The 72,089-nt window shown below is 40.7% G+C and overlaps 1 protein-coding gene across 1 annotated transcript; it reads right to left on the bottom strand.

The window, feature by feature from the left end:
• Nucleotides 1–14,083: 14,083 nt before the first annotated feature.
• LOC132086680 (neuronal acetylcholine receptor subunit alpha-7-like) lies at nt 14,084–71,631 on the bottom strand. The gene is made up of 10 exons (XM_059492533.1): nt 71,404–71,631; nt 55,420–55,559; nt 42,079–42,123; nt 40,301–40,410; nt 37,916–37,995; nt 36,537–36,704; nt 34,671–34,865; nt 33,310–33,396; nt 19,973–20,082; nt 14,084–14,815 (listed from the first exon to the last, which is right to left on the bottom strand). The coding sequence occupies exons 1-10, from the start codon at nt 71,480–71,482 to the stop codon at nt 14,294–14,296; spliced, it is 1,536 nt and encodes a 511-aa protein (XP_059348516.1). The 5' UTR covers nt 71,483–71,631; the 3' UTR covers nt 14,084–14,293.
• Nucleotides 71,632–72,089: the final 458 nt, after the last annotated feature.

Genomic DNA, 72,089 nt, shown 5'->3' with positions numbered 1-72,089 from the left:
TATTCTAAATCCGTTAGGCAACAAAACACATACCAGTCCTTTTGGGAAGATGGTATCAGCTTCAGGTTTTAGAAGCAGTTTTTGAACGAAATCAGTGTAGGGGTTCCATAGCTCTCTACTTGGGGGAAAAAAGCTCCAGTGTGTGTCCATAAACTAAAATTAGTTATACCAGCTAGGTTTCTATAGCAATAATGTGAATTACTAGCAAAATAAAGGAGAACTCTTCCCATAGAAAATAGGAAAGATAAATAACACAATATTTAATAAACTTTGTTCCTATGGGCTTGCAACAAGGAATTAATAACATCTAGAACTAAGATAATGAAGTAAAATCATTAAAATTTTAACTCATTTCCTCATGTTTGAGGTCTCATTTAGTAATATATACAAGGAGTTTAATGGTCAAATTAGAAACATACTGAGAAGAATAAGCTTCTTTATGTAGAAATCAGTGAAAATTGTCTTTAAAATGATCAGCTTGAAGTATTAATAAACATTTTAATCTGATTGCAAGCATATCTTTTAAATTTAAATAGTATTCCTAGTCTGCAATTCAATGGACTAGAATGGTGCAGAATTTAAAAAATAGAGTATATTTCTGGGTATGAAATTTAGGAAATGGATTTTTCCTGTGTAGGTATTCTCTTCCTAAATAGCTGAGAAAGTTGGTGCGTAAGTAGAAAGTTGGTGCAGAATACCAATATTAAATTCTGGAGTGAGCCATGTAAATAGGATAATAATCCCAAATATTCCATGGAAATGTGTCCTATGAACAAAGAAAAAAGAAGAAAAGACAGGATGAGGCTTCTGAATAGTTCTCTGAAGGATGCCTATTTTTTTCTTCTTTCTCTTCCCTCTACAGCATAAAGAGATAAATACTCTAATTGTAAGAATACTTGAGTTGCAGCCATAAACAAAAGCACAGGGATCAGGAAAAAACAGAGATGAAATTGTTCAAGCATTTGCTAGAAATATGTTGTCCAAATTTCCTGGTATGACAGCTTCACTTTCATCCTTATGGGTGCTGCTGTTCTATATTGTGAACATTCTTGACTGAAAAAAATGAAAATGAGTTTTCTCTTCAATAAACTTACTCCTAACAAAAGTGCACTTAGGGTGATCCTGATCTTACTTAATGAAATAGTGCCTGTATTATAGCATAAAAAGTTAAAGCTTGTAATACTCAAAAGTTTTTTTTGCACTTTGAATGTTAAAAGGAGAAAAAATTTTAATCATAAATCATGGTTAATCAATGGAAGTTGTTGTATAAAGCATCATTGAGCATGAATTCTCATTTGTGCTTTGAACATCTTCACAAAGACATTTTGACTAGTGAATATAAAGCATCTGTTATTATTACACTTTTTTCTTTTAAGCTAAACTGTTCTTTTGCTAAGTATAGACAGGTGCTACGCAGCATAAATATTGGGAGTTATAACTCAAGTGCTTAAATAAACAAGACCCCAAACAGTAATCATTGTTAGGAGTGATGCTAACAAACATTCTGCAGGGACAAACTGCAGTGTTAGCAGCCTCTCACCAGGTGCCCCACCCTGCCAGTGCTGCAAACCACTGCATCTGAAGAGATGTCAGAGCAGGTGGGTGGGATAAACCATTTAAACAAGTAGATTAAATCGTGTTGGCTCCTGCTGCCTTGCTGCCCTCGCAGGTGCAGCGTGGAGCACTTTGTCACCAACAGATCACAGCTCAGACAAGCAGCAGGACAGAATCACAGGTTGTGGTAATTTCAGCTGGTGAAACACCTACTTTTAGGATTTCCTCAGTTTCCCTAATCAGAAAATAAAACCTCTTGCACTTCAGAAAATGTTTCTTAGAAAAATGAAGTGCAGGAAGATTGAGTTCAACCTGGGTTCAGCTCCTCCTCTAGCTGAGCTCTGCTCATTTCTCCTGTTTTCTAGAAGCTACTGTTTGATGAGCCCACCAACTGTATGGGAACAGGGAAGGGGGACCCGACTCCTGGAGTCAGAGCAAGCACTGGACATTTTGTGGAAAAATACTGAAAATCTCAGGGATGGATTCTGACTGTAGTGGAACTATTCTCACCAACTTCACTGAGACTGGATGGCGACAAACACCAACCCTCTTTAATACATCAGCGTAAATCAAGGCAGGCAAATTTTCACTGGCCCCTCTTATGGGTAATCATATGTGAGATTTATGCAATTTAGGTGACATGAGTGTTAAAGTTGTTTATCAGAAAATAAAATGTGATAAGATGTAAGGAATGTTAAATATAAGCTGTTCACCAGAAACATGGTTTTCTCCCTAGTGGAACAAAAGTTGCATATTGTTGCTATGATACCTCATCAGGAAAATTTATTTGAGCAGTAGAGATGATTTTTCTAATCACTTAAGACTTCCAAATCCTTTTAGAAATACTGCTTTATGTTTCCAAATAGGCATTGCAGTAATATTGTGCATTTGATAGATAAGCAAGGCCAATACATTCACTCTCATGTCATGTTTTTCTCAAAAATGCTTGCCCCTGTTTGCCTATAGGAATACTATTATTGGTTAGACCATAATTCTGAGGGCATTTAATTTTTTTCTGTTTTGTAGTATGTTTGAAAGGATGTTATCTAAACATTGTTTTCTGCATAGAACATGATGAAAAGCATTGTGACTAATAATTATTAGGCTGCATTATTCCCAGCTACCCTTAATCACACGGTTAATAATTTTCATTAAATCCTTATGTTAGAAATGTTTACGACATTGTAGTGAAAATCTTAATTGCCCTGAAGTGTATTATGTTTCTTTTCTTTAAGAGATGTCTCTGAATATTTAGGACATCTCTTATTATGGCATGAAATAGCTGAAAAACAAAACAGAAAGTGGAAGTTACTTTTGTATTAGTCTGCTATTGCACAGATTTTTCTGTTGCTTACAATTTGAAATTATTGTCTTAGCAACTTATATGCCCATCATACACCAAGAGTTCTTTCACCCAGTCCACATAACAAGTGCAGGAAGAGTTCAATCTACTGCCTTCACATTACCCAAATCCTTTAGCTTGTACTTTGCAGTGAATCACCAAATGTTCCAAGTTAATTTTAGAAAGGTGAGCTTGCATAGAGTCCATAAGTTGTTGCTGAAAATGCAAGATGAGTGTTTCCATACACAACTATGAATGAGTCCCAGCATATTTTATGGAGGTCGAAGCACTTGCGCCATTAGTTTATGTCTGTGAAAAGCAAAGGTTCTGAAGCTGACTCAAAACAATGACAATAGGCATTTAGATGCTGAGGTGTGAATACAGACACCTCACTCAAAGCTTTCAATCACTCTCCAGATGCCCTTGATAAAGGAAAGCAGGGATCCACATTTCACTAAAAATATGATTATGGTCTGGTAGCTAGACCTCAGTCTCAAAGCTACTTTAGCAAACCTGCTTGCAAGCAAAAAAACCATCAGTATTTCATTACATCTATGCTATTGGTTAGAAGTGTAGAGAAGATATGCTGCTAATGTTTCTTAAAATAGAGCAGTTCAGAATAAATTAATTGGTACTGAGAGCTTAAGTGTTCTTTCAGTCAGTAAACAAAAGTAACTTTACAGTTGTAGCCATTTTACTAAAGCCAGATCTAACTAATTCTGCTTTGAGTATAGGCAGCGCAGTTTTGGGGGGTTTTTTGGTCAGTCAGTCTGTATCAGGCAGCTCTGGATCTGTCCACCAGGAGGGATCCATCCCATTAAAGCTTCATGATGGGTCACTGCAGCAGACCCTACCAGAGTTCCCTTCTCTGTGCTAAGTACAAACAGAGCAGCGCACAGCTCCTGCACCGCAGTCAGAAAAGAATATACATGTTCTGTTTCTCTCTATGTGTGGAGAGAATAACTCCCTGACATCTACCACTAGTATTTACTAGCCTTACTTCTGAGACTATTTCATAAACTCAGAGAACATCTATAAAGGATGACTGAATGGAAGAACAGATTTAACTTCAGATAATCACTTTTTAAACATATATAATTTCTTACTGGATTTGCATATCAGGACACTTCTGTCTGTATTTCTGGGAACTTTTACAGATACTTAGTGGTATTGATGTTGAGCTTGGTTATAAATAAATTCTGACTTAGACAAGGGTGCTTGTCCCTCTTTTGATGGGTGCCATGTTTTATGAGCACAGTGAACCACTGCTAAATATTCAGTAGATGTGCCCTATACTTCAAATGTTCACTGTGCAATGGATAAATACTCCTATGCCAGGTATCAGCCACAATTTTATATCCAGCCTCAAGGTATCACAGGGCTCTGAGTGGGATTTTGTCTTGATGCAAAGGAAAATGTTAGGAGCACACCAGAGATTCTTACTGTAAGGATGTTTATATATTGCACTTCTGTGAAAGGACAATAAAATATTTCCCTTCTGTCTGTTAGAAGTGGTGAACACCATGGAAAAACTCTGCCTGTGTTAAAGACTAAACCCTGAATGGCTGTTTCTGCCACTGCACAAACCCCCTGTTTCCTTTGTCACATTTTTCTGTTAGGGAACTCCATGACACAGACTTCAGTTGTGCCACCTGGAAAACCCTGTCTCAGTGGAGAAGTACTCCACTGCCCGTCTGAGAGTAGAACTGATTGTCATCTTGCTAAGAAGAGACTACTAGAATGTGGTAGAAAATGTGATCCCTGAGCTACAAAAAGCTGGAACGATTTTTTGATGGTTAGTCAATGAGATAAAAAGAAAGCTCTTTTGTTGTGTACATGGGAATGACAAAAGCTACTATACTATAGTATTATTACATCAAAATCTGTCTAAAATTACATTCTTATTGCTGTCTAACCACAAACAGTGCCTCTGTTTTCATCTATTAACAGCCATGGAAGAAGAGCATGGATACATGTGTGGCTTATTTTTTGCCTTATCCAGATTTGGAAGATCAGCTGGTCTTTATGTCAGACGGTTTTCATGCATCCCCAGGAACTGTGGAAAAGACACTTCTCCTTATGAACACGTCTCTTTCTCTCTCTCACCACTGAATTCTGACAATTTCATAGGAATCTTTAGTGTTTTGCAGATGCTTGTCATGGACACTTCCAAAAGCCCACATATTCACTTGGCCATCTTACCCATGGTATAAATCTGGCTGCTTTTTGCTATTGAAAAACTCCAACAAATACCAAAACATCAAAAGCTGAGATTGTTATATTGTTGAATACAAAGCGTAGTATTATCCTGTGGAAGCAATCATTAAAAAAAAAAAAAACAACTAGGAATAAGAGACAAGAGATCCAATTCTGATTTTGTGACAATGCTGTTAAGTCTTGTTTTTAGAATTCAGAGGGAACACTCAAAAAAGGTAATGCTGGGGTTTTTTGAGTATGTCAGAAGAAATGGAGAACATCTGTAGTAGTTTTCTAAATAATGAGGTTTCTGCGCTGTCGGCCAATGCAACATATCCTCTGAAGCCTCAGGAATCTTTGTACAAGATTCACCTCAGGATAGCCATTCTAGATGGCACATACTGAACCTGACCTTTCTCAGCTTTAACTTGGAGACCTGTCCAGAGATATTAAAGAAAAAGCTGGCCCAAATTTGCTTTGCATTCCTTTCTCTGAAGGTAACTTGGAATTAAAATCTAAAATTCACACAGCTGACTGAAAAGTCTGTAAGTCAAGTCTCTTCCTGGACATCTGGTTGCAATCTGCTGTTATTCTTCAAGACAGAGACTTCTGGGCAGTTGAGAGAAAATGCTGAAACACAGTGCTTGTGGAATATGTGATAGTCAGCACCTCCACAGCTTGAGCCTTCCAGGTGATTGCACTGGATCAGCCTCTGAGATAGGGTCATTCCCTTCATCTGTCTGATCTCTCTGGAGCTATTGTTTCCCGTTCCACTTTGAATATTGTGTGCTTAATGCCATTTTCCCAGGTGTGTGGTCTAGAATGTTTCTGGCAGCAGTATTCCAATTAAGGCTAAGGACATCTTAACATAATTAGAGAGAGCTAAGTCTCTAGGTGTCCTCCTCATTACCACAAGCACTACTTGCCTTTAAAAAACTCCTGCTGAGAACCTGAATCTCTGGCAGTCTTTTCTGCTGACCTTAGATCTGTTTGTGGAGAGTATGCTGGGACACTTAATCCCAGGGCATGTTCATTTTAAATTCAGCAGCAGCAGGAATTTCGTGGAGAGGTTTGCTAGAGTGGTAGTATTCAGTGGACACATCTTCAAAGAACACCCAAGGGACTTTAACAAACAGGGCATGGCAAATTTTATGTTTGGAGTTGAACTAGTGCTTGAGATTATGTATTTTGCACTGTCCTAAACCTTCAATTTCTCCTGTTCAGAATGTTATGCACCCAATAACTAATGCAGATGATTATTTTTTTGTCACTTCCATTTCCTTCTACTCATTATTGTATGCCTATGCTATGTAAGAATCACATAAATTTAGCAAGGGATTTTGACATTTGATTGCACAGAATTATATAATTGGAAACTTTCTGAACTAGCAAAAAACTGCTTCAGCTCTGACTTCCTTATGAAGTCAAGGTATCTCAGCATTCAGAGTGCTGAAAAAATGCATTATTTAAACACTCAGGTCATATGTGGAGATGTTCACATTAACCATAAACATGTTTTGTATTGTCAGTTCTTCTCAACATATAATATGTGGTCTTTTATTTCCTTGTTATCTGCAAAGCTGTAGAAACTAATTTCCATTTAGGAAGGCACAATCATGTCATGGAAATTGCTGGTCTTCTTAGTTTGACACTGGACTAGAAGGACATGTCATCACCACACTATGCATAATTTAATTGTGCTTCAGATGGGCTGAACTTAGCTATGAATTCCAAGTACAGTTTAAGTATGCAGTGTTAAAACTAGCAAATTACATTCAGTAAAATACTCTGACTTTGTAGTGTCATGGTCAAAAAGTCACCAAGAGTCTTTCTGTTCCACACTTTTGCTTTTCCACTGGGATTTTTACAGGGTATAGAAACCTCACCAACAATCCAAAAGTAAAACCAAATCAAAACAACAATAAAAAAACAATAAAACAGCCAAACAAAACCCCCACAACAACAGCAACAACAAAACCTCCAAGCGAAGTAAACAAAAAACAATGCTCTAAATGGAAATCCATTTGTTTGCTACAGAGTTCCAGAACATGGATGCTAGTTGTTCATGTCAGGATATCTCCCTTTTGTTTCCCCTAGATAAAAGGAAAAAGGGAGCTATCACCTGCAATTTTGGATAGTCCTCATAGCCTGAAAGACTCTACGGATATGCAAAGGTTACTTATGCAACACTCTACTACTAACCATAAAGTGAAAAATCTTGACTTTTTCTTTGCAGTAATTTTTCTTTATACAATCAAACTGACACTGCTACCCAAATAAAAATGCACTCGTAACTACTAATCATATGCCTTCTCATAAGATCATAAAAAATAGTGAAAGTTTTTCATCAGAATTATTTCTAACTAAAATGGAATTCAGGATAATATTGGTACATCTATTTTTGGAGTTCTCTGTGGCTTTGACCTTATCTCTTCCTTCATGAACTTCAATATTTTATGCTGAGTGGATTCTGGGTTTCTGGTTGGCTTTCCTTGTCTGTGACATTTTAATGATTGTTTTCACTTTTTGATGTTCTTTTTAGTGTCTGTGTCCTGAGGATATTCTATTGGTTTATGGGATGCTTTTGACTGCAAGTCCTTGGGATAATGACAGCACCATGTACTGGTTTTGGATGGGGTAGGGTTAGTTTTTTTCAATCCGTCAGGTAAGGTGCTGTGTTTTTGGATTTGTGCTGAATACAGGGTTGATAACATAGAAATGTTTTTGTTATTTCTGAGCAGGGCTTACACAGAGCGAAGACCTTTTCTGCTTTATCCCACTGCCAAGCTGGTGAGGAACCTGGGAGTACATGGGAGGCTGGGGAGAGACCCAAGCTGACCAAAGGGACATTCCAGACCCTCTGACATCCTGCTCAGTATTTCAAGCTGCGTGCAAGAAGGAGGAAGGAGGGGACATTTGGGGTGATGGCATTTGTCCTCCCAAGTCGCTGTGAGGCCTGAAGGGGCCCTGCTGCCCTGGAGATGCAAAACACCTGCCTGCCAATGGGAAATGGCGAATGAGCTCTTTGGGGTTTTTTGCTTGTGTGTGTGGTTTCTGCATTCCCTATGCAACTGAATTATTCTCCACCTGTGAGTTTTCCAGCTTTTACCCTTCCAGTTCTCTGCCCAGTCCATCCTGCTGGTGGGACATTAGGCGAGAATGGCTGTGTGTGGTGCTGGGTTGCTGGCTGGGGTTAAACCACAGCTCACAGCCACAGAGGATCCCTCATCTACACAAATTAATCTATTGGTCCCAGAGACTTACTTGGAACTGCAGAGGAAATGTGAAGCTGATCTGCAAGGGTAACATTCAGCACTTCATAACCAGAGCAGGTACCTGCCAATGACAGATAAGGATTTCCTTGAAATTCCATTTTTCTTATCAAAACCTTAATTTGTTTGAGCTGGAAAGTGAACATTTGAATGCATGAAAGATGAAATCTAAACTTTGCTGAGTGAAAGGTTTCATAAGTGTGTACTGACATAGAATCATCAAACCACAGAATTATAGAATTATAGAATGTTTGGGGTTGGAAGGGACCTTAAAGGTCATCTAGTTCCAACCTCCCTGCAAGAGACCAGGTTGCTCAGAGCACCATCTGAACTGGCCTTGAACACTTTCAGGGATAGGACATCCACAAGTTCTCTGGGAAACCTGTTCCAGTGTCTCACCACCCTTACAGCAAAGAATTTCTTTCTAACATCTAATTTAATCTCTTCTTGTAGTTTAAAACCCTTCCCCCTTTTTCTACCACAATCTGCCCCACTAAAATGGTGTATTTCATAGATTTCAGAAATCTCTACCTGAAACACCATCAAGACTATTTTTTCTCCTCCACAATTTGAAAAACATTATAAGCAAGCCTTTTTGCATTTTCTTTTGCTTTTTATGCTTTTTTTCTCAATGAGGAAGGTTTTTCCATTCCTTTTTGACATGAAATTTCTGTGTAAAAAACCTCCCAGTCCTCTTTATTTGCAAAAATAGCTGAATGTACAGCTTTAACCTAGAGGGAGGCAGACAATTAGAGGATATTGAGATTTCTAAGGATGCCTTCCCATTTTTATGTTCTATCATTGAATGTTAATAATGAAAATTTTTGGAATGCAACATCATGTGCCTGAAAGCTGAGAGTACCACAGATATGATCTTTAAATTTATTTTTATTAGTACTCACTGTACCGTGTCATGTGTACTTCCCCTTTCTGGATGTTGTATATGTTGTATAACCATGCAAATTATTTCACCAAAAATAATTTTCTATAGAGGAAACGGATACTCCTAAAGGCACAGTACCCTATTCCTGTCATTGGTCTGGAATTTAAACCCTGTTTTCTCTCATAAATGGATGTAAAAATCCAAGAAGATATAGTGTCTGTAAGAGTTAAGTATGTGTTCTGAAAATCAAATTGTTGAATTTTCTCTTTTTTTCAATAATATCTCTTTCTAGAGTTTTCCATCATAATGAATGAATGTTTTTTTCCTGCATTCAGTTATTTTTTTCCTGCATTCTAATTGTATTTGGATTTTGGGGCTTTTTTTTTGTTTTTTGTTTTTTGGGGGGTTTTGTTTGTTTGTTTGTTTTGTTTTGTTTTGTTTTGTTTTGTTTTGTTGGGTTTTTTTGGTTCAACACATTTTTTCCTTCAGTCGGACAAGTCCATCTGGTCTGTGTCAAACCTATGTTTTACTTGGTAAGGTCTTCATCAGTTCCTTCCATTAAATGAAAATTTACAGAGGTAGTGTGTTGACAGCCTGTGTAACAACTCAGAGGCTTTCATTCACAAAATAAATTCTCTATGTGTTGAAGAACTCGTAAACTTTCTTATCCAAAATTGTGTCTGGTACATGGTCAAGGTATTCACAATATTAAAATAACTGTGCCATGATTAGGACTTTGATTGCTAATAATGATCATGATTATCACCATAAAGATTCTTTTTATTCATACTTAATCAGCTAACAATCCTGACATTTTGCTTTGTCACATGAAAGGTGGGGTTTTCAAGTGATTGAGATGACTAGATTCATTTATATGTTAGATATTAACAAGGAGTAATAAATATGCAAATAATTTCTTAGGGAAACTGAATTCTCTGTTATTGGAAGTTAAGATTAAGCACCTTTTGAGAGCACTTGAGACACAGCCACTCTTAGTCCCATACTTGGACAGGAGAAAAATGGTGCAAATATTTGTGTGATTAACAGACTTGACAAGGAGCCAGAGTCAGAGATCTGAAGACCATCTGAAATGGTGTCAGGAAGTAGTTGTGATGGAGTTTAGCTTTAGCAGCTGCAGCATCAAACAAACTCAGGATACTCTTCTACTGTGGCCAGTGCAGAGCCCTTTGTATTCTCTAGGTCATTCAACAAGAGAGAAAAGGAGCAGCATTCTGAGCATGTGCTTTCTTACCTACGTTGAAACTTGGGTTTTCATATGTTGCATGTCCTTTCTCCCTTAGTCTCTTTGTCATCAAGAAAAGAAAAAAAAACAAAAACAAACCTAGAAACCCTTATTTAGCATCTAATTCCAAACTGGGTATGTAATTCTGGAAAGCCTTTCAGCCAGAGGATCACTGCTCAGCCCAATCCCTTAACCCAGATGTAACCTCACCAAGAGTTTAACAGAGTTCTAAATTTTTGTCCCAAATTCTGCCAAGAGGAGCCTCACAAAAGGGAAGGCATTTCAGCCTTCAAACCCTAAATGTTTTGCCTTTATTTACTTCTGTAGGGATTTCTCAGTATTTGGGGGTTTCTCAATATTAAACATTCTTATTGTCTAAAATCCCAGATTAGTCCTGTTCTTCATTAACTTTCTTCTGATTTATAGCATCCTCTTTTCCTAGGCACTTGGTAATTCAGAATAATGGATTTAGATCATGATCCCCTATTTCTTTATTGTCATCAATACTGAAAAGTTAATTTCAAATGAAAGACGTATGCAACCTTACTGTAATATAGAAATACTTGACATTCGCTGTTGGAAGCTACACAGCTGTATTTCTCATGGTGGTAGATAAATTAGAAAACTTGCAAGACAAAAATTGACTTCCAAAACCAAAGAAACCACAGACTTTCATGTGTGTGTCTAGATATGCTAACTCCTGAGTCAAAAGTAAAGATTATGTTTGATTTTATGAATTGTTCTTTATGTTTGATAAATAAACCAAGGCAGATTCTCATTTTATTATGCTGAATAGCTTTTTTGCAGAAACCTATTGTGCATTTTGGGAAATAGGGTGCTCCTCAGAAAGGTAAAGTGCACAATGACCTTTACTATCATGTTCTGTGTTATCAGGGGACAGTAAGGTCATCATTCCTTGTGTAAAATTTCTACAAGTGCTTGGATTTTGTGGGTTAGTTTCTTGTTGCCATTTAACTTGTGCAATCAATTTGGGATTTTTTTCCTTCTCCTGGAAATAAATACACCACAACACTAACTGGTATGTCCCAATCTTTCGAGTGTGCTATAATTCTCAGGAAAATCTTAGATTGGTTCTCACTTTATTCTGCAATGTTCTCAATGTACAGTAACCATTTTTCTGTGCTATTTTACACTGTTTTTTCTACAAACTTTGTGTAGCAATGCTATTGCCTTTCAGAAAGCCAAGTGATAAGTGGATAGCAAAAGGATCTGCCTCATATACAATCTGATAAAGTAATCAGCAAGTCGTTTAAGTCCACTGTGAAGAGTTGTAAATTGCAATTAGAGTTTTAGGGCATGTCTATAAGGGACAATCTAACAGTACAAAGTCATGGCCTATAAATGGAATTTTTTTATTTCTATCAACTTTTACATATGAAAAAAAAGTTATTTAAACTAATTTTTCACTGTTGTTTTCAGATAGTTTCCATCCTCATTCTGATCTTAAGGTCTATGCATCTAGTTAAAAATACTCTTATACAACAACTCATTTAATGTAAGGGAGAAATGCTTTGCACGAGGATGCTAAGTTATTCTGACTACGTGCTTTAACATCAGCTTTTGCCTTTTTTATCCTGTCACTGAAAATTACTTACAAAAATGCTTTCAAGCAAAAATATTAGTGGTCCTTGAACAAGTGCTCTAAAGTTCAATTTGCATCCTTTATCACAAGTTGCAGAAATAATGGGATATTTAAACTTTTAACTAACAGAAAAATGAAAGTAGTATTTCAGCTGCTGTCCAAGAGAAGAGCCTGCTATAACTAACCCAAACCCTCAGAATGATTCTGGTCTTCACTGAGGTTTTTCTATTAGGAAAAACCTTCCTGAATTACATTCTATACCTCAGCAAGGACAATTTTGTAAGCAGAAGCAGCAAAATGCACAGGAGAAATCACCAGGTACTGACAGTTTTCTCTGCAGGCTTGGAAGGAGTTACTTAGAGCACAGTGCTCCTATCAAGAAGAAGAGCTCTCTCTGAAATATGGATGGAATTAGCAGGGGATTTTACCATTGCTACCACTTGGAGCTGCACCTGGAGCTGAAGTAACCAGGAAAACTGTGTGAAATATAAAACAGGTCACTGTAGTCAGGACCTTCTTAGGCTGACCTCCTTAGGTGTTTTTTTGAACACAACTCCAAGAAGTATGATAAATCCATGGTTGTGATCTAATCTTACTGCTGCAGAGGTTTAACATTCAAAACAGTGAAGTGTCCATTTAAAGCCAGGTATCACCACCTAATAAAGGCCATAGTGGAAAAGCTGAGGGACCTTTTCCTTTAAGAAATAGTAGCTTATTCAATCCATAGAACTATCAGCTTCACCATCCATTTTAGATGGAAGTACTTCCTGTTGAGTAAAATCATGATCATATTCTTTCTCTAATGATGATGGTGTGAAGGATCCCATCATGCAGATAGGGGAAATCCTAATTTTTTACTAAGCCTGGAAGAACAGTAAGTTGAAAGTCAGCCAGAGAACAAAATAGATTGCTATTTTCTTCTAGTAAACATTCAGAAAAGTGTTGTGTTACTCCAAAGGGGAAAGGTGTCTACAACAGATCATGTTCTTTTGTAGCTCTGCTGTGATCAGCAGGGAAAATAAAATCATGCAAAAAAGGTGTCACTCCCATCCACAGTACTGGGTAGAAAAAAGCTGGTATTAAGAATAGAGCTTTTTTCCCCCTATATTCCAGGAAGTGGCATAATTCAATTATGTTTTATTAACATAGAGACATTATATTAGAGAATATTTAAGGACAGAAATTTCATAATAAGCATTGATACATTAAAATTGAGCAAAATAAAATTAGTCTTTTATGCACTCCTTTTAACAAAGCCTAGTGACCACATAGAAAGGAAACTGTACTAATAGAATTTTCAAAAAAATACTACTTCAGTGGTATAGACTGGATAGGAAATCTGAGCCAAATTAAATCTGTTGACCATTTCCTAGAAATTATGGAGCCACAAGATTCTGCCTTAATTGCACAGAGTTTGTTAGTGTTAGGTTGGCAACTGTGTTCCAAGAAAGCAGTGATATTTTAAACTAAGTAGACTTTCAAGATGACAGAAACAGTTAAGCAAGCATTGTAAATTACATAGATGATTGTCAACAAGGAGAAAGAAATTTCTTTCCAATGTCAAAACCAATATTTCCTAATTTAAATTTAAAAAAATAACCCAAAGTGATTTTCTGGGAAAGATACAGTCTTAACAAATTTACCAAGAAAGCATTGCAGTCATTGTGCTAGCTTGAGCTAATATGATGATGGTTTATTCTCATAAATACAATATACAGCATCATGAGACTGTGGAGATACGTCTTTCAAATCTGAGAAGTGCATGTCACAGCCACACCAAACAATAATTATAAAACACAGATATACCGAAAACAATAAAATTGTGCAAAAAATTTCAATGGTCATTTAAATTAACGATATCCAAAAGTTCACAAATTCAAAGTAACACATTGATACTAATGTTAACTTGTAATAAATATATTATAGTATTGTAATGTATTGAATTCTTGTCTATCACTTACCACAGATCATGACAAAATTACATGTGGCACTAGCCTATGAAATAAGTAACAGAGTTCAATACATTTACTATTCAGTAACTACAATCACTAACATCAGGAATAATTATGTCCTGAAATTATTTTAATCCCCTTCTGTGTATGTTAGCACATATAAGTACACTTCTCTATTTGAGTTAAATTATCTAGTAAAATTACTGGCAATATTCACTTTTTGATTATCATGCTCATCTTTGAAAACCTTATGCAAAATCCTTTGAAACAGCTTCTATAAAATTTGGAGCAGACATGAGTATTGTAAATGTGCAAATGATGGCAAAAAGGGTAAATGCAACCAGACATAATCTGTCTATGACAGCAGCTGCAAACTTCCATTCACTGCAGATCTCTTCACCCTCATCTTGTTTCCTGAACCGCATCGCTATGAACTGGACTTCCTCCAGGATCTTCACCATCACTGGAAGAGTGTCCATTAAAGCTTTCTTTTGCACAAGCTCAATATCTTCTGCTAAGGGGCAGGTCATCTTCCCACCTCTGCTGCCCAGGTCGTTCTGCTGCGGGCAGCACGGGCTCTCCATGGCGTGGTAGCTGTAGATGGTGTTGCCGTTGCTGGACTGGTGCCCGGGAAGGACGCTCACTTCCATGCTGTTCACGCTCAGCTGCTGCTTGGAATAGCTGTACTTGCAAGAGAGGGGCTTTATGTTTTCCCCAGGTTTTTTCATTCGTAAAAACCATGCACACCAATTCAGCAGGACGACACGGACCTGAAAGAGAGTTACCGTGGCAGAAATACAGGAGACTCTTCATCGTTTTAAAAGGTTTTGTGACTATTACAGTTAGTCTGCACAGTTTCTTAGAAATACTGATGGATTTCTGTATTCTCCAGCTATCTGCTTTCAAAATGGTTATTTGAGGGTCTAGCCTTCTACTAAGGATAGCCCTTTTTTGGATCTGTCTTGAACATAGGGATTTTCAATGCCCACTTAGCTTATAAAGCAAAAGAGATGTAAAAATCTTACTTTACAAAATGGTCCTTGGAGACTCACCTTTATTAAACACTTTGAGATGTCTGCAATTGAGCAGACAGCCCAAAATTAGCTGCATGGTTTTCAAACCTTTCTCAGATTGTAAGGAAAGAGATACAGTTAAATATTTTTGGGTGTCAATGTTTAGATTTTGCTGAAAAAAATCACAATATGACAGATTCTAGAACATTTCCCATCCCCATTGCTATTATTTATATCTAACTAAAAGACCTTGGTTGGGTTTTCATGGATTTTTTGAAAGCTATTTTATATTTCTTTGAGGAGTTCAACTACAGCAGGCTTTTTTTTTCAAAAGAGTAAATCTATTACATTTAGCAGTTCAAAATCTAAGTGCCGCTATTAACTGCTGTCATTTTCCTGTGTGCTGGTGCAACACAAGATGCTCTAACGTGCACATGGCAGATTGTGCCTCATATGCTCCTTGTCAAGGTCATTAAGTGAGCTAACTCCAGAGAGTGCTTCCAGAAATTTTTTCCAGTGAACTGACCTTCAGATGTTCGGTCTGAGCCTGTGCCTGCTAGAATTCCTACTGGTAACATATAAGGCAGGAAAAAGGCTGTGGATTCAGTAATGTCTTGTGTGAAGAGCAGCAAACTAAATTAGGAAAATCTTGTAATTATAAGATCCTCCAGGTGTTATGTGCTCAAAAAGGGCATTTACAATGCACTTGAGAGGGACCCTCCATGCATATAGGCCTCTTTGATGACTTTATTATCCTGGTTGCAAGCCAAACAATCTGACATCAAGAAGGAAACAGATGTGGCCTCTGGTTTTCCCTTTGAGCCTTGACTCCCAAGGACTCCCTGCATAATCCTGCTTACTTTGGTCATGTGTGACTTGGGATGACACTTTGACTGCAAAAATGTTTCAGATGCAGGAAAAATTGACTCCTGTGTTTGCACAGTACAGATACAGGAATGGGAAAATTACAACAAGCACTTGGAGCTACTGCTGTAATGACAAGCATAATTTCATAAAGGAGGAAGCCTAAGTAATCACAGATAGGAATAATAATAATAATAGCCAAAACCAATGAGCAGTGAAAGGCAGTTACAGAATTTTTTAATTCTGCAATGTGAGCTCTTCTATGTCACAGTCCTGTACCATTTTCTGTGAGCCACTTTGCTTCTCTCCCTCTAGTCAATGTTTTGTTCTTCATCATTGTCATGGTTTTGGCTGGAATAGAGTTATTTTTTTACCCAGTAGCTGGTACAGCATGGTGTTTTATATTCAGTATGAGAATAATGTTGATAAAATACTGATGTTTTGGTTGTTGGAAAGTAGTGCTTACCCTGAATCTAGGACTTTTCAATTTCCTGTGCTCTACCAGTGAGCACGTGCACACAATGCCATGAGGAAGCATAGCCAGGACAGCTCACCTGAACTAGCCAGAGGGATCTTCCAAAAGGATATAAAGTGTGGGGAGTTGGTTGGAGGCCGTCAATTGCTTCTCAAAAACAGGCTGTGCATCAGTCAGCAGGTGGTGAGCAATTGTATAGTGCGTCACTTGTTTCTATTGCATTTTATTACTCTCTCTCATCATTGCAGTTATTCTTTTTTATTATTGTTACTCATTATTATAATTAATATTATTCATATTATTATATTGTATTCTGTTTCAATTATTAAACTGTTCTTCTGTCAACCCACAAAGTGTTGGAGTTTTATTCTCACCATTACAAGGGAAGGGAGCTGGGATGTGAGCAACTGGCTGTCTGGTACTTAAATGCCAGCTAGGTTTAAACTATGAAAGTCCTGAAAGACTGTTTTCCATTATTCATAATTTTTTGCTTTAAATATTTCATTATTTTCTCCATAGTCACCACAAACAAATAGTTACCCATAGTGTTGCAGCCTGAAAAACAGATTCTGCCTTTAATTGAACTTAATTATAATGTGCTCAGACTGCTCATGGACACAAAATGGGACAACATGAAACAAAACGAAGGTCTTAATTTCTAGCAATGTGTCAACAGTGTCAGTTGCAAAGGGGAGAGAGAAGTTAATTCTATAGGAACGTGAAATTCCAAAACACTTAGTCAGACAAACTTTTTTATTAGAAAATGTTATTACATCTGCCTTAACTCTGAAAGGATACATGAGGTGAAAAAGCACTTTTATATCGGAATGCTGCTTTTTCCTTCAAGACAGGGTTTTTATTCCTTAGGGAATAAAACTACAGTCAAACCCATTTCCCATAGAAAAATAAATACCCAGAAGACAGTAACACAGCTTTTAATTAGCTTGGATTTCAAATGCCCTATTTCCTTGAAAACACAGACACTCAGGCATCAATCTCTTCTTGTCATAACAATTAATTCAAGAGACAGCTGCAGCATACAGGTTTTTGGATTACAGCTGTATGAAAATATGAATCTACACTTTCACCTGCATTGTCATATATGGAATTCTATGAAGGAAGTACACAGGAACAGCTGTCTTTAGAGGTCAACAACCCCTCTGTGAGCCTCTCCTATCTATAATACAGCTATACTGCTAGCTTCCATCACAGCCACCAGCCTGGCCTAGCCCAGAGCAGACAGTCTCCAGTTAAAGCTCTCTTGATAAGGGACATCTGCACCTAGGAGAACTGTGCATGTCCAAGTTTCAACCATATCAACAGAGAAGCCTGAAACACAACAAACCTGCTTTAAGCACAGCAAAGACCCAGAGTTCTCCTGCCTTTTCCAACAAAAACCCTTCTTCCCTCAGTGCTTGGTCTCTCTATATCTCTTTACCATGAAACAGTCTTGGCTATCAGTAGAGAAAGGTCAGTTGAGCTGTAGTCCATACCTGATGTTATCCACTCCCAAACAGCTCCTTAGCTGGGCCTTCTTCAGTGTTTTTTCTCCATGCTGTCTCAGCAGACATTATCAAAAGTGTCCATCAGCCAGCAGCTCTCATTTCTCAACTGAGTAGCCAACAAATGCCCTGACTGAACACCTTGGATTTAAATTCCTCTCTTGGAAAAAGTTGGTTTGCAAGTCATCAAAGATTAATAGAAAGGAAGACACAATTCTAAGCAATGGTATAAGGAAAGTGAACACCTACAGAGAAGATAGACACTAACAGGCACTCTCCTCCCTCTTCTATTGCAAAGTGCAAGCACAGACCCCTTGAGAGACAGGCAGGGAAAAAAACTGCTCGACTGTAAATGGTTTAGAAAGCAGCTGTGTTTAGGAAATGCATCCATTCAAATCTTCTGGGTCTGCAGAAGCTCCCACACATGCCAAATTGTCCAATGCCTCTCCCTGCAACTGACTCCAGCAGACAAATCCATTTAAGCAGGAGGTGAGAACAATCCTGTAACAATATCCAATTAATCAGGGCTAGAGCTTGCAATAAGCTGATGCCTGCCTCTGACACGAAGAGAACATTGTGGGAATAAGTAAATGGTAAGGGCAGCAGCTGGTACTGGAAATGCAGAAAAATGTAATGCAAAAATTTTTCTTCTTTCTTAAGCTACTTCTTCACTTTAGTTTTTTGGTTTTTTTTACTGAGCAAAAGTCATTCAAGAAACACCTGACATAGGTGGACAGGCAAAACTGAAAAAAAAAAAAAAAAAAGAAAAACCCCAAAACAGCAACAAAAAGAATAGAGACTAACACAAATTCTAACAACTGAGCCTTGGCTATGGCTTGTAGAGCATAAGTGCTTACTTTTATGGGGTCAGCCTCTTCCCTACACACTTGGCATTCACATTTTTCCTCCTGAGATCCCTCAGCTCTGTAAACTTGTCTGGTCTACACCTTTTACAGTCTATCATCTGCACTTCCCAGTTATGCCTTCCTCAGTTTTTGCTTCCTGATGGTATGTTGTGTAATGTATGTCACTTCAGCTGTCAGGCCACTGAACAAGGTTTCTCCTGAAGGAGAATTTGTGTTTCCAGACAAGAAAACATGAGACTGGTAGAGAGCAAGAGCTGACTTGCAGGGCCTGTGAGGTGGACTAACATGAGGCATTGTGTCTGGGCTAGTCAAAAAGCAATAAAATGGGTTCTGTTACACTGCTGCAGAATCTGTCCATGATGATATCTAAAAAATGTCTCCCATATTTGTGCCCTCAGGTTTTGCCTACAAGCTGGTTCATCCAGAATGCACATTCCCTGCTACCTTGAAAGTAAGAGGTTCTTTACTCATACAGCACTTTGGGAAATAATTGGGAAATGTCAGGATAATTGTGTAGCATGAAAAATGTGGTGAACAAGATATCAGAGGATGTTGTATAACCAGTCTCCTACAAACAGGGTGGTAGATAGTTGACTGTGACTATCTGCTTCTGCTTTTGTCCTTTTTCATTCTCTGAACACAAGCATATCTTGCCTATTTTAAAATCTTTTAAATAGATAGAACATAATTTTCTTTTAACTTGAAAATCTAAAGGAAACATTCCATTTGAAAGCCAGCTGGCATTGGTGCCAGACCTCTCTGGGCTGACAAAGTCTGCTGGCTGCAGAGAAAAGAGGGTTCACATGCTAATGCACTGGGAATAAATCAGATGGCAGCAGACAAACTGCCCAGTAGAGACTAGTGCTTGTTTAGCACATTCTGTCACTTGGGTGGTGAATGAGATAACTTTGTAATGACCCAACCACTCCATCACAATATTGAAAACAAAGGCCAAATAGGAGGAACTATTTTTTATGGAGAATAGGAGAAACTGTTTTCAGTGGAAAAGCATGTTTAGTATGCTTGCTCTTTCCCTTCAATTGCAAACAAAAGCATCAACTATGCTGCTTGTAACTGACTCTTCAAATTAATGGAAAACTACTTCTGGCTCTCACCTATAACAATTAACAAGTTTACTGTAGCTTTTAGACAATTTTCTTTTCTTTCAGTAGTAACCTCCTGAATGTTTCTCACCAAAGCTGCTTACCCATTTGGGCATCTTTCCTGCTTGGGGGTCATGATGGTGAAACTGCAGAACCAGCACTGTTACCACCACAGACAGACCAACGATGACCATGATGCTAGCGAAATACTGAGCTGCAAGCAAAAGGAGGACTTGGTTACAGGGGGGGAAGTACAAGGAGCACATAATATTCCTTGGCTATGCCTCAAGATCTACATTTGAGAAGCACTGCATCACATCTGAACACCCTCTTCTCTGGTTTGCTGCACTGGAGCATTTGAGCTGTGTATCTGCTCAACTCCCTTCTCTCCTGTGAGGGAAGGCCCTGAACACACGGAAGGTGAAAACTGTTTGTGTTTTGTCCCTGAAAAGGAGTCTAGGGCCTCACAGTAAGAAGACCTTTGTGCCTGCTGCCAGGACAGTGAGAAGTTGAGCTGACAACATCCACTGAACACCAGCATTCCCAGTCCTAGGCCTTCCATGGTACCAGCAGAGGTGCTGGAGGGAGATGCTGTCCTCTTGGTGCCTCTGCATCCCTCCAAAAAGTGCCACCAGTTCCCCACCTTTGCACCACTACTACTCCCAGGTGGCTAGGCATATTTCTCATTACTCTTCTTAGCACTCAAGACCACTTCTTCCAGTTCCTATAAAGTACACTAAAGCCTCTTTGAATGCTAAATTTTAATCTGCCGTGCAGGAAAGAAACCAAGATCTTGAAAGCCAGAACTGAGGCTTGAAGCCACATCTCCCAAGTGGCAGTACAGCTTCCTCATGCCAGAAGTGAGGTTGATGTGCTGGAGTGTAAAGCAGAATTGCCCAAGGGGTAATGACATTTGAAGGCTTCAGTGGCAAAATACCAGGGAGCATTACTGTTGGCTGACATAGTGGTGCAATGTGGGAGAGCACATCACACTGCCCCAGACTGCAGCCTCTTGCACCCCCAGCCCTCCCTCCTCCTGCAGCCTGAAGGAAAAGTAAAGAAATCAATCAAAGCTCCAAAGCAAGTTTCCTTCTGCCTGTGTTTCTTAATATCAAATCCTACTGCTTTGGAAGCAAAAAGCTTGTCTACAATAATGAGGTTCTAAGGCCATCCTGAAAACAATGCTGGAATTGCTTCAAGAGGTATGGCTTTTCATGACAAAATGAATTACGTATCTAGATTAGAAGAATAGTCCCAAGGGTGAATTGAATTTAAAGGTCTCTATTGCACTTATTCATAGAGAGGAGAGTCAACAAGCAGGCAGAAGCAGAGCAAACCAGGTTTCATGGAAGTTGTTACATGTCCCATGTTACAGAAACACAGCAGTGTTGATATTGTTTGTTTAATTACTACCATGAGTGAGTAAATAACTTCCTTAAACTCTACGTATTTTGATGCCACAAGACTTCAAAGGCCTGAAATAGTCCATTTAAAATGGCTTTAGCTAAGATTTTTCACATATCCTTGGAAAATTAGTCACCTGGTTAAACTTGGAAACAACCTGATAATATCTGATTCAAGATCCTAGCCAATGATTAGCAAAGGCATTGATGCTCCCAAGTATTTTGTGCTGTAAAGCCAGGAACAGATGTCAGGAAACTGCTGTATAGAACAGCTGTTAAATAGAAAACAGTTCTCTCCAGAACAGCCTGGGAATCAGAAGGGATCCAGGGACCCATAAAGAAAGATATTTTATAGTTTTGCCTGGTGGTAGGCAAGGAAGAAGCTGGAGATGTGTCATCTGCATTTTGAGGGGAGGAGTGGGGTGCTCCCATTCAAGGTACACTGAAGTCTTCAGTTGGAAAGTAAGGATGGAGGACACAGTGCACGGTACTTGAGCCCTATGTGTTAGTGTGAGGCAGTCAAATGTGTACAAGACATCTCTGAAATCTGGCAGGTAGATCTATGCCCATCAGGTAGGTGCAGGTGCTGTATTCAGAGAGGAAGTCACAAAGTCCTGGAAATGCCCAGCACAGCTCTAAGGATGGATTTTGGCAGTCCTAAAGAGACAACAGTGAAAGTGGAGGAAAAATATAGCAATAACTGGCACAGCTGCTGGTCTTTCACATCTCTAGCTGGAGATATGATTAGTTCTACCTTCTCCTATCACACAAAAGGAGGCTGTGCCTCTTTTTGTGTGACAGGAGAAGGTAGAACGAATAGCCATTGATCACAAAGAAATTGCTAGATCACATGCCCATGCATCCCCTGGACTGAAAACCCTGACTGTCCTTACAATCTAGAACCAGGCAGGGATGGCCAAGACCCTGGGTCCAGACTCATTGACCACTCCCCTGTAAGGGAAGGGAAGGAAAGCCCTCAGAACTCCGTGGGTATGCCCACAAGGCAAAAAAAAAAAAAAAAAAAAAAAAAAGGGTATGGCTCTGAAATTATATCCTTTCTTACTCAGCATTTTCTGATTTTTCTTCCAGGGTTTAATCCTACATCCTCTCTTTCCTGGCAGCAGAAAACATAGTCTTACTGCAGCAGGAGAACTGATGAGGAAGACTCCTGTGCTGTCCTCCATGCACCTCCTTAAAAGCATGGCCTAATCTTCCAGTCTGCTCATTTCTGTTCCTGACAGTCTTTTGCCCTTGCACCAGCAAGGTAAAACCCATCACTTGGTGACAGCTACAAGGGCTGCTGTCCCTGTTCACCTGTGAGGAGCCAATTCAGTTTTATTATGCCTCAACAATGGTTGTCAGAGGCACGCAGGGCAAGGGCTGCACATGTGCCACATCCAGAAGGCAGCTAGGAGAAGATGGAGGAAAGCCTTGTCTCTGGGCAGACTTTGCCTGGCCACCAGTTCATGTCCCATATGGGACAGGCAGTCCCATGAGCAGGGGAACACTGAAGACATTGTACCCCAGAGACACTCTCCAGTCAGATGGCAAAAGGTCTCTGCCGATGGACTGCTCTGGGACATCAGACTGGACCAATGGTCTCCTGTCAGCAGGCAGACTTTGGGAGGTGCTGGGGGCATAAAAGGTATCAGCATTATAAGCCTTGGGGTCTCTTTAGGGCCTGTTCTATCCTTTGCCTTTTGTCCTTTTGGGAGCTTCTTGAGTCTTAAGCTTTTGCCCTGGCCCCAGCTGACCTTTGGGCTCTCCTGCCCTCACTGGCTCTTGCTCACCCGTGCGTCTGCCCTGCCTTCCTGCGTCTCTGAGCAGTGCCCTGCCTGCTTCGTCTCTGCATCCCTGCCTGAGCCACCTGCGTCCAACCCTGCTCGCCTCCGAGCCTGCCCACCACCGTGATCCTTGCCGCGACCCTGTCCAGGGTCCTGCCCTCCGGCCCGATCCCTCTCCCCTCGTGTCCAGCCACTGCAAGATCCGCCCACAGGCAGGCAGTGTGCACAGCCTCGGGACAGCGAGGGCGCTCCCCAACTTCTGGAGGTAGCGTCGTCTTTTTCCCTCTCTCTCCTCTCTCTCTCTCCCTCGCTCCCATTTTTCTTCCTCTTGCTCCATCTTCTCTAGCTCTCTTTAGTAGAGTAAATCCTTTTTATTTTGTCTTTTCATTACCAATAAATGGTTCTCAGATATAACATTTGCCTTGTTTGGCTTAATTTCGTTCCAGACCATCCATTATTAAAAAAACTCCTTGCAGTTCCCCACAGTGGAACTCAACATAACCTCTGACACCCTCTCTGATTATGACTATGACTCAGCCTTCTCCAGCAAGCCTGTGAGAAGAGAAGCCTTTCTGCTTAAAGGATCAAGCTACAATGCTCATGGATAACACTTCCCTTAGAGCCACAAGGCTTCAGTCTTCACTCATTCTACCCTAGCCCCACACTGCCCTGAATTAGCAAACTCTCTTTCTGGGTCTCCACTGATGTGGCTGAGCACAGAAATAGGATGTGTTCCGGTGAGGTGGAGCATGGTGGGGTACAAGAGACCAATGAGATTTCGTCTCCCAAGCAACAGCCTTGGCCTAGCCACCAGACCTTTCTAGCAGTATTTTAGGAAACATCCTAAATCCTTTTTATTCATTTAGGCCTTTCAAGCTGTTGCCCCCACAAAGTCCTGTGCCCATGTGTCTGTTGGTGGAGGCAAAAGCAAATCTGGTTTTACAAAGCTCAGTCCCTTTTACTTAAACCGCAAGAGGAAAATGCTTAACAACTCCCACTAAACATCCCTCTGTGTCCAACTTGTAACTCCTAGTTATTAGATTAGCTTAGAATCTTTAACAATTCCCTTCACTGTGGGAAGTGTCAGGAACAGCAACCCCAGATCAGGGTGCATGTGAAAGACCAAGGATCTGGTTGCTGATAATTCACCTGATCTGAGGCAGAGCTTGGAAGTGACTGCTCTGGGTAACAGCCACAAGCCAGAAAAATGCACCAGACACTTGTTAGACAATGCATTCTTCAAAGCCATGTTCTTCCTATGCTCAGGCTCCATCATTCACAGCCTAAATGGTGAACAAGACATCTGAAAAATAGGAGGACTCCAAAAGATGCTACCCACAACCACTGCACGCCTCACCATCGGCAACCTCGCCGTAATCGAAACACCATTCCTAGCAGGGTTCTACTCAAAAGACCAAATCATTGAAAGCCTAAACACATCCTACCTAAACACCTGAGCCCTACTTCTAACCCTTCTAGCCACATCGTTCACCGCAGTGTACACGATCTGCATGACCATATTAGTACAGACGGTTTCGTTTGAATTCCACCCTGTGTTAGGAGCCCCTCAACATGCCTCAGGGAAACTGAGGTCTGTACCAGTCACTTCTAAATGCTCTTCATAGGTTTTAAAACCAGTAGGATGCTTTCTTCAGCAGAGGTGAGTGAACAGAACAGCTGGTTTGGATGCTTGGTTGATCTCAAGAAGTATGAAATATTTGCTCTTGTACAATTGATATTCTTCCTTTTCTTTGCCAGAGGAATTATGTAACAATTTGGACAGCAGTTTTAACATCTAGGAGTTGTCATCATCTGTCCCAGGACAATCAGAAGATGATCAGGTGCTGTTATAATAACAAATATGGATCTAATAAAACCACAGATAGTCAGAAGATCTTCTAAAAAGTCAGTGAGAACAGCTATTTGTTCTTTGCAGGCAGCTATTTGTTCTTTGATGTCACCTACATCAAAAATATAGCAATCATTTGCAATTCATAATTTGAAGAGCATTTTTGGATGTTTTTTGTCATTATCTGATGTTAGAGAAGCACTTTAGCATTATTTTAGAGATGTTTTGGAAGACGTACTACTAAAGTGGAACTTGATTAACTTCAAGGACTGCTAAGGGTAAACAAAACAGAATGCCTAAGATGAATGTTTTGTCTTGATTTTGTCATGGAGAAGTGGTATAGTATCATATATCATGTCATATCATATCAATTATATCATATCATGCCAGCAGTTATCATCAGACCCAGATTTGTTAACATAGTCAATCACAAGCAAGAGAGTGTATCTGCACTGTGACCCATCACAGTCTTGTTCCTGTGAAATACTAGGGGAAGGAGGAAAGTGTTGTGCTCAAATATTCACATTGATCAAGTTGTATGTTGGATGTCTCCCACTGGTACTCCTGTTTCTATTCTATTTTTTCAGAAAACATCAGCTTTTGCATGTGAAATAAATAACTGGGTTGGAGCCACTCTAAGTCTGGTAATTTCAGTCATTCAGGCTGAATGCTTTGTTTTTCTTGTGAGCTCAGAATGAGATATTAACTGCTCCTACTTCTGGAATGGCCCAGGTGAGAGAACTAAAGCCTGTGTAGGTTAATGAAAACCTCAGATACTGGCAGAGGGGCTTCCAACTATCCTTCTTCTTTTCTCCTATGGTAGGGATGAGGCCTGGTGCTCGGCAGATACTGTGACAGTCTAAAAATGGTAATGGCAGAGTTACTGAGAGACCGAGAAATCAAAGATAGAGGAGAAAGCCTCTTTATGACTTACTGTTGTACACAGACAGCAAAGAAATACATAAGTGGACATACGATTAGGGAAACTGTGCTCTGAAACTCTTCTCCTTCCACATGCTTTTGAAGAATAGACATGGGAGTTTGAAAAGTAAAACTGTTCCCTAATTTCATTTGACTGTATTCTTCTGTAAAGAAAAAACATCCAAGACTCTTGGCTTTGGAAAAGCATCACTGATCATGGAGATTAAACTCTAAGAGCTGCCATGAATGAGAATTTCTGTTTCATGAAAGAGATTGAGTAGGGGCCTGATTCTGACAAGGTACCAGGCAGGACCATGAAAGGATGGGGGGGAAAGCACTCTAAAACTCACATAGGGACAGAATAAAGTGAGATGGCATCAGCTGAGAACATATTGTAAGATGACAAAAAATATAATACGGATTAATCTAATTTTCTCTCTAGGGAGAGCAACTAATGCCTTATGTTCCTAACTTAAAACAATCTGTAACTCCTGAAGGTAACAAAGCACCACATTGCTTCCCTGTCCTAGTAATTTCCAGTCTCATTTGCTCTATAACTAAATGCAAGAAATCACCCCAAGCATCTGCTGCAAAGGTACTTAACTACAGTGCAAAGTGTTCATGCTTACTGAAATGGCGTAGGCATGATAAGGAGCAGCAAGGATGGGACACAACTGGAAAATATCATTATAATGAAGCCCTAAGCAGCAAGTAAATTGTGATTTTTAAAAAAGCAGAGGAGCTTAGCAAAATAAGACAGAGAAATTTGATTTTGCTAACTGAAGATGGAGATAACTTTATTTTTATTGCGCTTTATTTGATACATCAAGCCAAAATGTCAAGCATCACATGAATATTAATCATAGGAAGTGCCAGTTCCTTGTACTTATGAACCTTTCAAACACTGTGCACATACCAGCTTCCTGGTGTTCCCCACTTTCTGCTATAAACTCATTTTAAAGAAAAATACAGTGGTGTTATTTTGGAGAGAGCTGGTAGAAAATAAGGATTTGCAGCACTTTGAAATTTTTTTTGCATGGAAGACAATCAGATATTATTAACTACTTCTCCTGTGCAAGGGGAAGCCTCAAATTACAAGGTCTAAAAAGTGTTTACCGAAGAAACAAATCATCTGACCAGCCTGATACATCTGAATATCTCATTTCAAGATTTGGCTGTTGGGCAGAAGCATGCTTTATCTGCTTTGACAAAGTACTTTGAAAATGATACTTCCTCAGAGCATGGGCTAGGATGGACAGAGAGCTGCTAAGTCAGAGCTTATTGCAGCTTTAGTCAGAAGCTGGAAGAGTCCAGCCGTGGGTGCTGCTGGCTGCTTTTTGTGTGACTGTACCTTCTGTGCTACCTGGGGCCTGAACTCAAAGCCTGCAGAGCTTCAACTCCATACAAGTGCAAAGAGCTGGGTGGAGTTTTCAAAGCAGGCATTTAAGGTTTGTGTACGGTGCCACCCTGTCCTCACAGTGGTGGGACTGCAGCACAGGAAAACAGAGGTGAATTGCAGGAAGGGGGGGAAGTGCAGACAGTGCCATGCAGCCCCAAAAGTTTTGCCCCTCTGGAGGTGATATTGCAGGCAGGAGAAAAGAATACTGAGGAAGGTGTACTGGTTAGGCTCCTCACAGCCTTGGCCCAAATTTTCCGAGCAATGGCTTTTGGCCGTGTCTGACAACATGGGCTGTGGATTGATCAGTCTTTCTGAAAAACTGGCTGATTTTGGTAGAAATTAAGTGTTACATTAGGAGATTAATTTTTTTAAGTCCATGAGCCCAAACTAGCAACTTATCCTGAAGCATTATTGAAGAGTTTCCTACAACAGTGCATGATAAATTTGATTCTGGTCACTGCTTTTTTTGGTACCACTGGATGTGGGACCACATTACCACCAACTGTGTAATCTTAAGGAGACTCCAGCCAAACGATAGCAATGAAATGTAAGAGTTGCAGTTCAGAATCTGCATTGACTTCGAGGAATTTGTTCCTTAGTGACTTCTTAATGCATGATTTCCTAATCTTAATTATAAGGTTGCTTTTGGATAGAAAACACTGTTTTATGAAACAGATCAGGGATATGAAGACTTTAAAGGAATTCAGGCGTATATCTATTGCCTAAGGAAAGAACTCATCCTTTCCAGAGAAGTGGCCATATAACCATTACCAAAACCAGATCCTTGTCCACTATTATTTACCTAGAATAATAGAATCATATAGGTTTGAAAATACCTCTAAAATAATTTGTTTCAACCATTCACTTAACATGGATCACAATATCTTTATTTTAAAAAATGGTCCTTACAGTGTAGAGCTAAATACCTCCAATGTAGTTTTCAGATTAATTACCTAGTCCTTTGACTTCAAGAGGCAGAGCCTGATCTTGCACAAAGGCTCTAATTAAAATAACAGTACTTGTTAATAGCAGTATTTGTTCAATTTTGATTTAGTTGCTGAAGCAGGAAATCAACACAGTCAGACATGGTTACATCTTCCTATGTAATGCACTGGATAAGTGCAATAATAGGGACTGGAAGGTGCATGAAATCCTCACAAAATTACTGGCATTTATAGTTCAGAACAAATCTGCATAATTACACAGGTTTTTAAAAAGAGAAAAAAACCAATTGTCTTATACCTGAGCTGTATCATACAGGCTTTATGATTTTACCTAGTTATTAGCACAGTCAGACCAGTAATTTAGTTGTGTATCACATCTGGAGTTCTCTGCATTTCTGTACAAACTTTCCTCAAGTAATGAACTCCAGTTTTCTACTTATATGGACTCTTGGCAAAAGTAACTTTAAAAAGAAAATTAAAAGTAAGTAAAATCATGGCTGCAGCAAGACACACTTCCCGCAAGGCATGATTAAGCTACAGTAGAAAGGGTAAGTTTAGGACACAGTTGCTGCTGTATAGCCATGGTCTGAAAGGCTTTCAGGAGCTATACTCTAGAGGTTTTAAGTGCCAGGAGGGACTTCCAGTACACTGTAGAGAAAGAATCTTTGTTCATAAAGTTGACATGTGCTGGATTCTAGCCAAACTGTTGTGTTTGTAGATGTCATGGGCCTTCGACTCTTTTTATTTAAAAGGTTGAGCTAATTGCTGAGCTATGGGTGACTAATGTTTTAAACAGAATCAGAGACATCATTCCCTGGTTCGGCCTTCTCCTTCCATTGGAATCTCTGTGGAAGGGCAGGATTCAAGTTTTGAAATATTTTGGTGCCCTTCTTTGCATAGATGTGTGCTGTTGAAAACTGGGCTTTGAAAATAAATATTTTCCCCAAAAGGGAGGGTGTGCTAGAGAAGGATGGGAGTGAGAATGCTGCTGGGCAAGGAGGTACTGATGTGAATGCCCCAAGAAAGCAGAGTGAGAGCAGGGGACAGCCTGTCCAACTGGAACATATGAAAGCTCTACCCTGCAGCAGGAGCAGTAGGGTTCTGGTGCTCTAAGGCGCTGAGCTGCCAGCTACTGATTCCTAGGTCAAGTCTTGTCACTTGCTCCTTACAGAAAAAGAAGTTGACCTCTTTTAATATATATTAACATGATAGTTGGTAGGCTGCTGAGAAATGGGAATCTCTCGTCTGGGGAAATTGGATATGTGGACCAAGAGAGTCTCTGCTTTGGGTAGCTTTATAAACAGACAGAAAATGCAGAACACATACCAAGGAAGGGGTGACCAATTTTGCAAAGGTACAAAAAAGCTGTCTTGTCCCACCTGAATCCTTCTGATTATTTAATCTGATAGGTGGTTTCTTTGTTTAATTTGAAGTTCCCCTCAACTGAGAGGAACTAACTTATGATTTCCACATTACTCTGTAAATATGTTCCAGATCACAAAAGTTAGTACTTTTCTTGGTGTCATATTAGACCAGTTCTCCTTTGCTACCTCAATAAAGACACTCCAACAGCAGCTGTGATATTTTTCCATATTTTTAGAGATCAGTAGTTAAAGCCGAGGTCAGAAGAAGAAAGCACAGCATGTGCATGTTAGGCATTAGTGGCTTTGAAATGGCAAAGGCTGTGAGGGTGCAGACAGATCCAGAGAGGTATGGATGCATGTTTGTTTCTAAAAACTCAGGTCCTAAAAATATAATGCAGATTTTTAAAGCATGTGGAGTCACGTTTTCAAAGTATCTCTGCACCCCAATGCATGAAGACCAATAACAGTGACTCTTCAGCAGATCAGCATGCGATCTTTCTACTTCAAGATCAAATTATCTGCATTCTTCACAAACCACATGCTTTAGAAGACTTGTTCATTCCTGAAACCTGCTGCTAACCATGCTGATTATTCAAAACTGGAATGAGCTTTCCAAATATACTCCTCTTCCTTGTATTAATTCTGAGTATTTTAACTGAACTAGAGATCACACTGAGAAACTGAAAAACTATGAGCATGACCTGGCATGTTCTATTTAGCAGCTAAAATATTCTCTGTGAGATCACCTTGTAGGACCACTGTGAGGAAAGCATGCTATGTCACTCTGTTAGAGTAAGGATAAGGTTTTCAGAACTCAAGATAATGTAAAAGTGCACAGTCCAGCTTTGAGCACTTACTGAAAAAGAGCTGTTTGGGCACAGAAGCCAAATGGATAAGCAGTCTCCCTGCAAATTTGGTGTGGAGCAAGAAGATAAAGGCAGGATTTAAAACTAGAAATACTGTGGAAGGGAGGTAACAACCCATATGTAAATGCAGAAGTAGCAGAAAAGGGTGGAAAAAATAGTATTGGGTAGTCAGAGCAAGAAAGACCTCAAGAATTGTGAAACAAGGTAGAAGATCTCACCATCAGAGTGAAAAAATGCATTAAGTCTGGGGAATATGCAGGCTCAACTGAAACTCTGCACATAGTTGTGAAGAAATAATGTTACTGGAAAACTGAGATGTTGAGGGACATTTCTCACTACCAGAAGCTCATCAGGAAAAGAAGTTATATGAAGGAGCCACTTGGGTGTGAAGGGCTTCTGTCTGGATGGATGAGAGCTGCTGGAGAACTTGTGGATCTGCTTCAGTGAAGAGGCCAAAAGGAGTGATTCTGTTATGGGAGTGCATAATAGACCATCCCAAGACAGTGGACATGGGGATTTCTTAAAACAACTCATGGAAACCTCTGTCTCACAAACTCTCATTGCCACCAGGGGCTTGATCTACCCTGATGACTGCTCAAAAGGCAGCACATATATAATGTACAACCAGGAGTGGTGCACATTGTGCTTCACTAGCAATGAAGAACTGTTGGGGAACATAATAATCAGTGGCAACCTAGGCTGGAGCTATTGTGAAATAGTGAAGCTCAGGACCATTAATTGAGTGAGGACTAAGAACAGCAAAGCATAGACCTTGGACTTCAGGTGAACAGACTTGTTATTTTGGGGAACTAGTAGCTGGGATCCTACCAGGGAATGCTCTGAAAGATAAAGCAGCACAGGAAAAGTGCAAGAGTTTAAGCACAGTGCCTGCAAATGTAAGAAATAAGTAAGCACACCAGTAGATGAGTGCGGCCAAACTATGAACTCATGGTAGGGCTTCAGTGCAGAAGAGATGGGGGAAGCAGAGACAGGCTACAAAATGAAAATTTGGGAGCATTTGCTGGTCATTATGGTTGGTGTCAGAAATGTTAAAACTCATTAATTGAAGCTGGTGTGGGTATCAAAGGCAACAGGAAGAGTTTCCATCACTACACAAAGACTACACAAACAGCTAAACAAGGCAAACATGGACTTGCTGCTGAAAGAAGGAGATGATTCAGTGACAGTGAACAGTGATAAGATCAAGGCAGTGTGTACTTTGCCTTAGTTTGCACCATCAAGGTCTCTGATGTGTCTGTGTTTAGAGATGGTTCAAGGATGAGGAACACAACCAGCAATAGTAAGGAAGGACTCATGGATTAATTGTGAGATCTGAACCTGCCCAAATCCATGCGATCATCAAGAATCGTAATGGGATGATTGCAAGACCAAGGAGATGGAGAAAGACAGCTTTGCATCCACCTCTCAAAAGGACAATCCAGAGAACAAGAGCTTTGTCATTCTGACTCTCTCCCTGGGTACATCAGGCAGCAAGTCCTCAGGGAACATTTCTGGACAGTTGAGGAAGGGGATGGGGATGGGAACAGACATCCAAAATTTAATAAGAATAGATCATGCCTGACCACCATGATTATCTGCAATAACAAATTAAAATATTTGCAGAGAATGAGAGAGTAGTAGATAGCATTTACAGCAACTTTAGGAATTCTCTGATAAGCAGAAATTGCCTGTCATTGCAACATCAAAGTCCGTAAAAATACATAATTATTCATAGTTTTTCTCGGTACAAATCCTACCTTCTGTGATAGAAGACTGTATTAGTAGAAACTGTTCAGGTTAAAGCTAGTGGACTGGCCATAGGCAAGTGTACCTCTTTACAAATTCTAAATGGGATTTGTTTTGTATTATAAGCAGCAAAATTATGTCAACAGTGGTTCAAGATGGCTTGTTTCCCCTTCCTGCACACAAGTTTCTCTTAGAACTGTGTCTGTCTCCATTGTGTCCGAGGTACATGCTCAGAAAGAGCTTTTATTAGATTTTTGGAAGCTCATGTATGACTCAAAGCTAAGAGTCCTGCTGACTTTCACTGAGATGAGTAAGTTTTTTGGAGGCTTTCAGAAACTCTTGCCTATGGGTGCCATTGTACCTACTGTTGCATGCTTATCTCCTTCCTCAGAGTCAGGCCTAGTCTTAAAGCCTTGAAGAGAGACCATGAAGCTGTCTGAGTAAATGTTTTTTTTTTTTTGTCCTAGTCATTATATAAGTTTTTTGAGGCTTTCATTATACAAATGTGACATGCATCTTACATCAGCGTCCAGATATATTGTTGACTATTTTGTTCATTTCTGCTGTCCAGAACGTGTACTTTAGTCTTGGTTTGTATCACAGGTCTTTTAGGTAGTGTTCATTTGTTACTTTGTAAAATAGGACAGGTTTATTTTGTCTACCCTGCAATAAGACCCCATGAGATCAAGGTAAAGGAGCAGTCCTATAAAAACAGAGGCTGTAACAATGTCTGTCTCGCTCACAATCCCAAGATGATGATCTGCCCCGTAGTTTTCAGTATACATTAAAAATGCTTCAATGATATACTTGATTTATGACTGTTGTATCCCGAATTGCTCTTCAGATTGAGGGAAGAGGGAAGGCAGGAAGGATTTGTGTAATTGCAGGGAGGTGGTGTGATGCAGAAGAAGAAAAATTAATTTTCTGCCATGTAGAGTCTATGTCCTCTCAATCCCTGATTGCAGTTACCTGCTTATCTATGATTTCCAGTGCCTTTCTGTAACCTCATGTAGGTCCTTTTCATACATGCACATGGTGAAATCCAGGTTGACATTCCTGACATTGCTGAATGCAAAACTGTAGTAACAGTCAGTCCTCAAATTGGCTTTGAACAGCTCTTGAGAGTTATCATACACAGTGCACAAAGCAGTGAAAATCAACTTACCTATTAGTGGGACAGAGTCAGAAGTTGCAGGCATGATCTCAGCCACGAGCAGCATGAATACAGTCAGGGAAAGAAGGACGGTGATACCTGGAGGGAGTGAACATATTTGGGAAGAATAAGGTAAATGAACTCTGCAGCTGCTCCTCTGATGTCTTTGCTGTTAAATAAAGCATTGTCCTGATATACAGCTAAGGCAAACCCATGACGATTAGAACTTCCACAAAGTGTGAGTGTTTTTAGATGCAACTCTATCTGCTCTCTTTTCCCTTTTCTCTAATACACACAAACCCTTGCTTCTCTCAAAGTAATGGAGAAATCTTTTTTGCTGAGTGAAACGAAGCTTGCAAAACTGGTGAACTACAGTGCTTTTCCGAAACATTGCACAAAACCCAAATGATTGTTAAGGGCTAGGAGAGACTTGCACAGACAGCAGCCTAGGTTTTGCTATCACATATTATATAACATCCCTCAAAGACATGCAGCCTGTTATAAAAGAAGCTCTTTATTCTATGTGGAAAGGCTGTTGCTAAACTTAACCATCCTGATACTGAGAAATCAAAAGGTCAATGCATTAACATTAGCTCATATTTTTATGTCAACATTGTACTTCAGCTCAAATAGCTCTTTTCCTTATCCCCATCCTTTATTTCATAGACAGCAATTGTACCCCTGATAGCCTGTGTTTTATTTTTTGTAAGGCAGGCTACTCAGATACATTTTTTTAACCAAAAAACTGAGGACAATTCATATGATTTAGAAGTCTCTGTCCTGAGACAGAATCATGCACAATTAACTCTTAAGATCTCAGCTGGCCCAGTCTGGTGTATTTACAGGTCTTGCCTATCTCCTCTTGGAAGGAGACCCTTCCCATTTTTATCAACACACACAACAGTAAATCTCATTTAGCCCTTCCCATGGCTGTGTTCACAGGGGACACATGACTAGGTGTTTTGGGAGCTAATTTTTAAGGTGAAAATCCAGTGCCCAGCTGCTGCTGTTCACAGCTCTTCCACTCTTTGCTTCCTAGTATGTTTCATCTGAAAAAGAGAGTCAAGAGTCAATGAGCTGTGAAATGCATTGAGATGTACTAAAGTACATAACAACAGGCATTACAGAATATTATCACTGCCTCCTATGCCAGCAACAAGTTCAGCTTCCTCCAAGGCCACAAGATATTATGTGTAGCACAGGATGTGTGAATGCCATACAGAAAGCTGTTTCCTTGCTCCTGTAACCAAAAAAGTACTTCTATTGCTCTCTTCTAGTGAAATCTTTCTTCGTTGAGCAACATAGTGCCATGAGGTATTTATTTTCCTATTTTATAGGATGCTTATAAAACAAATGAATATTTTAGCACTTACCTAAAGAAATCTTCTCCCCAGAATCAGCTGGCAAAAGGAATACAAGCAGTGCTAAGCCAGATATGAGAACACAGGGAATGAGTAAGTTCAAGCCATAGTAGAGGGTGCGTCGACGCATGGTGATGGTGTACGTCACATCTGGGTATGGTTCTTTGCAGCATTCATAGTACATCTCATTCCTCTTCCCTGGGACACCTACAGACAGGATGATCAGAGCAGTGAGGAGAGAGGCAGGACTCCCAGTTACCTCCCTGGATCAAGAAGTGATGGTTTACGAGCCAATGTGTGTCACCTCAGCTATTCTTGGTCCATCTTCTGTGTTTTCTAGGGTTTGCTTTCATGCCTTCTGAGTTATTCAAACCTAGCTTAACTAATAAAGCTCATCTGAGCCACAAAAAAACAGTCCTGAGCATCACAACCTCAACAATGTGCATTCTGCCTTCCTACATTCTGTGAATGGTAACACACTGTTGATGTGATATTCACTAGCACATGCAGCAGATTTTCTGGGTGACAAGTGCCACTGCTTCTTACTATTCTGTGATCCTCTATACATTTTTGCTCCTTTTTTTGTCAGGAAAAACAGACAGGCTTACTTTTTAAAAAGGATGCCAAGTTAAGCTCAAAGTCTGTTATATATCTGAAGGTTAAGAGACATAGCTGTCCAATACAGCTGTACTGCAGGGTTGCCCATGGTGATCCCGCTGCAGCAGATTGCCTGACATGCTCCATGATGGGGACTGCAAGAGCACTGGAAATGTCAGGAGAGATGGAAGAAGTCAGTACCTTGTATCTTTCATGCCAAAATTGCTCACTTCTCTTTTGTTTCTGTGGACATGACAGATGATATGACAATGTGTGCATTTTGGCAGAGGCTTAGAAAAGTTTTTTTAAAGGATATAGCCATGGCTTGCCTGAGGTGCTATTTAATGCTTTTGCTGTATGAGCTAAATAAGTCCCTGTTTTGTTCTCCCCCAGTCAGGGTTGAAGGCAGATAAACCACAAACTCTTAATCACATATGCAAAGTTATTGGACAAAAATACCCACTGTAAAGGAGGACTGAAAGGAAGGATTGCTCTAAAATAGTTGGACTTTAGGAGGATTTCATGATGGAGTTTTCTGGCTTCTCATAAAACTGAATATAATTTCTCAGCTGCCCTGCATGGTAAAAATACTGCATGCAGTTGGGTAGGGCACTTATTTCCTTGTCTGTATATCCGGACCAGAAGATAAACATATTTTTCGTAACCTCTCCTTGCAGTTGTCTAAGTTCCATCAATTGCTGTAACATTGCTTGTGACTTACAGCTACATAAATGAGCTCAAAATAACTTACTAGTTCTCTGAATAACTAGTTCTGGACATAAATTCTTTTGAAAATACAGGTACTTTCCAAAGCATAGAAGAGAGACATACTAATCTGTGCATTTTGTGAACTGGGAGACATTTTGATGCTTTTCTGGGTGAGAAAGATCCTTTTATGTAAAAGCGTTGCTGAAATACTTTTTACACCAATCATTTTTGCTGATGTATTTGAGTAAATGTGACAGTAGTGTTCCATGCACCTACAAGAGACACATCCAAGTTTAGTACTGACAAACTGCTCAGATGTGTCAGGACTAGTAGCTTTCATTTATGTACTCAGTGGCAGGCAATTGCTTCAGAACACAGTGTTTTCAGACACAGTTCAATGAACATTGCTGAAAGGCTGTCTCTGATATGTGATTTTTTCCTCTTTCTTTACTTCTTCTCAGATCTATATTTTTAATATCTGCATTCCATGTCCAATTGATTGATAATTTCTATATATTTGAGGTTTACCTTTGAAAATTAGACTATTGAAAATTTATACATTGGCCAATTTACCCACTAAATCCCATTCTCCATTTGAGATGTAGTTGGAAATATCAGCCTCGAGCATCTGCAGGTCAATCAACCAGCCACTGTGAGTCCAGGAGCCAAACTTCAAATCACACTTCTGCACATCAAAGGGGAACCAGCGGACATCAATGTAACATGTGCTCTTCAAAATGCCTGTGGACAGAAATCAGTCATGATCAAGCATGTGCAGGGTGCATTTCATCTTACCCTCATCTGTCTCTGATTGTGAACAAGTTTCCTCTTCAAAAATTCTGTGTGATACAGTCATGGGGTAACCAAACAAGTCCTGCAGGTGGAAGATGCTGCCATGAGAGGAATAATGTTCCTTCCTCCACCAGTGAAGATCTCTCTCACTGCATCCTTGAGGTAGGTTGCCTGGGACACTGTGGCCAACCAGGAGCAGCCCAGCCTGTTTCCCAGTGCCAGCTGGCCCTAGTAGATTGCAGGCAGTGTTGCTTGGTCTGACAGGAGCAAAGAGTACACGCCAGGGGCTTACTGCTCTGTGACTAGCTCTTTGAAAGGAGTTCCTGGACAGGCCATGCCTCAGGCCCACAGCCCTTTTAAAATACATTGGTCTCCTAAACCTTGCTTGGTGATGGCCTTTATCATCTGTGTGGTAACCAAGCCTTGATTTTAACTCTGGTTGTGTCTAGTTCATGTTCTGGGATGATTTAAGGGGTCTAATGGGTAGGGAACAACAGGGGAGCAGCCATCAGGGAATGATTGCTGATCCCTACTGGGCCCTGTGGACCTGCTTGGAGACAGTGCTATGCTATGACACAAAATTTAGGAAGTTTTTTGTCCACCACAGTGAGCAACTGCAGAATAGCCTCTCTGTTCACAGGTGAGTCCTGGATGCTGGAACACGCAGGCAGGGAATCATCAACAGAAATTAAAAGAGACTGAGACTTGGGCCCCACTGGCTGAGACCAATCCCAGATTGTCTTGTCACCTGGATTTTAGCCTCAGCCTGGCAAGCGGGGCTTCAATGCTGAGCAAGTGCTGCTCTTGGGGTCACCTCTGCTCACACACCTCTCCACACAACAGAGACCTAGCTGGAGTGCACATAAAACATGATGACATAGTGCACACCGCCTTACTTAGGGGTGCCTCTGGATGTTTTGAGTAAATTGGTAAGAGGAATATTTTACTGCTTAATAAAGTGTAAATGCCACTGATATTGGACTTAAATTTTCATAGTGGGTCTGTCCCATTATTAGACAGTCTAATAATGTTTGCAAGGTTGCAAACATTAGGTTGCAAAATTTCCACAGAGGGCTTTTAAACACCATTTGTTTCATTCACGAAGGAAACCTGCTTGAAATTATTTGATTAAAAGTAAATAAATACTCTCTGTGCCCTACCTGGAGGAATATATTGGCAGGATCCAGAGTAGTTCACCAGCACATTTGTATGAAAAGTTGCATCAAATCTTTCATCTGCACTGTAAACACAGTATAAACAAAACAGAACAAAATAAAGAAAAAGCAAGCTGATGTGCAAGTCAAGATGTAACTGTCGACATAAAAATAATCTTTTGGCTGAATTAAGTTCCTACATCTGGGTGAAGTGTCCCTTGATAAGTATCTCAGTTCCTCGTAGTTACTCTCAGCCTGCACCTTGGCAGGCTGCTTGCATGCTGCAATGTCCTCGAAGAAGTGAGAAGCAGAGTGTTGCATGTCTCAGAAAAAAGGCAGAAGGAAAAGAAGCAAAAGTGCCACATTAGCTGTATCCCAAAACTGGACAGTTGGGACAATGAGGCTCTTCTAGGGCACTTGTCAAAATGAGTCAGCTCACCACCTAAATCACCTTATCTGTTATCTTACCCAGACATCTGTAGTAACAGATACATTGTAACAGCAGTGGTGGCCTGACATAACAACTCTGCAGTCTCCTCAGATGCAGAGAGGACAAGAGTTTGCTTCCAGCATTGGAAGAAACCACTGGAGAGAAGTTATTTTAGGAGCTTGAAGGAGGAGATTCATTGAAACTCCAACAGCAGGAGGGACCAAGAATAAAGAATTTCTTTACTATTCCAAAATTCTGAAATAATTAAAGGGTAATGAGCCAGACAAGAACACGATTCTTCAAAGAAGCAGGTCTGGGGGCTTGTTCCAGAGGGTCTTTTAGAAAGAGATTAGCCACAGAGGGATCCCCTAGCTTGTAGAGCCTTGCCTGTACTGGCTATGTGCAGGTTTGTGTTGCATGACTTCACCATCCTGCACACCCTGTCTTTCTACCAGATTTTAAAAATTCAGAGCCTCCATTACTCTTCTGGTCTGCTTTTTATTCATGTCTTGAGTCTTCAGTCCCCAGTACAAAACAAAGGGGATGGCACTGAAAAGCCTAAGTCCAGAACAAGTGATATTTATCAAAGACATAAAAGACAACAAAAAGGGGTTTTATAAGTACAAGGGGACAAGGAAGAGAGGAAAGGAAGGGAAAAAACAACAGGGTGCAGAGAGCTGCAGTTTCCTGCACCCTGTGTCCCTCACTCTTTGCAACCCATTCTCACACAGTGGCAGGAGTCCATGGCAGAACAGGGGATGAACAGGTTAAGGAAATGTAGATAAGAGAGATTTTACTCAGCAGAGCTGATGAAATTTACTCTTGAGAACTGAAAGGACTGGCCGAAATACCCTCTGAAGCATTAACAATTATCTGTGAGAGCTTGTGGAGAAGAGGGAAGGGCATGGTGAATTAGGGGAGATCAAAGAGAATTCTGACTTCTTTTAAAGGTGAAATTATAGACATCAGCCTAACTTCAAAGAAAATGGGGTGAAACATCTGGCACAGATTTGTGAAGGGCCAACTGCATCAAATCAATCTATTTTTCTTCCTAAGAGCAGGCTGGTATCTATCTGAATTTCAGCATGTTCTTATAAACTACAGTAATATGGACCAAGCTGTACACCTCATTTTTAGAGACTGAAAAGGAATAAAGAGACAGTAAGAAGCAAAGCTGAGGTAAAGTAAAGCACTTAAACAATCTAGGCATCTCCAGGCCTCCTTTGGATATCTTGTAGTAAGGATTTGGAATGGAATATAGATCATGGTGAACTCTGGAAACTAACAAAATGAAATTTAATCTGTGTAATTAGAAAGTATTACCCTGAAAACTGTCAGAGAAAGACATAAGAGGGAAAATCTAGTAAGACAGCAGAGCTGAACAACAACAGCTGGGGTTTGCAATAGATAAAAAAATCAGTCCAGAATTAAGATATTATTAGAGAAACCCCAAATCCCCTTCTCCTGGAAAGCATTAAGGAAACAGCTGTCGAGAGAGTTTCCACTTCATTCAACACTGCAGCAATGCTGTCTAGAGAGCTAGATTCATCTCTATAGAAGGAAAAACAGATTAGCGAATGTTCATAGTAGAAGAACGATGGAGAGGTTTATAAAATATGTGATAATGGAAGTGAGATGAAAATCCATTTGTTTACTTCAATCAGAAACACTATGACACATATAGGACAGTAGCTCTCCTGCAGATACAGTAATTTTGAAGAGACTGTAATAGTTTCCTCTCTGTGTTAACTGAGAAAAAGTTAAAGAAGACATCTGCGGAACTACAGCAAGGAAGATCAGATGGGCTACTAGAAAAATGTGTTCACTGATGCTTGCTTGTTTTTGTTACTCTTTAAGGATAAGGGGAAAGCCATAGAGGGCAAAAGGCCCCTAGTATCAGTGAAGCATAGCTGATTTTCTGCACTTCTAGTCTCCTACCAGCCATTTCACATCTTGCTTACCTGTTATACAGAAGAATGTCTGGTACCCAAATCTGGTCGGCAGGAAATCGCAAGTTCTGCACTCCTGGGTATTCATACTGATCCCAAGACAAGTAAACATCAACCCAGGACTGTTGACAAACACATACATCAGATTATATGAGCTTTTAAAAGTCTTCTAAGGTCTTTGTAATATTATGGGAATGGAATAGATTTTGCCAATAGCAATAGCCTCAGTATGATAATAGTTTAATGCTCGGTTTTAATTATTAAGAAAGGCTAGCATATATAGAGGAAATAACAGTGTGACTACTGAAGACAGTCCTTAGCTTTTCATCTTGTGTCCAGGCATCCCAAACCTTTGCTGGATGGCTGGCAGATCCGCTGGCAGTAGGCACTTCCATGAGGTCTGCTGGTTCTGAAGTAAAGTGGTTTTTGAGGTGGTTAGTGTAGGTGGACCATGGTCTGAGTCTCCTCATCGGGTGGAAATAATTTAATCTGTTAGAAAGGTTGGGTGGCTCTTTTACTAACCACCTTGCTATGAGAGGTAGGCAAGTGAACTTTACATGCCAAGGGACTGTTTCTGATCCCATCTCCTCCACCTCAACACAGTTAATTCAAGAAAGGTGCAGGAACAGCTTTTGGGAAGAACCTTCTGACTTACAATGAAGCTCAGTGGGAGGCTTGCAAGGGAAACCTTAATCAGTGAAACATGTCTGCAGAACATCTGAATCTGTGGAACAACTCTGCAAAGGACAGGACACCTACAGGCTCTGACCTAACAATCCTGTAGTCATACAGGTTTGTCTCAGTTAGTTTTTGCAATATGAAAATGCGCATTTCTGCTGCAAATCCCAGCGGGTAGCTGAGGAAGAAACAGCCTGCTCAGCTGAACATATTAATATGAGATAGTGTTTGGCTGTGAAAATCAAAGTGGAATAAGTTTAATCATTCAAGTCTCCCACTGGTTTTTCCTTTAAGAACTGCTTCCTTCCTGACAACAGGCCCTTAGGGAGATCTGCTTATGCAGCAGAAGAAAACACTGTATCCCTCACCATAGGCAGCCAGGCAGACCTGATGGGAAATTCCGTCCTGTAAAGGAGGTCCCTTTCCTTAGTGAAGGTCAGTTTTGCTTATTCTGTGTGAGCATGCAGGTGAATACTCAGCTGGAGCAGGTTGCAGAAGAGGGATGAGGAATGTTTATGTAAGAGGTTTGTCAAGCATAAGGGAAGGCAATATCCCAGAGAGCTGCCTGGGTGCTGCCAGCAGCAAAGCAGCCCTGGGCCATCTGTGGTCCCTGGACTACCCACCACCCCCTATGAGTAGTCTGCATGTGACCACTTCTGTGTTCAGGGACAGATGCCCTGGCTCCCAGTCTCAGGCCGAGGTGGAAATTTCCAATAAGTGGTAGGTGCAGGTGCCTGTTTTACTGGATGTTTGGCTTGCTCATAAGTCTCCATCACTGGTTATGGAGAGGGCCTTGAGCCCCTTGAAGATACTCTTCTCAGCTATGATGAGACTCTAACTCTGGACTCTTTGTTACTAGATCACTACATCCGCTGGCAAAACAATGCAGTTGGTTTCCATGCTCAAAAGGTCAACAGGTCATTCCAAAGGATTAATGTAGTCTCCTGAAGTTAATTTTCAATTCTAAAAGGAGTACTAGAGAAATTTTAAAGGACTCAAAATGCCTGTATTGCATTATACATAATCTATAAGATAGCAGTCTTGCTTTTCTGCTAAGAAATCACATTCAGTAGTTTTCAATTAGAGTTTCTTTACTAACAAAGGTTACTCACCATCTGCAGCCAAGCATTGGTGATCAACACCTGATTCTTCTCATCCTTTGAACAAAAGAGGGAAGGAAAGACAAGAAAAAAAGGGAGGAAAGAGTTTGATTAGAGATGGAAGAGTTTCTGTGTCTTTTAGAGAATCCACAGTTTTGGGGTACATAAACCAAAATCCATGGAGTAGATTGTGAGCTCACTGAAACACCACTATTTGGCCCAGACAATATTGGCTCTTTTTCTTATCCTTTAAACCTACAGACTCCCTGTGTTTGTCATAACTGATCAACAATAGAAAGGAAAGTAATAGATGATTAACTTCTTTTTCTGGGGATGAATTCCTTACCAAGTTTTACCTTCTAGCTACCTGCTCAAAACAAGATGTTTTTCAGTACCACACTACATGTCACAGCTGGAGAGATTTTATGTTGTGTTTGCTGCCACTACAATGCAATGGTGAAATAATGCCAGAAGTGCTGTTCTTTTCAAGTATCATTGCTATGTAAGTTAGCTCTGGCTAAAGGAAAGTAAGGGCTGGCCTTAGGCTGAAGCTATCACTTGGCTAAAAGGACACAAATGCTGCATGAGAGGGAGCTCACACAACACCTTCACAGAGCAGGAGTCTGCAGGTTCATTCCTGCATGCAGAGACCATGGGGAAGAATCTATTATAACAGAAACAAAGATGTTCTCACCACCCTGTTGGTGCCCAAGTTCTGTTCCTGGCTTTCTGCAGTTACTCGGCAGGTCCAGGACCTGCACCGTGGGGATGGAGAAGCAGGGCTGCGGAGTCACTGTGATGCAGATACACAGGTTCCCAAACACCACAGCAGCCATGCCCTGCACCTCCCAGGAGCTGAGGCAATGCTGCTCAGCGGGCCTGGCTCACTGTATGCCCAGCTGTCCCTGTGTGTGTCCATGCCCTAGGAAGCTTATGTGGTTGTCTGCAGTGTCTCAGGTGGGAGACATTGCAATTGCAAGCTGCTTGGCACGCATTTAAACCATACAGAGAGCTCCTTGGACATGCATGCCCTCTCTGGTCATGTCATTATTGCAGTTCTTACTCTCCAACGCGTAGAAAAACCTAAACTGCCCTATTCACTTTGGAAGAATACCAGTCTGCCCACCTCAAGCTACATTCGTTCTGCCTTTCCTCCCTCCTCCCCTCCTGAGTCACCCTCACAGTACATATGCAAAGAAACTTTCCCAGAAGTGTCAGGGAAGGGCTGCTCAAAATCAAACTGCAACATCTCACTGCAACCCTAGGTGTGTCTGGTTATCTGTGTCCTCTGGAGTTACTTCTTCTGTGTCCCATGGAGGAGCTGCAGATTCCTAGCCTAAGGCATGAAGGAGAACTGCCCAGAGAAGTTTCCTAATTAACGATTCCCCAGCACAGCAGGCACTGGACCACTGGTACTGCTGAATTCTCAGCATGAACCTCGTCTGTAGCATCATCTCCTCTTTTTACATTTGGGTTGTTGGAGCTCCAGAAATACAACAACCTAAAAAGGGAGACATCATTGACTATTACAGAAACACTCCAGCAAGGAGTCCAGCTGTAACATCAACTTCTGGAGGATTCCTGATTTGGCACTGTGGCCAGAGTTAGGCTCTGCAGCCAGGCTCCTTTTTACCAGGAAAGCTAAATTCCAGATAGGAAGCAGGTCTTTGCCATAGTGATCCCCATAAAACTGTCTATCACAGTACCTCTTCTTGAGTCCCCTTAAGACCTGACTGCACTGCTTCTGCTGCTGTGAGATGCCACACAAAAATCAGATGTGATTTTATATTGTTACACTGATCATACATTTCCCTTTCTCCTCTTTGCTGTTCCAGCAAACGTACTCCTCTCTATATGCAAACTACAACCCACCTCCAGAGGCCTGGTCCTTCTGCACCCTTTTTTGTTCCCTTGGTTGCTGTGGTTGAAGCAATTGTAAGAAAATCTGTAGAAAAATAAGAGAAGGACTGGGCTTGTTGAGACAAGTTTTTTAGATGCTGGAGGATTCAAACACCATCTTGAAAAATAAAATTCTAAAGTAAAGAATAACCCCAGAGCTGGTAATTGATAGAGTCATCAGAGCTATCTGTGTCCACTGACCTGGTAAATGAAAGCAACCCAGAAACACAGAGGTTGTGTCTCAGGGATCCTCAGAGGCTAACCACCAGCCCATCTGATTGATGCATTCCTGGCCACCAGTGACTCCTGAGGTCTTCTGGGGGCAAGCATGATGGTCATCTGAATTGCACATCAAGTACTAACAATATTTTGTGCACTTAGCCAAAGAATGCTTTATACCTGTACGCTGCACATGTCCTCCTAACAAAGACCTTCTGTGTACTGTTAAAAGAGCCTGAACAACATGATTAAAAATCTGATCAGCAACAATCAGCTAATGCCATTGCTGTACAGAACTAAGGATTTTTCCCATCTACACTGAAACTTGCAGGGAAGGGGAAGAAGGGACATTCCTCATTTTGTCATCTACCTATGTAAACCTCACAGGAATGCATTAAAGTCCAATGTGAGGCTGGGGGTTTCCATCATGTGCAGATGCCTTCCATCAGGAGCCTTTCATAAGTGGCTCTGATTTACAAGGAAACTAATTTTTTTCTGGCATAGTAAGTTTATACTAGACAGCTTGCAAAGGAAGATATCTTGGGCTGACTTCTGTATTTCACAAAACAGTTTGTTGTCTTTACCTGTTTAACTGTGTGTCAAATACTAATAACTGACTAATCAGCTTTGACTCAAAATAATTATTCAGACAGGTATTCCACGTAACGTTAAATTTACTGTCTTGGGTCTGCTTTGCCTGCTTTTTCACAGGTCTACTGTGCTTAGATATGTTTCGTAGTCAACGTAAAACTTACAGTTTTGAGTTCTCAAATGCTTATCTAGAGAGCAATGATGGTCTTCCTTGTCAGGTGTTTAGATAGCAGTAAAACCACAAGGTCTAACAAGGGCTTAGGGCTGCTTACATTTCTCTTAGCTTAGGTGAAACAATAAAGTCACTTCAGGATGTTTTCTTGGCCATTCAGAGGCTATTCCCATCCTTGTCTTCAGGCTGCTGAGCTCTTAAATGGCATCTGACATTTTGGCAAAACACAGAAAATGCTTACATATGTAGCGCTGGTCAACAGATGCAGCCTGATGGGTCCTTCTTGTTGCATGACAGAATAGAACATTTTTCAAACAAGGATCTGAGTTTTACAAAAGTACCTGGTTTGCAGAAGCAGCAAAGCTGACTTCATACTGGGCAGGCATTTTTCCAGGTGTAGCTCTCCTGCTAAGTCCTTTCTGGAGGAGGACCCTGAGGGACCAAGGAAAAAGTGCCTGCTGGGGCTGCCAAGGAGAGGAGGGCCATGGGAACCTTGAGTCTGAGCTCTAACCCTGTTAGAGTGAGAGGCATTTTAGAGCTGAGGTGTCGTTGGAGCTTTCTATCTTTGTGGTAGCTTTGCATTCTGTAAGGAAATACTTTGGCCTTTGCAGTAGGCTGATTGTCTGGCCTTTCCAGAGCTGCAGAAGAATTACAGCTCCTGCCATCTTCATCATGACCTGTGTGCTGTATGCACCCCTAAAATAGCTTAGCACAGAAGGGACTGTATCTTTCTGTTACACAGACACACACAAACAATTAACTTGGACAAAGTCTGTCCCAGGAGATCACTGGTTACTTATCTTTGCAGAAATTAAAAGGTAATTATTGAGCTTGGGAAGTGCTAGAGGCAGTTCCCTCATTCTATGTCACTGGTTTATGCAGAGGGGTTTAAAGGTTAGTTGAGAGGATGCCTTTCCTCCCAGGAGAAAACCTGAATAATCTCTCACACTGCTTTTTCTGTTCAAGATTCCTGTCTTGGCACTGTCAGCCTCGGGAATGACCTTCCCTCTGCATTGGGCCAGAGGTCAGCTCCCATCTTTTTTTGCAGCAAAGCATTGAAAGCAGTCCTGCAAAGATTCTGGGTGAGGCTGAAAATTATCAGCTCCCAGAGGTGCTGTTCCATCATTCCTCTGGCAGTTCTCCTGGTTTGCAAATGTTCAGCTCAGACAAATAATTTTGCTTCTAGTATTTAAAAACGCTAGAAAAGCTGTGGTCACAAGTGAGTGCAACACTTGTTCTCTAAATCCTTCCTGTATTTATCTGGGTCATTTTCTCCCCTTTCTATCTCTAGCCTTACTCCAGTTAATCCTCTGCCCTGGATATCTGCTTATTCCTACCACCTTTGACCCATGTAAAGTGACAGTTTGGTTTGTTCTGGTGCACATGCTGTGACGTGTGAATGTTTTAGTTTGGTTTTCTTTTCCCTGCCCTAAATTTAAAGCTTACAATGTATATACATCTGCCTACATTGTGCACCACTGCCTGTCAGATGCTCCCTTGCCAGGTCAACACCCTTAACTACCCATAACTACTTGGGTCACATCACCTGGACAAAAAAACCCAAAGCCCTTCCTGGTTCAGTAGTCACATCATATGATTACATGTCATCTATGCAGCAAGACATTTGTTACCACATGATCAGCAGGAGTCATTAATTCTTGCCCTCTCACAGAGCCACAGAAGTCGGAGTTGAATCAGCCACTGAACTATTTCAAGACAATGATCAGAAAAGTCCCTAATTGAACAAGTAACTCTCAATGGTCATGTGTGACTACTTAGGTACCACTTCAGGTAATTGAAATTTTTTTCCCACTGTTTTTATACCTGAATATCTGAAGATGAGAAGTGAAGCAGTCAAGTAACATGAAAACATTGACATGGAGACTTGTAAAGTTTTGTTAGCAGAGACACTGATCTTTGAGTGGGATCTTGTTCAAAATATCCAAAGGAATTGATCAAGCTTTCAAATGCTTGTATACTCAATCTACAACTGTACAGGCACTCCTTTCCATTGCTGAACCACCAATCTACCCGCAATTTTCAGCTGATTATCTAAAACTCAAATGCATTGAATGGTTGAAGGCTCACAGAGCCAGTAATTTTGAGGAGTGCCTAGGTTGCCCTGGCAACATTTAAGTAAGTATTGCTGGACAGCCTTTTTATTTCAGGGCTCTCATTAAGAAGCTGAAATAAACCTTGTCATGGTAACATCAACCAGGTAGGGATAACTTAAGTTTAAGTACTTCATCTCAATCTCTTCAAAAAAAAAGCACCCTCAGGAGGAAGATGGAAATCCAACAGGAGGGTCCAGAGCTAAGGCGAAAGACTAGGGAGAAATACAAAAATACAAAGCAATAACAAAAGAACAAACATCTGCTGAGTATTTTGTTGCCCATCAAGATGAAGATACATCTGGGCAAGTGCTCATAGCTGGATATCTTTGTTGCTCAGGATTTCCTCCTATGAATGGCTGGAAGTGATTTCAAATAAGTGTTTTTTCATCTTGAATCACACTCTCATTTGATGCCACTGGCTTCTCCTTGAGGTCATGCCTTTATTGGTTCCCTCCTGTCTTGTAGAGGAATGTGTTCTTTCACTGTCAACAAGAAGTGCAATCTGCCTTCGGTCTTCCCACTGTGTAGCAGCTACTACAAAGGCAGTTAGTAGGCCGTGTAGGCTGTGTTGTCCCACTATCTTTAACCAGCCGCATTCTTCTCCCCCCCAGTTTGGGGGACTACCATTGCATCTCTATCTGCTGCTTTCAGCAGAATCTATCCACTTGCTTTTGAGACAGGAACTTTACATATTGGAGGTTTTGGCCCCTGTCAGATTATACTCCTACCCTTACAAGCCCCTGAGCCAGGAGCAATCGCTTGTGGTGACAGTGGAGAGTTTAAGAGAACCCGGTACTCGGAGAAGCACAGCATTGAAAGAGGGACTGTGCCAGAGAAGCCTGCAAACACATGGATGCCAGCCATACTCCTTAGGCTGTGTAATGGTTATCAAAAGTCCTCAAGAGGTACTCCTTGTGAAAGCCTTGACTCCCTGTCAAGGAGTCCCACAAGGCTTTCACAATGTCAGAGACCAACCAGACATGGATGTTAAATGCAAAGGCCTGGATACAAAAGCCACTGCAGCAAGTAAACCCACACATTCCCCAAAGCTAAGAGCAGAAGTAAGAAATAAGGGAAGAAATGCCAGTTTTTGTTGCCAGTCAGGGCCTCAGAGTAGGCAGCCCTCTCATTCACTGGCACAACTGGTGAGAGTCTCCCAAGCCTACTTGATTTGCGTCCTACTTTCCTTATCCCTCAGCATCTCCCAACATTCCAATTTCCATTGTGGTGAAAAAAGGCAGTCTTGTTCTTGCTCTGCGCATGCAAAATTACTTCCAACCACTGCCTGGGACTGTGGGTACTTGACTTAGGAACTAATTTACCCTGAAGATGAGGGAACTAATCTCATTCATTGGTGTGAATTGTGACACAATGTAGCTTCACTGGGCTTGAGACTGTTTGACTTCCAAGTTCCTCCACAAAGACCTACAAATTGCAGGACTCCCTGCTCCAGAGCTCTCTGACATCCTGGGAAAAGTGAAGCCACCAGCTTTGTCCCTCTATTTCAAAGATAATTCTCATGGAAGCCCCAGAAGCTGGGTCAGAGGGCCTCACATGGCCTTGCAGCACAGTGCTGCTCTCTTACTGCTTGGATAAACTGACATACGTGCTTAGTTCCTGAGGGAAAGGGTGTTATGTCACCATACAAAAGCTGTTCAGTCCGCCATTAAAATCCCAAAATATCCACACGTAGCATGTAGGTGGTTTTTAAATTCTCCAGGGTGGATACCTCCTCCTGAAATAGCCTCCATGTATTTTGTGCACAGTTGGCAGGTGCTTCAAACAAACAAGATTAGACACAAATCTTTATTCTAGGATATTAATTATTAATTGCCCTTTTCAGCATTTGAAATCACAAGGAAAACAGCGGAAGAATTGGTGAGAAAACCAACCCTGAGTACTTATCAGAGACCCACATTCAACCTATCTGCAAGGTTCCCTGTGTTGTTTTTTTTTTATATTACCATGCTGGTGTGACAGCACAGCAAAAAATAAGGGAATGTAGGTATGTTCCAAAACTCAAGTGAGCTCTTAAAGCCTGTGATTAGGGATAGAAAATAGGAGGAAAGTTTTTTACTCAAGAGCTGAACTCATTGTCTCTCAGGAGTTACCCTCAGAGAACTCAGAGAAACTAAGAAATACTAGGTTCAAGGCAACCCCAACAGCTTTGGCTTAACTGTTTTACTGCAAATCTTTGATGCCTCAGATTAGTTACCCAAAATTAAGGAATATACATGAGCTCAAGATCTAAATTCCTACATCTACAAACAACAGAGTATAGTCTTTTCACCAGTCAGACAGAAAATTGTTTAATTATCATGAAATGCCCAAGCTGGATGACCACAACCAAAATTCTCAGAAGCAAACCAGCCTTTCTTTTGTTAGAGCCACTGCCACTATGTGCAGCTTGGGGAACCATGCTGAAAGAAAACAAACCATGGCATTTCTTCCCACTAAGTGAGCTGCCTCCACTCTGAGCTGAGTGAGGCAGAAGTCATACAAAATAAAAAGATGCCTGTAAAGTTCAGGTAATTAAAACTCCATCATAATGTTTCATGCAGGCATGTGCAAGTAGTAATAGTCAGGAAGCCATATTACCCATGGTGCTTAATTTCATTGTACTAGCAAATTCAGACGTATGTTTAATGGTTTAGTGAGACTGGCATTTTGATAATGTCTGGCACATAGGGGACAGCCAAAATAATAATTCATTGCTCAATTAGCTTTGAATTTCCCAATTTTCAATATCCTCCAATGCTAATGGAGAGGAATTTTATTTTTTCTTCCTGGAGTTGAAAATTGGTCACACTAAGTGAGTTCTGTGACCAAGAGAGAGATTTTGGGATTTAACTCCAATGAATCTGCTGGTCTAAAATCCTTTCTGTAATTTTTCTGTCTGGAATTTTAATGCTCTTGGTCACAAATTGATTTTCAGCTTTTATGATGGTGTTTAGTCTGTTTTTCTTCTCAGTTGCACCATTTTGCATCAGCCTTGCTGTTCTGGTCTCATTGAATTGTCTCTTGCAAGGTAAGAGTGTCAAAAACTTTCCAGAAAGATATGTGGTTTGGTAGAGTAGGTCTTTCAAGGAGATACAGAGTAAACATTGCTCACAAAAGCTATGCAGGAAGCCCAAAATAAATACAAAGGCATTATTAGGAAAAAAAAAAAAAAAAAGATACTTTAATCTAGAAGGGCTGAAAGAGTCAGTTGAACGGTCAAGCTTACATAGCTGAAGATATCTATCTGTAAAAGATTCTTACGGGATGTACTATAGGGATTATAGTTTAATCTAGTAAATACTGATACTATATTGGGAATAACAAATGAATAGGTGCTTATGTGCACTGCATATTTTTATTTGTTTCCTTGAATTGCTTGTATGTTGATCTGGGTTTACAACATAACACCCAGCATAGATCTTTGTATGTGTGAGAATGTAGAATGAAAGGTGGGAGGGAATGACCTAGATGCTTTAAGGTAAGTTTAACAAGGAAGAGGTGAATTAGAGCTAGAAAATAAACCTGAAACTTTCTGGCCTTTCAATACACCTGCAGAACCAGCCCTAGAAAGCTTATGAAATAAAATAATTTAAAAACAAGGATATCAGCTGCTAAAGGCATTCAGATCTGAATGTTGTAAAATGTTGTAAAAAACCTAACAGTAGGAGAGCTGTGTCAGACAGGATGCATCCCAGGGCCAGTCATAGCATCCCCTCCTGCCTTCTCACTTTTAACTTCTGGCACAGTATACTGACAGGCAGCCTCTGGTTCTGGCAACTCTCACTCACATAGAGAACTCCTCAGCAAAAAGGTCTGAGTTCCTGAGGACAGAGTTCAACAGTCCTGTTATTTGATGAGCAGATCACCTGAGAAATGAGCAGGCTGGTGAAGGGAGCTTCAATGTCAACAGATGCCTGCATTTAAAAGTTGGTCTCTTACCAAACTGTTTCTAAAAACACCCAACAAACCAACCCAAAATAACAAAAAACTCCAACTCCTTCAGGGTTGTATTCTTTGATTTAGAGGAAACCAGTGGAAGCTTAAGTTTGAATCCAACATTTTGATAAGGTCTGGGTACAGAAGGCAAAAATATCTATGCTGCTAAGCCAATATGCTGCTTATAGTGATAGTGACTTCACCTGAGCACTTGGTGAAGTATGTGAAGATCTTTTGTCTTCTCTGAACAGCAAGGCACAGACCCAGTTTACAGGAAAAAAATCCAAAGTGAATCTTTGTTTTTATTGTTCTGCTAAACTCCTACATTACCTTGTCTTGCTGCTTTCCAAAAATGCGGAGAGCTTTGATACACCATGGCAACAACCTCTGTAGTTTATAAGTGAGATTGTTTGCAACCTTGTGATATCGTAACCATGAGGTTTGAGATAACCCTGCAGTCCCTAGGATGCACAATCATTTTACACACTGAAAAGTCATTTTGCAACTGAATCAGAACAGTCCATAATAAATTTTTCCAGACACAGTATTTGTTTTGACCTTACAGCCTAAAATACATGAAGATTATGTATGTTTTGGCTTCTGGAAGTGCATAATGACTCATGGATTGCTCGAGAATTTTTTCAGCACTTTTGTAGCTTACCACTGGTTACTTGCAATTCCTTTTTTTATCATTGTGACCTCTGACAGTGGCAGCTGGAAGGCTGAACATGGAGGAGAAAAGTACTACAGAACTCCACCATATGCAGGGACATCAACAGATGTTTGGTTTTTTTTAATTATTTAACAGTGCAACCACATATAAGACTCTTCAGATAAGGTCTCCTGCAGATGCCAACATGAGAAATTAAAACAATCATTCATGATGACAAATAGTTTTCACCTATCAGCTTCCTTTCACATTGTGCCAAAAGAAAACGCTTGCATTTCCTCTGCTGCAGAAAATGCCATGCCTCATTTCTTTATTACTCTACCCTCATCAACTGTCTGGGCTCTCAAACAAAATAAGATGAGAATTTTTGGTCCAAGTACTCTTTGATGTCTACCCGTGCTTGGGTTTGCAGAGCTTGGCAGTGTCTGACAGTGCTCTGTGAGAGAGATCACCAGCCAATGCCCTCCTGATGCACAGGGAGTGCCTGGACGTCAGGCTCCAAACAAAGTGACCCTCAGAAATGGCATACATGAGACAGCTCAGCATGAAGCTGTCCTTTCACACAGAGGACAAGGCAAACTGAACTGAACCCTGCTGTTAAACAGGGGAGGTAACTGTCCCTCTTTCTGCTCACTTGTTTCCTGAATGTAATGGGCCTGTCATGGCCGTAGTTACGAATTAATGTAATTTTGGGAAGAAGTCCGAACCCCAAAGTCTTCATTTGCATTTGCCTACCCCAACTGTGACAAGTAGATAACATGTTCTTCTCAGCTTTGAGTACAATGGCTAGCTTTGAATCCTAAAAACCATACATATCCTGTGTAGGCAAATACATGCACAAATAAGCAGAAAACATAATCCAAAGCAGTCATGCTTTGACATTTTCTTTGATGGGTTTTTAGAAGAGGAGGTGAGATTTTAAGCAGTTACTTGTACTACTGCTTGGAAAACCACAGAGATCTCAGAGCAGTCTTTTCTGTGTAGTAGTGTGCAACTAGATTGTCACCAATGCTGTTCTCAGCAGTCTGTCAGCAGAAGTTGAATTTAGGATTCATTAGATTTTAATATAGTATGTGTAGGAAACAGACTTATGGAGGCATGTGATGGAACCCGTCCCAGATAGAAGTGCTTTAGATGTGATGACAGGTCTTGGCATGGGTAAGGCACAAGGTTCTTTGACTGTCAGCGGCAGACCCCTTCTCATTTCCATACAACAATGAAACAGATTTGTTTTCATCTTCTTAACATTGTTTTCTCCTGCAGGGAAACCAGAACAGGGTCCACTGTCTCATGCCCATTGCAGTGACTGCTTGCAAAGTATCTCAGTGAGTCCAGCAATGCTGTAGTATGTCTTGGCACGTGACACTTTCCTGAGCATGGAGTGCTTTTTTCCCAGGGAGTATGATGTAAAAAATGCCTTCATGCTGGGGCCCTGCCTATCATCCTGCTCTGTTACAGCAATGACAGACCAGCCATGTTACACCAGACACATAGGTCCTCAAAAAGAGCGGTTTTTCCCTTTGTTAATGCATACACCATTGACAAAACTGTGATGCTGTCTTTCCTCTTCCCCAAGTGAAGAGCTATGCACCATCTGCTTTGTCTTCCACCAGGCAGAGCAGCTGAGAAGGCAGAGTCTACTCACCCCAGACTCCCATTTGATTGAGCAGAGATGGCCACTTAGTTTGCCTCATGGTGTCTTAGCTGACAGAGGTTACCTCTTCCTTGTAGCTTGACTGCTTTTCTTTACATCGCTGTGGCTATAACGAGCCTCCTTTTAAACAGACATTTACTTCAGCAGCTGGAGGAGACAGACACTGCCATCTGTCCAGCCAGCAGTGGAGGATGAGGGGCTTACAAGTACAGTGCTTGTTGCTGGCATATTTCTGCATTGATTCCTGATTTAAGGACCCAGGGGACCAGTGTTTTGTGCACTTTCAGGCTGGTTGGTTTAGCCACATTGTTAATGCCACAATGACATTTTCAGTACAGGGATTCAACCTCCATGTGATTTTTTTGTCCTGCACTGAGGAGACAGGCACCTTTTCACATCATCTGAGGTAAAAATTTCAGGTAAGTCTGGGTGTTTTTTAAAACACTTTGGGTACAGTTTGCAAGACCACAAGCCTGGAACAGGTTCTCATTAAAACAGATTAACATCTAGCGTCTGTACTGAGTACAAAGATGTAGCGGAAAAAAGCTTCATTTCTGAAAGGTATGAACATCTAGCATACCTATTTCCTATTGTGGACAACCAAAAGGAAACACTGGAACTACATTTCTTATAATAGACATTGACTTAATGTGGATGAAGCACTTTTAAAAAATACCAATTTCCTGAAAGGTTGGGTTTTATATATGAATGTGAAACACAGTTGAAAATTGTTTTATGTAACTCCTCCTGACTTTGAAAATGTACAGTTACAGCTCTATGGCCCTTTAGTACCCACAACCTTCAAATAAGGTTGAAAGAAAATGCCAAAATGAAATAAAGAAGGACTGAAGGAAGATCTTTGGAGCTGAGACACCTCTGCTAAACCTAGAATTGCTTGCTGAAATTTACTTGAAATTAGCTGCAGGAAATCTTTGCTCTTTCATTCATGTAGAGGCCTTTGGTTGACAGTACAGATTTCCTCTCTTCCAGTTCAGTGCAGTTGGTAACATTTCGAAACAGAAAGATGCATACACTATCTGAGTGGCTCCTGCCTGCCTCCAGGAATACCACAGTTGACTGGACTTGCCACTTGCATGCTGTGATGCTGGGGGGCTACACCTTCAGAGTCCTGCTTGCCTCTCCAGGGAGAGCACCTGGCATACTACACATTTTCAGAAAGATTGTGAGAGTTTTAAAAAGCTTAAATATTTGAGGCTTCTGTTAAATTGCTTTGTGACTGCACATATATTTCCACATCTCTCTCTCTCTATTCCTTATTCCCTCTGTAACAGTGACAGTGTATCAGAAACCAGCTCCAAGTACTGCTTATGGAAAAGGCAGGATGAAGGTAAGAGCACCAGTGTGTTCACCTGTTTGCTCTGCTGACAGGGTGAAGATGGTCAAAATTGCTTGTTTTTCTCATGTAGACGAAACAAATCCTGTCTATATATATCATGGTTTATCATACAGAATCCTCTTCATGATGAAAAAAAGGATTTGGATTATTATGTTAAAATTTTCCGTGGGTCAAATCTCCAATTCTGTAAAAGCATGTTCCAGTCAAGACAATTAGAGGGCTGTGCCTCCAGGTTTTACTTTTATGTATTTCTAAACTCATCTCAGGGCACGCTCATTCAGTGCAGTGCACAGTAAAAATATGATGGGAGAAGAGGCCAATGCCATTATAATATCTAATGAAAAAGTGTAAGTGCAGTGATGGTAGCTTTGAATGCATGCATGGTCTTCAGTTATTGCATCCCACACAGCTCTGAGAAGAATGTATCATTAATAATTTGTAGTAACACATGGCTTCTAATTGATTGAATTATTTTTTCTGTTTAAAACAAATGGAAAAAAAATACATAATTCATTTCCTTAAAGCTCATGCTTTGTCAGAACTAGCTGTGCTTTAGGATGATATTCACTCTTTTAAAGTGTCAAAGCATGTACTCCAGCATTTTGGGAGGATGCTTAGCAAAAGACAGACTGCTTTCATCTCTGATAGCCTGATAAAGAGGAAAAATATGTCTTCTAGATGAGAGATCATATTTGTTATGCTGAATGGGTGCCATAGAGAAGAAAACAGCAAGTAACTTACCACATCAATTATCTGCAACAAAGAAAGCTGGAGATCGACTACGAGCGGTTGGGAGTCATTCACTACGGGTCGTTCCAGACGATTGTAGTTCCGCAGCAGTTCTCTGTACAAGCGTCTCTGGCTTTCCCCCTGCTGAGAGACTAGAGGAAAAGAAAGAAGGTGTCTGTCATTCACACTGTCACACAGCCAGCAGTGTTTGTCTGTTTTGTTGAAAACTCCCTCTTATTAGGTTTGTAATTAGAAAGCAGTTCCTAAAGATATCACCCAAATTCTGCATATGGATGTGACACAGCTTTTCTGCATATGTGAATGATGAACTCTCAAAAAAATTAACTACTAACACTCTAACTCATTAGTAACATTCAGAAGTTACTGAACATAACTGGGGCTCTGACTGAATATCCCCATTCCTTGGAGTCCCTCCTGCTGATGTAGGGTTGAGGCTCCAAAACTACCAGGCAGCTTCCTGGAAGGCAAGCAAATGAATTCATTGATTTGCTTGTTCTTATTTCCTAGACGCTGGCTATTGTGAGCCAGCATTTACTTAGCCATATTGTGTTTATATGGGTAACAGGTACCCTTATTTCTTGGAGCTGATGTATCAGGCTTTTTTCTATGCTCAAGAAAGAGTAACAACTGTTCTTCCTACCCTCTTCAGTTTTTCTAGGTTTTGGGTTACTTTCCTTGACTCTTTTCCATGGCAGCACACTTTGTTAACACCTACTGAGGTGGTGGTATGAAGTCTAGAGTATTTAACAGCTATTACAGAGACATTGAATTTCTGGTATTACACGCTTAACTCAGCTTGCACTGAGAACTGACTCCACACAAAGCTGTCATGCAAGCAGCTGAACATGTTGAAGATTAGCAGAATTTCAGTCTATGCTTAAGTTCCAAGATGCCCTAGTTCCCACCTTTGGGGTGGATGTGGAGAGCATCCACCTAACCTACTCTGCCAGGTTCATGGATGTCACGGTTGATGACAACTATGGATGGTAAAGGTTTGGTGACTCCCAGTAAAGCAAGGAGGTTTCTGGGATACACTGCTCAGAACCCTAGTTTCCTCAAAACTCTGTTGATCTCGGTGCTGTGGCTAGTGGCAGCCTGAGTTCTACTTAAGAGCTGCACCTAAGAGAGGGAAGGTCATGGGCTGCAGATTCCCTGAGGTCAATCAGTCCTGTCAACATGAGTGTGTATTCTCTGAACTGTATAAATTCAATCCCTGGGAGAGAATCTACACTCTAAATCATTATTATTTTGGACTGAAGTAGTTTTTATCCACTGCAGTTGCCACTCTCTGTATATGACGGTTTTTACTTCTTGATCAGAGCTCTGCACGTTGAGATCAAAACTTCTCTCAGAGAGGTTGATGAATATTTTCTTGACAGTGCAAACAAACTATAACAACCCATTCTGCCTTCCCAGCCTCTTACTATGCTTAGCAAACCCTTCAAGCCTGAGACAAGCTGCCCTACAACAAAGCAGCCATGCCTTTTAAAACTAATAATAAATTTAGTTTACAAACACTCCATAGGTCTGTTTAACTTGTGTTCTTTTCATTTTTGCTGATACTCAAGGGAGATTGTGACTTTCTAGCACGGCAGTGCCTAGTAAACAAGAAAGAAGAGTATTTTGGTTCAGTTTGGTAAATTACACCATCACATCAATTTCATGAGTCCTTTTTCCTCTTGCGTAACATTCTACATTATCACAGGCACCCAGAGGAGCAAATGCTGTAAGCAAGCCTTCAATAGCCCTTGTTGACACCTCAGTATTGGTAGCTGTACTTTCACCAATGTGCTTTCTGACCACAATATCTCTTCTTCAGCATCTTAAGTAATCTTCCCTGCTTACTTAAGCAGAGATTTAAGTCCTCTGTTATAGCCTTAGTATTTTCCAGTACCTCAGCAGGACCAGACTCCATCATAAATGTCTTGTGTGTGAAGGAAACCCGTGAAAATCCCACATGTTGTCCTATGGAAAGATGCTCTGAGTTTGGAGCAGATTTGCTGTCCTTTCACTCACCTACCCACCCATGCTCCTGTGCTTTAGGGAACAAATTAATTTCCGAACTATTGCTCTCATCTTGATTACTTACATAATACTTGCCTTCAACCTTTCTTTTAAACTGGCTCCCCCAGCTTTTAAAAGGGGAAAAGCACCCTTCACCAGTTTCTGGACCCAAGCAGGCTGCTAGACTGCCCTGGTACTACCATTGTCAGGGTGAGTTGAAGAGCCCCCCAAGGGACGGGGGGCTTGCAGAAATCTAAGCATAACCCTTTGCTTTGGAAAGCTATCTTTGCACTATGAGCTTCATCCGTGCTGAAGTCAAGCCTCTTTCCCTGTTAAACTTTGTGAGGTGAAGTAACCAAGAACTGCACCTAGTTTTTCACCCTTTCTTCAACTTTCCTCTCTGTAATGTAATCCTGGTACTTTGCAATCTCTTTAATTCAAAGCTGTTAACACAGTCATAGATGATCTATTCTTAGTCTGCCGAGTTGGCATTGGTGACCATATATTTTTGTGCTGCATGGTTTTGCTTACAAAATGACATATATTCAGAAGCAATGGAGCCCTGGGGTGTCCTGGCAAAGTGCCACAGCAGCTGTTGGTACCACAAAGAGCTGGCTAGCCTAATCACACTGCCATCTCTCTGCTACAGCTGCTTTGGAGAAGGGAACTGAGGTGGAAGTCTAGTCTGACTTACATGTTCACAGCCTTTTTCTTTAAATTGTAATTTTCAAATATTTAATGTTTCATACTCGAGACAGATTTCTGCTTTTTTTCTCCTATGCTTGTGCTAATGCATTTTGACACTACAACTCTGTGTGCTAAATGGAGTGCTTGCTGGTGATGGGGAAGCCTGAATCTCCCAGGACTAGTGGTAGAATAAGCTTTACCACTGACTACCCCTCAGTCACAGCAAGTTTAACCAAAAGCAGTGGCACTGTTTCATCTTTTAAACTAGGCTAGATGACGGATGTCAACATTCATTGCAAAGTCAGTCTCCCAAAACCAGTGCCACACTTGCTTGCCTATGTTACTGGTAAGTAAAAGTAACTGCAAAGGGCATGTTTTCTAAGGAAAGGATCTGAGAGTTTTTATGACCCACTGCCCATGATTGTGTCTCCCTTGTCTATGAAGTATCTTTGAAGCAGTAGGAAAACATACAGACTCATTAAAATTTGAGAGAAGAGCAGTGTAGGATGTTTACCTCAAGCTTAGCAAGAGTTTTGACACCATCTCTGAAAAATTCTCACGCACATTTGTCTATGCCTTGCAGGCTAGATAAGTGAACACTGGGCAGAAAAGTGGCTGAACTGTCAGGCTCAGAGGATTGCAGTCAGCAGCAAAAAGTTCAGCTGAAGGCCAGCCAGTGGTGGAGTGCTCCAGGGATGGATACTGGGAACAATGATATTTAACACTGTTATGAATGATGGGACAGAGTGCACCCTTAGCAAGCTGGGTTTTTTTCAGATGGTGCAAAACTGGGAGGAGTGACTGATACAGCACAAGGTTTTCTGCCACTCAGAAGGACCTTAAAGAACTGGAGAAACGACTGACAGGAAGCCCATGAAGTTCAATGAAGAAAAGTATAAAGTTGTCCGGCACCTGAGGAGTAATCCCAGGTGCCAGAAAAGGCTGGGGGCTTGCTGTCTGATGAGACGGATAGCACAAAAGCCCCAAGGAACCTTATAGGTGCCAAGCTGACTATAAGCCAGCCATGCACCCTTGTAGCAAAGGTCACCAGCATCCTGAGCTGCAACTGGAAGAACCACACAAGTAGATCAATAGAAGTGATTCTTTCTCTCTACTCAGCACTGGTGATACAGACCTGGAATGCTGGATCCAGTGCTGGGGCTTATCAGCAGAAAGGAAACATGGAACTACCAGATCAAGGGCTGGATTGTTCCTCAAGATTTATTGTTTAATACTCTGAAAATGTTCCCTAAACTGCTCCTGGAGTTTTCAGACAACTGGAAAGCACAAGGCAACCAACCCTTGGATTGGCAGTTAAGAGCTCTATGGAAAGCAGTTTTTTGTGCACTACATTAAACTTCTAAACACCTCTCTGGAAATTCCTTCTGTGCTTCTGCATATGCAAAGAAGTCTGCAAGAAGCCCACTGATTGAATGATTCATATAGACTATAAACTGCTACCAATCTTTTGAGCATAGATCCTATAGTCGTATTTAATGTTTCTTTCCAGGATGTAATTGCTGAGAATTGCACAGCAAGGGAACCTGCAGTTAGGTCCGGCCAGACTATCCATATGGCGCCCCCAGGAAGGACAGATGCTCTCTCCTTTCCAGGAGCTGTGCTGTCATGCCTGGTCTTGGCTGGTTGATTTTCCTGCTCTGCTTTGCATGCCAAGGTCCCCAAGCTATAAGGCAAGAGTCCAGCCCTTCCAGTTCCCCAGGTTTTTTCACAAAGTAGTCAGCTTCTTAACTGAGGATGCAGGTCTGAGACACATTCTGGCTGGTTGCGCACAGCAAAGAATAAATAATGAAATATTGACAAGGTGATAGGTAGTAGAACATGGATTTCCACTAGTTTTTCAACGATGACACCTGTATTATCAACCATTCTACATCTGTTTCATAGTGTTCCCTGGTTTTGTTTTCATAATCTCTCAACTTTTGGGGAGGGGGAGCTTCTGTTTTCTAGCTGTTGCTCATTTCTTTAGGCAGATACTTGAGTCCAAATATACAAGTTATTACTTTATTCATACAAGATTATTGGTACCTAACATGATGGCTTTCAGACAAAATATCATAGTCTTTCCATATTACTTTATATTAACATATATGCATGCTAACATGCCTCTGAATTATAAAATGTCTCTTTGTTTTCTTTTCTGTTTTCAAAGACAGTTCCTAAAATCACTTTCATTTATATAATCCTTTTGAAGAACATGGTAAGTTACAATCAACAGTATGTTTCTGATCCATCACATTGTTGCTTTAATATATTTTGCTCCCCAATACTTCATGAAAGGTCTCAAAATTGAGTGATACCGTAGCTGTGACATTTATTCACTCCCCTTGTACCTTCCGCAAGTATTTCACCACATCTATGTCACTTTTCTCTCTCTGTACTGCTACTTTGACATGTTTCTTTTGTTTTGGTTTATTTGTTTGTTATTTGTTTTGTTTGTTACTTGTTTCATAAAAGAAAATGAGTAAAGTTCTGGCATTTATAAAAAACAAACACATCAGTGCCATTGTACTGTGAAGTGTTGTTAGTTGGGTAATGATTGTAGTTAATTTTCTTATAGCTGGAATATTTACAGAGGAAAAATCCATTAAATACTATGGTTATCAGAGGTAAATCCTAGAACTTAAAACTGTTTTCCTAAAACCTTCCTGCCACAGCTCCTTCTATTATTTATTTTCATTTCAGTTTATCACTGTACTTTTGCAGGGATTTTTAGCTATTACTTTCAGAATCCAAACAGAATGATCACAGGAAACATACACACACACACACACTACAAGCAATAATGAATTATGGGGGAAGCAACATGAAAAGTATCAGGAAAAAAGCAGTTTGTTTCACAGACCATGTCATTCGCATAAAGAACTGCAATGGCAAGAGCATTTACAAAATGAAGCATGTTCTAATGATTTGGTAGCTATAAAAAACAACTTATTTTTGAATATTTTGCAGATTTTTGAGAATGTAAAGCATGTCATTGCCATATGTCACTTAATCTCCAGAGACACAGATATGTCCCATCTGCTTTTGTTCTTATGTGCAGCATTGTTACTTTTATCTGTGGCTGCAAATGCACTATTTCTTTCAATGCCCTTTGATTTAAAATGCATGCCATCGTGCCTTCAGGGAAGCGGATTCACATAAGAAACAATGGAATCACATCAGCTACCTCTACCCCCTGTGCGTCTGCGTGTGTGTGTTTATGTGTTGTGTATTTGAATATTTCTCTCATTTAAAACCTCTTTTTAATCTACTTCCCTTCTGGGTAATCTTTGACTCTAATCTTTGTCTCTCGCTATGCAGATTGTTTCTGCATACACACAAAAATCAGCTATCCAGAGGAATGTGAGAAATTACTTGACTTCCTAAGCAAGAAGTGCCTAATATTCCTGATAAGGGTCATTTTTGTTCTTTCATAGCAGATAAAGAGTCCCCAGCAGCAATGGGTATCAAAAAGGTATGCAAGGAAAGGTTTTTTCTTAAAGACTCTAGGCCCATGACAACATGCTAAAATGATATAATGAAAGGATGAACTTATATTTTTGGTCCTATTGGCTTGGTTGTGGGTGTTTTAAAGGCTGAGTGATGTGTGTAAGGTAGAGAGACACACTTTGAGGTATTAACAGTGGGATGCCTCTCAATCAATCAGTTATCAACATTATTTAAACTGTCTCATTACTCCAGGTCAGAAACCTAAGCAGCTACAGCCAGTAAAGGCAAAAAATGCACTTTTAGTGTAATGCTAGTTTGAATTAGCTCTGTGCAATACAAGAGTCATTGCTACAATACTAGATGCATAGGGAGCACAGGAGGAGGAATCTGGAGCAGTCATGAAGAGAAGGACACCTCTTGTTACATATTACAGAGTGCTGTGGCTGTCTGGAAGCAACTCTTGCCAACTGTCCTGGGATTTGTGGAGAGGAGTAGTAATGGAAGACAAAGGGAAGAAACAAAACCGTAAGATAAAAGCAAGACACCAGTGATATGGCCATCAGTATACTGGACTGGCCTTCTGCACTCCCTGATCCCACTGGCTTTCAGAGCATCTTGTCACATCCCTTCATCTCTATGGGTTTCAGCATCCAAACCAGTCAACCCAGGGAAAGCTCTTCTTAGGAAAGCACTATGAGCTTCACCCTTTAAGTGGCATCAATGTGGAAGCCATGGCATTATAGACAGCATTATCAGATGGCTCTGAAAAGGGTCAAGTCAGTCTGCACCTCCCCATCAAAAGTCCACTCTACACATGTGGAGAGCTCAGATCTGAGAAAGGCATAAGTTAACTGACAGGTGTAATAATGATTTCTGTGGAAACAGATAGGCAAGTCTGATTAAGCTGACAAAAACAATAGGTAGGAGGAGTTCTTTTTCCTAAACCCAGTGCAGATAATAGCAGTGAGGGAGCCTGCAATGATGTTGTGGTTTAACCCCACACTGCAACTGAGTGCCATGCAGTCACTCACAATCTCCCCTCCCTCCAGGGGATGAAGAATTAGAAAAAAATTACAATAATATTAATGAAACATATTAATAATAAACCATAATGAAACATAATAATAATAATAATGATGATGATGATGATGATGATGATGATGATGATGATGATGATGATGATGATGATGAAGAAAAGGGAGACCACAAAAAGAGAGACAGAAATAAAACTCAAAGCAGAAAAATAATGCACAACACAATTGCTTGCCACCCACTGATCTATGCCCACCCCACCCCTGCCTGAGCAGCAATCAGCCTTTTCTAGTCAGTTTTCCTCAGTTTATATACTGAGATATACTAACTTTCCACAAAGAGAAACATGATCATTTTGTCCCAAGATGTGAAGAGAGCAAAGATTCCAAGAGCTATGCCTTAGTCACCGGGATGTCCTTAACAGGAAAAAAAGCTAGTTGCCTTTTTTTATGGTTCAAAGATGAGGGAGAGATCTTGCTCTAAACCATTGCCTCAACATGTTATTGGTGAAGCAATGGTAATATGATTAAACTGCTCTGGGCAATGTAGAGGATAGGCTGGAGTGGAAATGATACAGACAATAACACTATGAAAAGGAACTGCCCAGTGTGCTGAGAGATGTTGCAGTGCTTCTTTCCATTTTTCCTTCTGCAGTGCTCATCAGCTGGTTATGATCCCAGAGACAGCTAGTTTCCCAAACTATGAACTGCTGCCTTGCCAGCCTGCCACCTGTACTTGCATAGCAAAGCTAAGCAGCAAAGTCATTGAGGATGCAATAGGCAAGGCTAGAGATGGCTTCTCCTGCCTTTTTCCCTCATCACTCAAGTTGCAGCTGTTGTCCGTGAACAAAGTAAGAGCTCCACTGGCTGCAAGGCACAGTCAAGACACAAACATCCTTAGTGAACATGAATCTGAAAATGCAAAGAAAGTTCCAGGTTTGTCTTTACAACACCAGAAGTTAAATGATGGATAATGAAAAACACAATGTAAGAGCCCTCTGAAAGGGATGGGGGTTAGTCAGATGAAAATTTTGACTGCACCTTGAATGACTCCTAATTTGTTCAGTGCTTAGTATGTGAACTGGGAAATATGGAGAGACATTTTCTAAATGTTTCCTAAATCTGAAACCGTTTCACACTTGGGGAGCAGAACTTTCATAGCACACCTATAGATAAGACTCAGCCTTGTTTCAGGCAGCAGCCATGAGCTGTCACTAAGTCAGGTCAAACATGCTGCCTGTCTATGTGAGATATTGCGCTGCCAATCAGCTGGTGACAGTTCAGAGGTCTTGGCAGCAGAAGTGGCTGTTATCAAGGGATTTTTTCTAAGGGAAACAAGTCTGAGGCTTTGGTGGTTGAGGTCTTCAAAGACAAAGGGAATTGTAAATAAAGGTGTGAAAATTCTTAGCAAGAAGTCTGAATTCATTTCACATTGAAGAGAAAAGCTGCTTCTAATACCTCTTGATGAAGTAAATTACTGGCTCTGAGGAAATTGGACTTGTGACCAATCAAACAAGGTTTGTGGAGATCTGACCTAAGACACTTGAAACTGTATGTACTATGCTTTGGCTGACTCAGTCCAGATTTACTTATATCCATACAAAATGGCTTAAAAGCTTACATCAATTTTGTTGTTTGATTTTTTCCCCCAGACTTTAAAGGTATCAAGGTCTCAGTGACAGCTGAGTGTTGGTTAGCCTTGATCTGTTTTCAGAACCCTAGATGCTATTGTCTTTTCCTTGGGTACATGGCTCAGGTCCTGGTTTTGTTAGTGATTATATGAAATATTGGTCTCTCCCTGCTGCACCCTGCCAGCCATACCTGCATTGGCTGAGTCACTCATCCTAGCTAAGAGCAAAAATGAATCACAGTGAAATTGAGGTACTTCTAGAGAATGACGATCTGGGGAGCGTGATTTTGTCCTGTCTTTGTTGCTTTTAAGCTTTGGTAACTTCAGTCTACTGCTCCCGAATTATGTTGGTGCAGACAAAACAATATTAAAACAAAACTGGTGCCCTGTGCATCCAGAGGGAGCATGATTGTCATCCTGTAATACAGCTGCAATGTCACAGATGCGGGATGCTTGGTCTCTGAGCGAGACCAGAATGAGCCTGAAAATTAGAAAGTGATTCTGTACTGTCTGGACTGCCCTCTTGTATTCCCCAGCAAAGAATTCCTGAGACTGCTAGAGCATTTTGACCCAAAGGTGAAGTAATTTGTCCACTTGACAGAGACCTCCTCTGGAGAAGGATGTCTCTTCTCCTTACCCACAGACCGGTTTCCTTAGATCTACTTTCTCTTTCATATGATCTGGCAACACATAAGTAGATCAGATGGTGTCAGGAGTGCTGAAGTGCTGGAGCTGAGATACCAATCCAATAAATTTAAATTATAATTGGTGACCCTAACATCTTTGGAAATTACATTAGAAGTCTCAGACCTTGAACAAAATGCTACTGCAGAGAGTATGCTACAGGATAGCTGTTTGGTTATAAAAGAAAGGCAAAGCTTTTGCTTGGAGCTCCTGCAGCTACCCAGTTGCCATTTACGGATTGTGTGTGAAGCCTGAACATGAACAGGTTTAATTCAAAGTTGCTGCCCATTTGCCACTTGAAACAGTGGGAACTGCAAACTATCTGGCAACTTTTTATTTAAGTTTTGATCTCTTCTTCCCATTGTTATATTTGTTATAAAAGCTGGATTTCAGTTTGCTGACTACCTTTCTAAAATGACACAATATTAAAGGGAAAGCACTCCATCAAATCACTTTATCACTCCTGCAGGATCTTCAAAAAAACCCCACAAGATGGCTAAGAATTATGTAAAGTATTATCTGCATGATTATATGACTTTCTACTTTTGGTTTTTCCCAAATGCACCGACTCAGATGTGGTGAGAACATGAAGAGGCATCATTCTTTACAGCCAGCCTGCACTCAATGAGACCCACAACATGACACACAGTTAGTTCTGCGTCATGAAGCCTCCACAGGGCAGCACTGATCCCTTGGAGTGAGTGAAATGGAGGCCACAAACAACAGGCTGTAACCCAGCAGATGGATTACAGTTAAAGAGATATGCTTTTGATCCGCTTGGAGATGAGAAAACAAGGGGGAGTTATTTTGGCTGCCTTCAGCTTCCATGAGGAAGGGCTCCATCATGAAGAAGCCAGGCTCTCCTGGGAGGTGCACAGGGACAAGACTGGTAAGATAAAGGTGCATGATGGGGCATTCCCAGATTTTTTTAATCAAGTGTACTCTGCATAAGGAACACCACTGTCCTTGGAGATGTTTGCTGGCTGACTCCTCAGATAACAACCCAACAGAGAAGAAGGGTGGGACTAAACAACCTCTGGAGATCCCTTCCAGCCAAATTATTCTACCATTATATGAACCTGTATAGATCAGACCCTCCCTCACCTCAGCTGCCACAGACACATCTTTTCCCATTTACAACTTAATTTTCTCCTTTTGTATGGCGAAGATCTAAGTGACCAGTGATGTTTTTCCATGTAATCAAAGCTGAGCTTCAGTGAACACCACGTACTGTCTTAGTCCAGTCTGCAAACTGACTTCAGCCTCTTGGAGCTTTCAGTGAGAAATGAGACCTTCTCAAGCCTGCCTGTTTCTTCTAAGTAATTTTTCTGATCAAATCTATGTTGCATTAAGAATAGAAATGAGGACTGTGGTTTTCTCTTCAACCTTGTGGGATGCAAAAGTGTTGAAAATACACATTTCTGAATGGTGATAAGGTTTGCAGGCATCTGTTTCAGCACCCCATTAAGCACAGATTTTCTAATTGAGCAAAGCCAATTGACAGCAACGCAAGATGGAGACGCATGCACTTCACTGTTTACATACATAAGTACTCATGCTGACTACAGGTTCCTTTCCATTGCAATTTACTGACTTAATTGTAAGCCCTGGTTGGGGAGAGTCTTACTTCCAAACACTCCATCTGGTTCTGGTCTCAGCCTTCTCATCAGCTGTTTTGCTCAATGCAGAAAGTATTTGATTTGCAAAACTCTTTCTTTAAGCCATATTTTCTCACGACTGCGTTCTAAAACAGCAATAAACTCCTGTCTGCCTTTCTCATTTCCTGGGTTGATACTGATTGCCAGTGCTAGTCCTACCTGTCTCAGTCAGATTTGATCTCTTTCTTAATTAGTTTATGTAGGATCTCTAGTCAGTAGACATCTTCAAACAACCATGTCAGGACTGATGCAAAGGGTTTTCATCTACTTTAATCACACTTCAGAGCTGAAGAGACTATACCTCCCTCCTTGCTTGTCACATGCAAATGAAATTGTATGTGCTACCACCATAACTAACTCATCTTCTTTTCCACAGGCCTTAGAAAAATAAACCAGAGAGAAAGAAAAGTTCTGAAGCTGCCTTTAAGAGATAAAACCTCTACCTGGAACAAGAACTTCTGCTCTGAGGCCATCAGAAAACTCTACAAGCTGAAGCAAGGCTGAAGGTACCCAAGGTGCCATCTGGCATCATCCCAAAGACCAGATGGATGCTACTTTCTCATCCGCTTCTGGACCCTTCCCTACATGCAAGACTGCTATACCAATAGCTGCATGCAACAATAGGCACTGGTGATGTCATGACTCAGTTGCTTTTTCTGGACCTGCCCACTTTTTCCAGTTACATTTGAAAAGAATTAATACAAGATTTAGCTCAGATCCCTATCACCAAATGCACATGGAAATACCTCCAACTCTCCTGGAGCCTGGCAACTTCTCAGAAGCTTGGGCCAGCTCCACTGTCACAGCTGTGCCCATGATAATACAGATCAGCCTTAGAGCTGTGCCAGTGAATGCGCATAGAAGATTACTGACTGAGCACAAGGTCTGGTTCATTGAACTATAAAGTGAACCTCAAGAAGCAAGCATGAACAGCAAGTTACTGTAGCAGACAGTAACGCAGAGGAAATAGGGGTTTGCTGAGGACCCTGTCTTAAATGTATTGAGAGATATCAATAGCACCAGAGCTCCTGATACAGAGTATATGTGCACGTGCCATGGACAAGTACATTTATTCCCTTGGCTCCATGCACATGTGATGCCTTAGCACGTTCTCAGCATTCAGAGTGAGCAGCTCTGCTGTCTGTGCTATTAGATATTAAAGCAGTGGCAGGAATCTGACAGCAATTTGCCACGTCCGCAAGTTGCATGTGTGGCATCTTCTTATGCCATCAGTATGGAAGAAAAGAGCTACCAGTACAAGGCAAGACCTAGCTCATGTATTTTCTATTTTAAATGTGCATCAGCTGCATTGTTATCTTTGGAACTGTATCATTCAGTGCATCAACACAGACAATATGGAGAGTTGAGGTGAATACAACCTTCAGACCTCTAATTAAGGTATGAAAGATTCTAAATGATTTAACTTTCACATATGGTTCTACTCTGATAACAGTTATGAGATGTAAAAATACAGCTACTTCACCAACCACCTAAATTACCAATGATATTACGCTGTTCTCCCATAAGGCACAGAAATCCTTTTATCTGTTCAACTGTGTCTCTTTGGAGTAACTAAGTTTGATTAAATCACTGTAGTTCTATCAGGCTTAAACAGCTGAGGCCTGAAGTTTGGACTCCTAACTATATACAGATATTTACGTAACATTATTTGTTCTTCCTACTACACAGATCTCTCAACTCGTGTCACCTCAGTCTAATTAGCTCACATTAGAGAAATTGTCGCCCGGCAGGGGAATCTGGCCTTCTGAGGCTATCTTGCCAATGCTTCTGCTGTTGCAGAAACAGCACCTGCTTGCATGGAAGTGAACCAAGAAATTTGTGAGGATTTGCTCCAAGAGATCATCAGTTTTCTTCTGATGTGATCACTAGACCCCATTGAAATAAGCAAAGGTGTGAAAAAGCACGAAATTGGGTGTAGCATTGCAATTCAAATCTGTCTTATGAGTGAGCCAAAGAAAAGCTGCTTGCACCAGCTGGGTACACCAAGTCAGGCTGAATTACTTCATCATTTACATATTTGAGCTGGTTAGCTCACTTGCAGCATCCCCTGCCACAGGATTTGTCCCATACAGCTGAGCACTTATATTCCCACCAGACTGCAGAGAAAGGTTGTTGTCCTCAGCTTGCCTTTGCCTTTGCTGGGCTTTTCAAAGCCACTTGCCCAGATACGACCCTGATGGCAGTCTGTACAGAACAAAGAACCTGAGAGCTCTGACTCTGCTCTGTGCAGCATGTGGGCACTGTAATGGTCTCACTTGAGAAATAAAAAAAGGATATAAAGACACAGTAATTAGAATACATGGTTTGACTGGAGACTAGCCAAGTGTGTGTTTAACCTCCCTGGCTGTTCAAACCCTCTAGGTGACCATGCCCTGATCTGAAGGTAACACCTCAGAGAGGCTATGCATCTTTGTGGTCACTGTGACATGTTTCTCAGAATGTACTTGCAGGGTTGTCTGCACCCTATCCCTCAGATTGCATCACACCCAAAAAAAAAGGAGCAGGAATGATCCCTCCTTTGCAATCAATCCCTAGACTAGGTTTTTCAAGTTTCTCCACCCAAAGTTGTTAGGTAGCTGCTGAGACTCACTGGGTCCTTCTACATTCTGGGTGCTTCTTCAAGGATTGCCCCTGGCCTGGAAGGGATGTCTGACCCTGACAGTATTCACCTGGGATACAGGAAGGTTGAAAACCAGTTTCCTGATTTTTCCTTAGACCCATGTCTCAAAAAAAGCATCATCAGCCCTTTGAGAAGGAGGGCTGCAATGACCCAACTTAAATGACATGACTACTGGGGCTTCCAGCACTATTGCAAGAAGAGTCAGGTTGAGGCAGACAGTTGAGGAAAGAACTGGGAAAAAAACTGAGTTCTTCATGTGTTGTGTTTGGTTTTTATCTAGTTCTTGTGACAACTTTCCTGTCAAACAGCCCTACAGGAGTTTTCAGTACTTGATAAATTGCTATGAACAATGTTGAAAAAACTCAGTGCTATGAGAGAGTGATTTTAGCTATGATTTGAATTTGGTGTGACTTCCTTGTGGGTGAACTAAGGAACCCAGGGGGAAGTTCATCTGCATTTACGGTTAAAAAACAAAAAACTCTGCTACTGATAACATGCTAATATCATCTTGATTTTTTTCTCTTCTGCCCCCACTGCTCAATTCCCAGGTCTTTCTGGGTATTTTTTCCCTTTTTTTTCTTTTTTTCTTTTTTTTTTTTTACTTAAAAAAATCTGTAAAGCAGAAGTCAGTTACAGACCAACATTATCAGAGATTAATTTTATTCTGCTTTCACATTTTTCTGTAAAAGTGCACACTTGTAAGCTGTTGGTAAGAGCACCTAACAAAAAATTCTCTGAATTATTTATAAAAGCAGTTTGTCTTCATGTGCTGTTTAGATAAACTAGGCACCCCCTGATTAATTAGTGATTACTCGTTATTTAAAAGGCAGGATTTACATGACCCACAACTACTCAAAATGGGAATGTCCACAAAATTACTTATCTCATAACTAGATGCTATAACCCGCCTGTTAGTTCAGCTCCTACAGTAGCACAGAAATATCTTGAAGATAGCAAGGTTCTTAATTCAGCAAGGTGGGGAAATATTTTTCTGCAGTACCATTACTACATTAGGCAGATTAAATGTGGATCTGTAATAATGAAATGCCCAGATGTTTTACAGCTTCAGATGAATTAATGAGGAATTATCTATGTGGCAGGAATAGTCCAGTGCAACATCCCATATATGCAAGTTTCTAGTGCCCTTGCACTTCTGAAATAGATGGACAACTTTCTCTGCTTTAAAAAGACAATCCTTCTTTATACATAAATTGTGAGAAACAAAATATGGTCCTTCACACCTAGAATACTTAGTTTTAGAATTTTTGGTTGCTGCGGGTATTTATGTTGCAGCTGAAAGGGACCCATAAAAGCACATTTTGTGTAGAATACCAAATATCTTTCATGACTGGGGCTATTTCAACATTCTCACTTAAAAATACTTTATTGTCAGCCTTGCTATCCTGAATGTTTTGAAATAATCACACAGCTCCTATTTTTTTAGCACCATGCTGAAACTTCTGAAGACAGCTTAGTCAGAGCTGACACCTTAGACTACAGAATCCCATTATTTTTATTAGATATTTTCAGCTATATATCCATCTCTGTCTTAATGTTTTTTATTAAGCATACTAAGAGTATGTTTAATAAAAACCAGAGTTAATACATTTATATATTTATACAGATTTAATATTTCTACATGATGCACAGAGAACAAACAGTTATGAATTTTCTTCTGCTTGTATTTCTCTGTAGAACACCATTGCACTCACACACCTACAGCATTCCCAAATCATTCTGCTCAGCCTGAAGTTATAATTTCCTGTTGTCAAAAAACCATGGTAAGGTTACATTTTTCAGGAAAGCAAGAAAATATTTCTTTTGAAACACAACCATTTCAATTAATTTACGGAAGTTAAAATTACTCACTTTTAATTAAAAAAAAATGCACAAAACCAAACACACACGCTTCTTCCTTCTCTAAAAAAATGTAAGATCCCAGCACTGTAAGATCCACAAACTTACCCAAACTGATTACAAAAGTCAGTTAAACCAGCATGTGACTCTAATGAAGTCCAAAATATAAGCAGATACAAGACTTACTGAGAAAAATATTTGGGGTTGGATGTAACTAGCATTTAGAAGATTAAAAAAAAACAAAAACCAAACAAAAAATCAAAACAACAGCAACAATAAATCCAAACCACTACCAAAAAAATGAAAGCCCTGGACAAACAGAGATTAGCTTACCTTTAAAGAGTGAGAAGAACAAGGATGACCAGAGGTACAGTGCAGAATAAACAAACGCCAAGCACCTTTCTGTGAGCATTGTCAAAATAAGCTGGCTCTCCTTCCTGAGCAGAGGGTGAAAGAGAATGAAGTCTTGAAAACAGCCTGCAATGACTGATGGATTTGGCAATTACGGTAATAAGGCATCAAACCAGCTTCCCACCAGGGGAGAAAAGTGCATTTGCTCATGTGCTTCTCCAGTCCCCAGGAGCCAAGACAGCTCAGTGCTTGGTCAGTAAATCCAAACACAAAGGAACAGGTTACATTCCTTTGGACTCACATTGCTCAACACACTGAGCCTTTCCCTGGTCAGGAGCAAATGCAAGTGATCCTCGCACACAGCTGTCTGTGTACTGCAAGAAGGGGGAGTGTGCTGCCTCGGAGACGCTTTCCACATCTCCACATATTGTACCTAACTCGAGACAGCACGGCTGCAGTGTTTCCAGTGCTTGCACTCGAGTGCCTCTAGAGTTGTTTCCCAGTGAAATGAATTAGTGTGTGTCCCCCTCTGCTCCCTCCCAGCTGCCAGGGCAACTTGCAGCAAGCACCTGTGGTACACACCTGCCTTTTCTCCCAGCAGAGGTGGCAGGGGGATTCAATAGTGCAAAAGTTTGAAAATATGAAAATAGCCAATCTCCTGTCCATTT

The sequence above is a fragment of the Ammospiza nelsoni genome, chromosome Z (genome assembly GCF_027579445.1).
Source record: "Ammospiza nelsoni isolate bAmmNel1 chromosome Z, bAmmNel1.pri, whole genome shotgun sequence".
Taxonomy (NCBI): domain Eukaryota; kingdom Metazoa; phylum Chordata; class Aves; order Passeriformes; family Passerellidae; genus Ammospiza; species Ammospiza nelsoni.
Note: the sequence above shows the minus strand (reverse complement) of the source record. Positions and strands in the feature narration are given on the sequence as shown.

Excerpts from the sequence above, each read along its gene's own strand:
- LOC132086680 (XM_059492533.1), bottom strand. The coding sequence starts at position 71,482 with ATGCTCACAGAAAGGTGCTTGGCGTTTGTTTATTCTGCACTGTACCTC. Across the intron at positions 55,560-71,403 it reads GTTCTTCTCACTCTTTAAAG|TCTCTCAGCAGGGGGAAAGC; the intron begins GTAAGCTAATCT and ends CTTTTCCTCTAG. Across the intron at positions 37,996-40,300 it reads GACATTCTTCTGTATAACAG|TGCAGATGAAAGATTTGATG; the intron begins GTAAGCAAGATG and ends CTGTGTTTACAG.